Genomic DNA, 72,089 nt, shown 5'->3' with positions numbered 1-72,089 from the left:
CACTTGACCCCCATTGCCTACCCTTACCACTCTTCCACCTATAAGTCAATACACAGAAGTTAAGGGTTTAAAATAAAAAAAAAAAAATTTTTTTTAAAATTCACGGGTGGGTCATAACCACAAGTCTCTACCAGGACTCTTATTTTTTTTGCATTTGGAAATACATGCATCATGTGTTCACTTGTGAATGGTGCTAATTGAAAGCGACTTGCCAGAATGTCACCTTAGAGGAAGAAACATAGCCTCCAGCTAAATGGAGAGGGAATCTTATTATGAACACTAGTATAAAACACATTTACTGGAACCACTAGGAAACAGATTACTGGTTTACTCCTACAGGGTTTGATGTTTATATCATTTAAGTAGTCAGTAAACTATAAATTTTATTAGTGTACTTATCCCTATTAAGTAAATGTAATGGTAAGTTTTATTTGTACACCTTGTTATAGATGCAATGTCATCAGTGCATATATGTTTACTACTGATTTTAATTGATTGTTTATGGCACTTCTTGACACAATATAATTTTTCTGTATCTCTTTTTTAACCTAGACAATTTTTGCTGTTGCCTTACCAAATATCTTAATTGTAACTCTTGGGTTTTTTTGTTTTGTTTTTTTTTAAGTTCAGTTGAGGCATAATAGGTTTTGCTCCATTCTCTTATTTTAACCCTATGTAAATCTTTATGTTTAAAGCATTTCCCTATAAATAACATCTTTGGATTGTGCTTTCTAATCCATGCTGCTATTATCTTCTGTTTTATGGATGATTTTCATCCTATTCACATTCACAATTAGGATTGTCAAGCCTGTATTTTCCTCCATCTTATTCTTTTTTACTTTTTCATCTCTCTGCTCTGGTTCCCTCTTTACAAAGGAGGGAAAGGAAAGGAATATGAGCATATTCCTTTCTGCCCTGGGCCCTACTCTCTTCTCCCTCTATACTACTTCATTTGGGGATTTCATCAGCTCCCATGGATTTAATTACCATCTCTATATTGATGATTCTTCCCTCTACCAATTCTTCCCCTACCTCTCTGCTGACCTCCTGTCTCATGTCTCCAACTGCCTTTCAGACATTTTGAATTAGATGGCCAGGAGACATCTTAATATATCCAAAACTGAACTCAGATTTTCCTCATACTCCCTCCTTGACATTCTTATCTTTCCTATTAACTGTGAAAGCCAACACCATCCTCTCAGTCCCTCAAGCTTGAAACCTAGGTATTATCCTTGACTCCTCACTATCTCTTATCCCCTACATTCAATCTGTTATGAAAGCCTATTGATTTCACTTTTGCAGCATCTCTCAAATACAATTCTTTCTTTCCTCTGACATTGCCACCATTCTGAACAGACCCTTATTACATCACTCCTGGACAATTGCAATAGCCCACTGGCTATTGGTAGGTCTGCCTGCCTCAAGTTTCACCACACTCCAAACCATCCTCCATTCAGCTACAAAAAAGTAATTTTCCTAAAGTACAGATCCAACCAGGTCACCTTCCTACTCCACAAATTCTGGTGGCTCCTTATCATCTCCAGGATCAAATACAAAATCTTCTCTTAGGTATTCAAGGTCCTTCCTAACCAACCTCCTTCCTATCTTTCCAGTTTTCTTATACCTTACTCCTTGCCATGTCCTCTTTAATCCAGAGACATGAATGACACTCCATCTCTCTTCTCAGAGCATTCTCTCTGGTTGTCGCCCATGTCTTGAATACTCTCCTTCCTCATCTCTGCCTCCTGCCTTCCCTGGCTTTCTCTTAAGTCCCAACTAAAATTTTACTTTTTACAGGAAGTCTTTCCCACCCCCCTCTTAATTCTAGTGTCTTTTCTTTGTTACTCATTTCCAGTTTATCCTATTCATAACTTGTTTGTACTTCTTTGTTTGCTTGTTGTCTCTCCTACTAGATTGTGAGTCCTTTGAGGGCTCTGCTCTCTCCTTTTATATTCCTAAAAGGTAGCATAATGCCTGGAACATAGTAGGTGCTTAATAAGTATTTATTGATTGACTGTTTAGGGTTATTATTTTCTTCTGGGTTTGTATCTTAGGCATCCCTGGCACCAAGGGAACTCTTTATCATGGGAATCTACTTTTGTTTATTCATTATTCAGGCTTTACTTTCTGGATTGGGATTTGGTGTTAGGGCTAGAGAGTCAGGATCTAAGCCTTTCTGGAAGGAATGGCAAGACCTTGTTTAGAACAGATTTTTATATTTTTCTGGGATCTGGCTACTGCTTTCTGCATGTGTTGAGTGCTGTGTTTTTCAAGGTTAAAATGGTCAGCTCAGACCAGGGAGCTGCTTACTTTCAGGAGACCCTAATTAGTCTGATCTAGGACATGGAACAATCACTGCTTTCATAGACCAAACTTTACAGGATCCATACTCTGGTTTGGGTCTAGGCAATACTACTATGGGACACCCCTGGAGTTCCAGTAAACAATTGCTGGCCTCACCTTTTGTCAGCTAATTGGAAGGCTCTATAGATAACAGAGTGACAAAATTATAAGCGGACTCCTGGTCTCCCAATCCTCTGCCCTGGGTCCCTTTCCCCTGGGTCTTATATCAGATACAGGGTCAGGATAAGAGCAATAGAGTCACTTTACCACTCCTAGTCTGTGCTCAGAGAATGAATCCGAATTCTCACTCTGGATTTAGACAAAAAAAGTTCCTTGCTCTGTCCTGGTCTGAGCATACCAAGGGGTTGAATCCAAGCTGTCCCCCTTGGGTCAGACTGACAGGTCTACTCCTGTTCCCAGTTCCTGCCCTGGTCACTTGTCTAGGGGCTGAATTTTTTATCTTGACCTAGGAAAAAACCCAATGTCATTTTCTCCTGATCATTATCAAATCTTTTAGTTGAGGGAAGAGCTGGACTGAAGTGCATCCTCCTTCTTGGACATCTTTGCTGGTCTCTTAAAGTGATTTTCCTAAAGAATAAACTCCAATGGCTCCCTATGATTTCTTAGGATAAATGATAGAGTCCTTTATTATTAAGGCTCCTCACCAACACCACCCCTAGCTCCATCTTACATACTACTTCTTTCCACAAACTTTATAATCCAATCACCCTGATCTACTTGCTCTTCCACACTCAGGACAAGCTATCACCAGTTTCTATTTCTTCACACTGGATGTTCCTCATGACTATTATACTCTCTTTCTCAACCTCTGACTCTTAGAATCCTTCACTTCCTTTAAGACTCAATTCAGTGGGCAGCTGGGTAGCTCAGTGGATTGAGAGCCAGGCTCAGTGGATTGAGAGCCAGGTCTAGAGATGGGAGGTCCTTGGTTCAAATCTGACCTCAGACACTTCCCAGCTGTGTGACCCTGGGCAAGTCACTTAACCCCCATGGCCTAGCCCTTACCACTCTTCTGTCTTAGAACCAATACACAGTACTGATTCTAAAATGGAAGGGAAGGGTTTAAGAAAAAAAAAAGACTCAATTCAAAGGGGCAACTAGGTAGCTCAGTAGATTGAGAGCCAGGCTTGGAGTTGGGAGGTCCTAGGTTCAAACGTGACCTCAGACAGTTCCTAGCTGTATGACCCTGGCCATATCACTTCACCCCAATTGCATAGCCTTTACTGTTCTTCTGCCTTGGAACTGGTACTTACTATTGATTCTAAAACAGAAGGTAAGGATTTTCTTTAAAAAGAAAAAGACTCAATTCAAGCAGTTCAAGGTCTCCACATGGCTTTTTCTGGTCCCACAAGCTGCTTTTGCCCTTTAGAATTAGCTTCTATTTAATTAACTCTTGCATATTCTGATTTATATATATGTGTATATATATATATATATATTGCCTTCTCCATTAGAATGTTCCCTTCTTCAGGCAGGAGCTCTTTGGGGCACATCATGTTTAATAAGTAGTTATTGATCGATTGATTGATTGAAGAAAACTTCCTGCCTCAATCTTGACTTTCCCAGATTTCTCAAGTAGAGAGAGGAGCCATTGAGATTTTTTTCATTTTTATAATTTCGAATGTTTTACACCAGCCACGAGGCTATCATTCCAAACCTGGCCAGCAAGGCTTTCTTTTTTTGCCAAGATATTTGAGACCACATCATTTTGCAGGGTGGGAGCTTTAGTACATGCACATTAAGGAGAACCTCTTGCAGAAGCACCAAAAATAACTTGGTGGGACTAGTAGACTGGTGGCTTGCATATAGTGACACCTGATGGACAAGTTATGCATTACACTCCATTGCTTAATGAAGTGACATCCTGCCTTTCTGTATATTTGCTTACAAAAGGCAGAATACAAATTCAAGTGAGCAGATACTAAAGGGAAGGTGATCAGATTTATTATAGAAAAGAGGAGAAAGTGATTCTGACTATTTATGAGCTTGTATATAAATGCTTTGCATCTTCCTTCAAGTTAAATAAAACTTGTCCTTTTCAAAATAATAGTAATAAATATAGTTTAGTAATAAGTTAATTAACTAGTAACATAAATAACATATTTTTATGGAAAAACAACTGTATTTTACAATGCAAAAAAGTGAGAAAATTGACAAGATTTTACATATTTTTTCTAAGTTTCTTTAACATCTGGCTTAAAAGAAGATAGGGGGATTTTCATCTCTTTCTGCATTCAATCTATCAAAATAAATTGTTTTGGTTGAAGCTCATGAAGAAAATCCAGCTTCACACAGATATGTGGTTGGAAAGAGAGAAATATTTTAATAGACAAATAACATCTTAGTACTATTATAAACATAGCTTTGAACCCTTGAACCTCCAGTGGTCCTCAGACTTCCACTAGATTAATAGGTGGTAAGTTGCTATAGCCAAAATATTAATAGAATCACAGAATTTCAAGGCTAGAAGGTGTACTGGAGTCTATCTACTCCAACTAGTAACTGAAAAATAATCTCTTGTATCAAATGTCTAATAATTTGGTGTTTAGCCTTAATTTGAAGATCTCCAGTGAGACAGGAAAGCTCAAATTGTTAGGAAGATTTCCCTTATATTGGGTTGAATCAAGCTTACTGACCATAATTGGGAGACTACATTTTCTTTGATTTTTTAAAATATTAGGACAATATTCTACTTTCTCCACTCCTATGTCTCCTGTCCCATTATCTATGATCATTCAAAAATCAATGATAATGACTCAGCAAAACATGGAAAGACTTATATGAACTGATACAAAATAAAGTGAGCAGAACCCAGAGAACAACGTATACAGTAATAGAAATACTGTATGATGATCAACTGTGAAGGAATAAACTATTATCAGCAAACCAAGTTTCCAAGATAAACAACAACGACAACAAAAACCCCACCACCCATAGCAAAATAAGGAACTGTTGTAATCTGATTGCAGAACAAAGCACACCATCCTTTGCTTTATTTCCTTCATGAGTTTTTTATTGTGTATGTGATATGTGTCTTTACTCACAACATGGCGAACATGGAAATATATATTGCATGAAAGCACTGGAGTTGGGGAGGGGAGGGGGGAGAGAATCTGAAACATGAAATGTCAGAAAACAATTTTCAAAAATTGTTTCTACATATGATTGAAAATAACATTCATTTAAAAAATTAAGTTGAGACAACTAGGATAGAGTGCCCATCCTGGAGTTGGAGGAACCTGAGTTCAAATTTGACCACAGCCACTTCCTAACTGTGAGACCATAAGTCAGTAATTTAACCCCTGTTGCTTAGCCCTTGCTGCTATTCTGTGTTAGAATTGATACTAAGATAGAAAGCAAAAGTTAAAAAAAAAAAATTAAGTTGGTCAGTGAGTTCTGTGTGCATTCAAAAGTCTCTTTAAAAATAACTCCCCCTTATGTTGAACAAATTGTGGTATCTGTTGGTGATGGAATACTATTGTGCTAAAAGGAATAATGAACTGGAGGAATTCCATGTGAACTGGAACAACCTCCAGAAATTGATGCAGAGTGAAAGGAGTAGAACCAGGAGAACGTTCTATGCAGAGACTGATACACTGTGGCACAATCAAATATAGTGGACTTCTCTACTAGCAGCAATGCAAGGACCCAGGACAATTCTAGGGGACTTATGAGAAAGGATATTATTCACATCCAGAGAAAGAACTGTGGGAGCAGAAATGCAGAAGAAAAACAACTGCTTGATCACATGGGTCGATGGGAATATGATTGGGGATGTAGACTCTAAACAATCACTCTAGTGCAAATTCTAATAATATGGAAATAGGTCTTGATCAATGACACATGTAAAACCCAGTGGAACTGCTCATTGGTTATGGGAAGGGGGAGGGAAGAGGGGAGGGAAAGAATATGAATCATGTAACCATGGAAAATACTCTAAATTAATTCAATAAATAAACTTAATTTTAAAACAAAGACCTATAAAAATAACTCCCCCTTGACCTCCTCAGTGGAATTTTCTCTGTGTCTGCAAAATTTCATCTTTGAATTTGTAGTACCTTCTGAGCTGACTTCCCCCATAACAATTTAGGTCATAGAATCTTATTTATCTTTTCTTTGAACTCATTGAAATCTGTTCTTTGAATATTTAGAATGCATTTTGGATGTTGTCAGATTTCCTCTTCTTCACAAATTCTAAGATGTAAGAGGTTACTCCTCACTCTCTCCACTGAGACTCCTATCATTACTCCTTCAACAACCATTTCTTCTTTGATGGCAAGAATCAAGTTTAGAAGAGCAGGTTCTTTCACTGTTCCACATTTTGAAAGGTGAAATTATTATTAATGCAAGTCCATAAATTATGAACTATAGCATTTTTGGCAGAGATAAAGCTCCATCTAGCACATGTTTAGCTAATTAAAAGCCCCCTAATGTTCTTATGTCATGCCTCTATACTAGATTTTTCATTCATTTCCCAAAATTCTCAGTTAATTCCTATTTCTAATGGTCTGTATGTAGTATACTTGGATGACAAAATTGCCTGTTTCTATCTCTGTTGATCTTTGTGCAAACACCCTTCCCTATGTTTTCTTTTTCTGATTGCTGGAATTCCTCATGTGAATTACTTTAAAATATGCAATATTATTCCTTCCTCCTTTCTCTCCTACTGACAGTTTTTCCTGTTCCTTCCTTTTGAGTAAAGTGTAACCTTCCTCATCCATTTTCCAGCCACAGGTCCCACCTCTCCAAGTTTCAATGATTTCTTGTTATTTATATTTTGTGCTTTTAGGTAAAGATATATGCCACCAGTTGTGTAAGGACTTTTCTGATTCCCCTTTCCAGTTACTAGTGCTCCCCCAATTACTTTGGGGGGATTTTTACTTTGCATTTATTTTGTACATATTTTATATGTGTATGTATACATACTGTCTCTCTCCCTTATTCCAAAATAACCCATAAGTTCCTTGAAGGCAAGGACTGTTTAATTTTTCTTTTTTATCTCCCATGCTTTAACTCCCAGTACCAGGTACAGAGTTGTGCTTAATAAATGTTAATTGTTAATTGATTAATATGTGAGGCCACAGATTTTAAAATGGGCTACTTGGTTGTATTTTGTCTCCTGTTAATTTCTGGATCTGTCATTCTCACCACCAACAACCAACCTTGGCCAACTACTGGGCAGGTTAGGAAGAGTCTTAGGAGTGCCAGGGCTCCCCAATCAACCCTTCTTCTAGACCAACCCCTACAGCTGTTATGCAAAGAAGTAACTTTTGTGACTGGCAGGGACTATTATATCCTCCACTTCTTGGAAAAGAAAGTTCTCACTACCAAAGTCTTTGGCCCTATCAAATGGTTTAACATTGAAAACAGAAATGGCTTTATCAACAGAACTGATAGTTAAAGATGATGTATTATCATCTGTCTTGCCTTTATAACCTAAAGATCATGAGTCCCTTCCACCTGATTTGTAGCTGACACCCCCTCTTTGAGTTGCCTCCCTCATTAGAATCACCAAGTGAAATAGTATAGAGAAGAGGGCCCCGAACAGAACCTTAGAGGACACTCACCATTAATGGATATGACCTATAAGGAGATTTAGTGAAAGAGATTAAAATGAACTTTCACACCGATAGGAAGAGAACTGAAAAAGAGGAGTGTCACCGAAACCTAGAGAAGAGAGGGGAAAGGAGAGGAGGGTGATTGACAATATCAAAGATAGTAGAAAGGTCAAGAAGATTGAGGATTCCTGTCAGGTCATTAGATTCTGCGATTAAGAGATCACCATCATTGTTGGAGAGATTAATTTCCATTGAGGGATGAGGTCAGAAGCCAGATTGCAGAGAGTTAAAAGGAGAGTAACAGCAAAGGAAGTAGAGGTATGGATTGTAGATAGCTTTTTCTAGAAAAGGGAGAAGGGATAGGTAGATGAAATGAGGGGTTTTTGACATTAAGGGAGATGCTGGCATGTTTTGGGCAATAGGAAAGCAGCCAGTGAATAGGGAGAGTTTGAAGATGAGTGAAAGAATAGGAATGGTAGAGAGGACAACCTAGTGACAGGATAGAAAGCCATCACTTGTGCTTGTAGAGAAGGGTTAGCATTGGCAAAGAGAAGGGCTACCTCTTCTCTGGAAAGGAGGGTGAAGGAGGAGAAAGTCACAAGAAAACATCCTAGTGACATGAAATGAGAAGGGAAGAAGAGGGAGCTCAGGATGAATGGCTTCACTTTTTTGGTGAAGTATGAGGCAAAGTTTTCCACTGACAGAGTAGAAACTAGGAAGAGTTCTGGAAGGTCTGAAGAGAAAATGAAAAGGGTTGGAAGAGTCTGATGTGTTAAGTGGGATAGTGAGTCAAACAGGGAGGTATAAAAAGACCAACTTGTCACAGAGAGGGCCTAGCTGAGATAAGGTAACAAATATGTGGCACACTCAATCAGTAGGGTTTAATGATTTTCTCCAGCTTTGTTCAGCAATTTGTATATAGGAGCAAAGGTAACAGATGGTAGGGGACTCAAGGACGAGGCTTAGCAGGATAAGGTCTTTGACAGGATGAGGGGGCCTAAGGAACTTAAGAGAAGAGCCCCGAGTAGGACTGAACTGATTCATCAAGGGGTCAAGATGAAGAAGGAAGAAGAGTATAGCTAGTGTAGGAGTAATAGCCTGGGAAAGAATTGAGATGGAGGTCACAATGAGGATGAAGAAAAGATTTTGTAGGATTAGTTAAAACACTGGGCAAACATATTTTTATCAGTCACATGAGGCAAATTCTATTCTTGGCTATGAAATCCTTAGTTTCTACATTTTAAGCCATGATTCCAAAACTCAAATTCCATTTTCGGACACCATCTTATTAATGCATTTGAGAAGTCACTCACTTTCCAACTCTACCTCCCTCTTCTGAAGTTCTTGGCTCCAAACTAATGAAAATGTCCCTCTGGTCTTAAGTTTCTTGTTCCAGCTCTGAGTTCTTTGGGGACTGTGCATTCTCCACTTCACCCTGGCCATTTTCTTCCCTGTTAATGACTTTCTTTGCCTCTGAGAACTGTGGACTAAGCAACAATGGCACTGGCAAGCTTGTGTCAGTGGGTTGTCCCAGTGTTCTATCCAACATCCCTGTTACTTACCAGACCAAAACACCCTTCCTTGAGCACCACTCTCCAATAGGTGCTGTTGCCCTCTCTTAGACTGTAAGGGACTGTCTCACTTTTTATTTGAGTCTTCAATGCTTAGCACAGTACTTGACACATAGCAATTTTCATTCATTCATTCAGACTTCACAATATTTATACTCTCAGTCATGTCTGTCTCTGTTTCCCCACTTGGATCTTTTCTTGGCAAAGATACTGGAGTGGTTTGCCTTTTCTTTCTCTAGCTAATTTTACAGATGAGGAACTGAGGCAAACAGGGTTAAGTGACTTGCCCAGGGTCATTAAGTGTCTAAGGCCAGATTTGTACTGAGGAAGAGAAGCCTTCTTGATTCCAAGCCAGTGCTCTATGCATTGTACCACCTAACTGACCTCACAATATTTAGCAGTGCTTTTTAGATTCCTTTTGACTATATCATTCTTTTTTTAAAATTTTAATTAATTACTTTTTTCCCTTCAGCTCATTTTATTTTTTATTTTTAAGTATTTTTTCATGGTTACATGATTCTTGTTGTCTCCCTCCCCTTTTCCCTCCCCACTAAGGAGCTGACAAGCAATTTCACTGGGTGATACATATATTATCACTCAAAACCTATTTCCATATTATTCATTTTTGTAATAGAGTGATCTTTTAAAACCAAAACGCCAAATCACATATCCATACAAACAAGTGATAAATCATGTTTTCTTCTGCATTTCTACTAGCACAGTTCTCAATGTGGATAGCATTCTTTCTTATATGACATTAGGGATTGTCCTAGATCACTGCATTGTTATTAATAGCAGAGTCTATTACATTTGATCATCCCACAATGTTTCAACTGTGTATAATGTTCTCCTGGTTCTGCTCCTTTCACTCTGCATCAGTTCATGGAGGTCCTTCCAGTTCTTATAGAAATCAAGCAGTTTATCATTCCTTACAGCACAATAATATTCCATCACCAACAGATACCACAATTTTTTAGCCATTCCCCAATCGAAGGGCACCCCCTCATTTTCCAATTTTTTACCACCACAAAGAGCGCAGCTATAAATGTTTTTGTACAAACTTTTTTTTTATCTCTTTGGGGCACAAATCCAGTAGTGGTATGGCTGGATCAAAGGGCATGCTGGCTATATCATTCTGCAAGGGCTGGCAATCGTATTCAACTGGCATAGCCTTGAGAATTCAGGGTCACGCAGGATAACTAGGTTGCTCAGACCTAGAGACAGGAGGTCCTCAGACACTTCCTAGCTGGGTGACCCTGAGCTAGTCACTTGACCCCCATTGCCTAACTCTTACTGCTTTTCTGCCTTAGAACCAATACACAGTAGTGATTCTAAGATAGAAGATAAGGGTTTAAAAAAAGAAAGAAATTTAAAAAAGAGAGAATTCAGGGTCACCTCCACAAATCAGAGAAGGGTTTTACTATCTAAGATACAACACATATACCTACATACATACTGTTGTGTGGAGATGCAAAGCATGGAATGGATTCCATGCTTTGCATCTCCACACAACAATACACACACGTGTGCATAAGTGTGTCTTCTCAACAGCTTGGCTCCTATTTTCTCTCTGTTCTGCAATACATACAATATTAGCAACACCTAGAATAAGAGTCACCCAATCAGCATCAACTGAGAGCAATAACAGAAAACTCCACACTCTTGGGGCTACATTTTTCAAAGTCTACTCCCTTTTTGAAGCCATTGGCCATCGCCATCCAACAAACATCTACCCCATGTGAGGCAATGGGCTAGGGGATGGGAGACATAGACACAAAAACGAGAGCCCTGTCTTGGGAGGAGATCACCTTCTTAGAGGGCAGGGGTGGGGTGCTGAGTCTCCCTTGCCTTGAACACAGCTCCCTGCCGAGCACACCGAACACATCTCTGGCAGTGGAGCTGGTGTTTTCTGCACAGAACTGCCTGGGAAGAACAAAGATCCCAAAGCTCATATTTGTAAAGTGCCACGAAAAGGCTCGAGTCTTCAGGTCCCAGACAGGCTTTCTAAAAACTCTCTTTGTGTTAAGTTCAGAGGTCCAGGCTCAAAGCCCAGGAGAGAAAGCCCCAGCGGTGCTCCTTCAGTGCCAATCACCGCGGCATCTCAGCAGCATGGCTCAGTTTCCAGACAACGATCCGAGGTGGCTGATGAGAGCAGGGGCTGTCAGGTTCAGGTTTCTCGGCCGGTGTTATCTAAGGACCGGCTGCTTGGGATTTGATCAGGGCTGGTTTGGGAAAGAGGCAGACGCTGACTTCTCCCCAAAACAGACTTCCCTTTGAGTTCTGCCACCACCCTGCCGAGGGACGTAATAAAGAAAACAAAAATCTCCACTGTATGTGGTTCTCTGGAATTTAACTTGGCTCCAGAGAGGTAAAAGTAAAGAATGACTTTGCTTTCTTTCCCCTCAACGCCCTCTGTAGGCATCGGAGCACAACAACTCGGCCTTGTGTGGGGATGGGGAGAAAAGGGTGGGGAGACGCACAGGGGTCCCCAACCCACTGCTAGGCAAATACAAAGGTTTCTAGTAAGGGAATCTATTTTAAAGTCCGAGCTGAGACGCTGCCATATGATCCAATGCAGAAGTCTCCACTTTTACTGGCTTGGGCTGTGCCCAGAGGGAATCACGGCCCCAGGGTGAGTCACAGAGGAAAAAAGGACAAGGCCCTCTTTGGGCTGGATTTAGGGATCTCCGAGATCCCGTCCAGCTTTAACGTTCTGGGATCCTGGAGTGGTCGGCGAGAATAAAATGAATTTGTTACTGTGGTTTCTGTCACTTCAGTTTCATGGGAAGACCAGAGGTGAGGAATGAGGAAAAGTCTTTTGGAAGAAACTGGTAAAGTGAATATCTGAATTTTCCCAAGTCCTGGCCTTCCCGAAACTGTCATCAGCATTGATTCAAACTCTCTGCCTTTCAGCTTCCAGGGCTGCTTTGCTCAGCTGTAAATGAGCTCATGTTGAAGTAGGATCACAAAGAAATATGCTTCCTCTGTGGAAGAAATGCATTTTATTTAGAAGCTTTAGAGTCAAGTGAATAATGGCTACTTTTCAGTGATGTGCTGGGTCATATAGGAGTGGGGAAGAGGGTGGATAAGAAGACAGAAAGATCTGAGTTCAAATCCTTCCTCAGACACCCACTAGCTATATGACCCTGGGCAAGTCACTGAACTTTTCTCAGGCTCAGTTGCATCATCACTCTGCAAGCCTTAAAGCACAATCCAACCGCTAGCTATTGTTAGTTTATTTTGTTCTAGAAATCGATTATAATGAGATTTGAATGGACTGCGTTGCCATAAGCTAGTACCTGTGTCCTCTACCTGTATGTTTATAACTTGACTTAATAACATACTAAGCCATACACTGGAGTCTTCTAGACATCTCTCTCCTCTTGGATTTCCTGTTAAGCATCTCAAACTCAACAACCCCAAAAGAGAACTCATTATATTTCTTCTCAAACTCATCCCTTATCCAAATTTTTCTATTTCCATGGTAGGCACCACCATTCTTCCAGTCATCCAGGTTCACAGCCTCAGAGTTCTTATTTCTTTCTTTCCTGTCACCCCATGCCCCATTGTTGTATAGTAATTTTTCAGTCATGCTCAGCTCTTTGTGACCCGATTTGGGGTTTTCTTTTTTTTTTTAATTAAGTATTTTTATTGAATTAATGAACTTAAAATATTTTTCCATGGTTGCAAGAGGGCATGAGAGCCTGAATGAAGATGCTTGGCTATGGGGAGGAAAGAAGAGGCTGGGCACAGGAGCTGTAGCGGGGGTGGAATTCTCAAGACTTGGTCACTGACAAGATATGGGGGCGGTGGGGAGAGGAGGCGGGTGGGGAGACGGAAGAAGAGTTGAAGATGGCAGCTGGGATGTAAACTGGGGTATCTGGAAGAATGGCGGCTCGTTTGATAGAAATAAAGGAATTGGGTGCGGGGATAGATTGAGGGGGACCCATACTCAGTTTTATTTGAGGTAAAGCGAATGAATTAAAACTTGGGAAAGAAAGAGATGAGGGCTGGAGAGGTAGGTTTGCGAATCATCCTGTGGATAGATGCCCATCGGCCCCCTGGGAGGTAACGTGAGAGAGACGGACAGTTAAGCAGTCAGATGGACAGACTGACAGAGGAGCAGAGAGAGAGACAGACGGAGTGACGGAGAGTGGCAAATACGGTGGAAGAGAAGGTGCGGGAGTGGCTCCGCTGGAACCTTATTCTCTTCAGAACTAGCTCAAAGTTGAATAACACCCATACTCAGCTACAGAAACCTACATTACCCTATAAAGAAGTAGGAAAGTAGGAAGAATAAGGGGGGGGGGGGGCGTGGGGAGGATGGAGAGGGAGAAAAAGGAGGGTTCCTTGGGGGAGGCGGTCTTCGAAGACAAAACCTCTGTGAACAGGGAATGGCTAAAAGGCAACAGGATGAAAATAAGGTGGGGACCGAAGGACGGTGAGACGGCAGGACGTGACACAGTGGGGGAGAGGGACGGGGTTGCGGGGGAGGCGGAAGGACGGTGAAGCTGGGGCCAGGATGGAAGGAATGGAGGACGGGGGTGGGGACGGTGGTACTAGGGGGTGGGATGATGGGACGATGTTTCCTTTCTCCTATTTATTTTCCCTACAACCATGGAAATAATTTTCCTGGGGCAGCTGGGTGGCTCAGTGGCTTGAAAATTAGACCTACAGATGAGAGGTCCTGGCTTCAAATCTAGCCTCAGACACTTTCTAGCTTTGTGGTCCTGGGCAAATCACTTAACCCCATTTTCTAGCCCTTGCCACTCTTCTGCCTTGGAATCAATACATGCTATTGATTCTAAGAAGGAAGGTAAGGATTTTTTTTAAATGTTTTTCCTAAAGCACAGCTCTCTCATATCACTCTTCCCTTTATTATATCTATGAGAAAATATAACAGCTATTTTAGCAATACAATGATCCAAAAAAATCTTCAAGGACTCATGAGGAAAAACACCATCGCCTTCAGAGAAAGAACTGATGGAGTCTGAATGCAGGCTATATGCTATATTTTACTTTTATTTCTTCACCTTTTTGTTCATTTGAGTTCTCTTTCACAACATGACTAATATGGAAAGATGCTTTTACACTATTATACATGTAAAATCTGTATCAGATTGCTTTCTGTTTCAAGAAAGAGGAAGGGTGAGAACTTGAAAATAAACCCAAAGGTTAAAAATTTGTTTTTTCAGGTAATTAAGGGGGAAAATATTAAAAAATAGCTATTTATAACCAAATCCTTTCCTACCTTTCTAGTCTTTATATGTATTATTTCCCTCCCCAAACTCTACATGACATTGTAGTGCTTGTTGCTTACTTGTTGTCCTTTCCTATATCAGTGCCTTGGTATGTATTTTATTTTATTTTAATAACAAATTTCCATATCAGTTTTCTGAAGTTATATGATCCAAATTGTATCCCTCCTTTCTTCCCTCCCCCCTCCCAGAGCACAGGCAAACAATTCAATCTGGGTTATACATGCTCTTGGAACTGGCTGCCACATGCTTGGAATGTCCTTCTTCCTCACATTTAAATCTCTGAAACCCTAATTTTCTACCAGGCTCAGCTACTGTACAACCTTGAAGCCTTTCACGAGCCTCCCAAGTTGTTAATGCCCTTTCTCTCAAAATTATCTTATATTCATGAGATATATATATATGCATATATATATACATATGTTCTACATACACACTAAAATATGTGTATTTGGTCTTGTTAAAAGAGAATGGGGTGAGAGGACACACACACACACACACACACACACTGATCTCTGTGTCTCTCCCACCTGACAGGCTCTGCTGGACTGAGCCTGCCAAAGTGTCTCCTTTCGACAGCTCCCCAGGCAGGGAACCACTGAGAAGTTGTGTGTGTTGTCAACTTCTCTAGTTCCTCAACCTGGGGTTGGTTTGAATGCTGATATGGGCTATTAATGGGCTGGTTGGATAATGCTATGAGTCTGACTGCATGGCTGTCTTCCCCTTCACAATGGCTTTAGATATATAGGAAAAGTACTTCGATCTTTGACTTGGTATCAAACAACTGTAATCTAATTCTGGCTTAACAGGGTTAGGAACAAGGGAAAGGATAGAGAATCTGGGAATACTATTGCTAATTATCTAAGGAGATGATCAAAGCTACAGAGGTTGCTGGATCAAGTAGAGGCTGGAGATTCTTCACTCTCTCACTAACTCTGGCTTGACTAGGCTGGAGCCAAGCCAAAGAATAGGGAAGGCTGTTGATCTTCTTGAATGACATTGGTAACTGCTCTCTCTCAGCTCTATCGATGATAGATATAATAGCTCTCTAGGTCTCTCAGGCAAGAAAACTGAATTGCAGATATAGGGCCTACCCTCCCTCTCTTGAACCTCCCGCCACCCAAGATTGATCCAGAATGAGCTATCTTTGTGTTGTGCATGATGGGTATTTATAGGGTTGGCTCCAACTGACTTTTGGCCATGGCTCACGGCACCTGGGTACATTTGGAGTTCTCCAACTGACGATCTTGTCACTTTAAGTGGTATCCATCTTGTCCCAGAAATTCATTATAACAATCTTCCCAATTGGAACTTAAGCCCCTTGAAGGCAGGGAGAATTTCATTTTGTCCTCATCCCTAGCACTTAGCCTAGTGTCAAATAAATGCTTAACATATACTTATCAGTTGAAGTAGAATGTGGCAGAAAGCAACTGAGGAAGACTTGAGCTGATTAAAAAAAAGGAAATTATGAAGGTGATTTGTACTGCCTTGGAATTGAGAATGACAGAGATTAAAATGGGAATGAGAAATTTGGGTGAACTTGAGGAAAATTTGAAGAAGCAAGAAGGGCTCAAGCTGAGGACAAAGAAAGACTGAAAAAGACTCAAGGAAAAAGAATAAGGATAGAGCCTGGATCTATCTCCTACCTGCCTGACTACTCCTTTTCACAGTCCTTTGATAAATACTCATCTAAGTCACCATTAATTACTAGTGTCCCCTGAGACTCTGTCCTAAGACCTCTTCATTTCTCCCTTTATATTATTTTGTTTGTTGACTGTAAGGGTAAAAAAGAGGTTTTATGGGTTCAATATTTTAAAAGGTGGTCGCCAGAGGATTGAACTATTATCAATCCTCAATTAAGAATAATCTCAAGTCAAATTTGACTTTTATGGAAGTTTATTTACAATTAGGAAGGTTGAAGGTAGGGAAATTGAGAGAGAGAAACTCTGGCCCGGACCAGATAAGAATTTAGAGGCCCAGCAGAGGGGCACAAAGGTTAATTAAACAAGGCTTCTAGTCACAAGTCCTTTTACAATTAGAGAGGCAAGAGAGGCTTCCCTGAGTGTAGAGCCTCCAGAAAGGCCAAGGGAAGAGAGAGCTAAAGATGGGCAGTGTAGACTTAATCTAATTATCACATGACCTCCTCAGTTCCCATGGTTTCAGTTATCAGCTCTATGCTATTAATTCTCAGATCTATAAATCCAGTCCTAACCTCAATCCTGACCTCTGGTCCCACCTCTCCAACTACCTATTGGATATCTTGTCTCAGAGACATCTTAAAAACTCAATATATCTAAAGTTGAAAATCATTATTTCTTCCTCACAAACCCTCTTTCTAACTTTCCATCCATCCATCCATTCTCTCACTTACCCAGGCTCACAAATGAGATATCCCTAACTCCTAGAGTCATGTAGAACTGATATCAAATTACTTGCCATGTTGGGGAGTGGGGAAGGGAGGGAGGGAAGAAAAGAATTTGGATAACAAAATGTTGGAAAACAAATATTCAAATTGTCTCTATATGTAATTGGAAAAAATACAATGAGATATTACTTGGAGAGAGTGCTTACTGAGCACAGTACCCAGGTTCTTAGTAGGTTCTTAAGTTCACAGTAACATAGGTTCTTAATAAATGGCTCCTTCTTTCCTTATTTTCTCACACACACCACCACCCCAACATCTCTCATATTTTCCCCTTTGCCTTCTTTAATACTGCTACCACCATGGTAGATCCTCATTATTTCATGTCATCCCCTTTTTCAATGAAACTCCAGTAGCACCCTATTATCTCCAGAATCAAATATAAATTCCTGTTTGGTTTTTAAAGCTCTTTATAATCTGGTCTTCCTATCTTTCCAATCTTTTTAGTCTTACTCTTCTCTATGTATTCTATGAACCAGGAACTGAATGTTTGGCAAGTGGTTGAAAGCTTCCAGTGGCTCCCTATTATCTCCAGAATCAAATATAAATTCCTGTTTGGTTTTTAAAGCTCTTTATAATCTGGTCTTCCCATCTTTCCAATCTTTTTAGTCTTACTCTTCTCTATGTATTCTATGAGCCAGGAACTGAATGTTTGGCAAGTGGTTGAAAGCTACTTTAAGAGCCTGCCAAGGTGTTAGGAATGTACTAAAGAGATGTGATATAATTACCCACAAGATGTTTGAAAGTCAGTGCTGAGTCATTAAGTATGGAAAGATGGGAAATATTGCAGTGATTTTCTTTATAATGTTTATATTTCTTCCATGTTGAAATTACTACTATATATATGCTCAGTGTGCCAATTTGTCTTCCTCTTGAAATAGATCAAAGGACCTTCACACAAATACACATTGGGCTTCAGGAAAGAAGTAAAGATCTTAAAAGAAATAAAAAGATCTTAAAAAATAGAAGAGAAATATGACCTGTGTTTGAATACTGGAAGAATGTAATGTGAAAGGGAACTCTTTATTCTCTTTGTCTATCTTGAGTTAACACTTGGTTAATACTAACTTAAGTACCCCTACTTAATACCTCACCAGACACTAAGTAGGAGTGTTGCAAGTCATTTGCTACAGTGGGTAACAATCAGTCAGGAAATTGTGAATTTTTTTGATAAGAGTTTACACCTCCAGAGAGTAAGTGGATCCCACAAGACACTACCCTGTCCCAGGCAGTGCTAGACAATTTGAAAGCTGTGATTGGGCCCTGTAAAGAGGGGAAGGGACAAGAAGTCACCATAAAAGCCCTGAATTTCTGGGGCTAGAGGTCAGCTTCAGGAGTTGTCCTCAACAGGTTGTTGTCTTCAGCTCAAACTGCCTTTTGGAGGGAACTTGGGTGAGTAAATAGCTGGCTTTCCTTTCCTGACTTCTGGAGAGATTAATTCCAGGTTAACAAGTCGTGCCGGGCTGAGTCGAGCACTGGAACAATATTTGGTGTGATAGGCTAAATATCTTCTCTACCCTCTTTTTGTATTTCTCAACTTTCACTCTCTCCACCTATTTTGTAAATAAAAACTATTGAAAGTCATTTTGACTTGAGCTATAATATTTTAAATCAGTGACCACCATAATATTTATAATTTTCCTATATTTTAGTCAAACCCTTAATTTTAATTCCCTACAGTAACAAGGTGGGGGGGAGGGAAAAAAGTATTGATTATTTGGAGCTTTAAAAAAAAAACCTATTCGAAGCTCTTCCTAACAGAGCAAAAATCTGGATGCTTTAGGGAGGAAATGACCCCGCACACATGCTTCCAAGAAACAGCTCATCCATAAAGGATCAGAGAAATAAGAATAGAATAGTAGGATACTGCTGTCAACTCATTAACAAATTTAAGGTACACTCTTTTCCTTGGCAATGCATCCAAGATGAAATGGAGAACTTTCAAAGGCTTTTCTAAACACATGACTAATATTCACTTCTTTTGATACATATGGACATAATTGATGGTGCTAGAAAGTATTACCAAAAATGATGAGGTCTACACCAAAACAAAACAAACTGGAAATGATAGAGATATCAGTGGTAATTTTATCATGACCATTCATTGAAGGAAATGGACCAAAATAAAATTTGAGAAGTAAAGAGCTAGTTAAGAAGATGATATCTTAGGAAAGGATTTGGGTTTCCTGACTACCTTTTGAAAAATAGAAAAAAATAGAAAAGGGTTTTGATCAGCTATAGATTGCACCTAAAAAAAGACTGGGAAAAATTATTTTCCTGGAATATTATAAATCTAATCAAAAGGGACTTAAACTGAAGAGGAATGGGGAGGAGTAAAGTAGACCTAGGATGTCCGCCAAGATATAGTTGCATGGAAATCACTTGGGCCAAAGTAAAATAATTAAATCTATTGATTTTCTCCAATGAGGAAAAACCAATTGTTTGGATAGAAATAATAGGTATCTTGGAAAGAATTGTCTCTTCCCTACCCCTATCCCCAGGATAATAAACAATCCACATTTGAGCTGAGGTCAGGACAGAGCTGCCCTTGCTAAAGAATGAATGATTTTTCCTTAATTGATTAGTTAATAATTTATTGTGTATTAGTGCAAAGTAATATGCTTTACAAATAGAAAAGCAAGACAGTTCTTGCTTTCAAGGAGCTCACATTCTAATTGGGGAGATAACAGATATGGAAGATTTCAGCTGTCAGATGGAAAGGTCCTCTGTGGTCCTTAAGGTGTAGCAGTAAAGCAGGTTGTAATGATGTCATTTCACTGATAAAAACATGTGTTATTGATGAACCATGTGGCAGTGCCAAGGACTTCGGGGACTCTCTCCTAACTCTTCTGCTGTGGGCTTCTTAGTTCTTTTTGGAAACTCCATTTTCTGGAAGGGCCCAGACCAGCCATTCTCCAGACTTAGTCACCATGCCCCCAAGAGGATTCCACCAACTCCTTAACACTCAACTTTTCAGATCTCTTTTTGTATGCTGTCTTCCCCCATTAAAATGTAAGCTCTGTAAGGGGCAAAGATTGTATTTTTGCTTGTAGGTGCTTCCTCAGAACTTAAGACCAATATGTGGCACATAGTTAGGGCTTAATAAATGCTTGTTGTTGACAATAGCTGTGATTGCTGAGGAAGTACCTAAATGTGGTTGGCATTTGAATAGTTAATGGGGGGAAAAGGGGGGTCAAGATGATGCTGATGGACTAACTCACCTGACACAAGCTACTTCCTCCTCCTTTGGGATGCTGTCTCAGCAAGGTTGGCTTTACTATCCCATAGGTGACAGTTTTGTACTTGAGTACCCAGGAAGTAATATCATCTTTACTCTTCAGTAGTAAGGGGTCTCAAGTAGCAAGACTCAAGTTTTGAATATGATTTCAATATATTTTAAGAAAAAACTTGACCAACTTGAATGGAGGTAGGAGTTAGGATACTGCCCCCAGCCCATGCCACTCTTTTGTGGCAAGGTCTTCTAGAGGACATTCTACCCTTTAAATGACTTTAAGATTGTTAATGGTCAACCTTCACTGGGTCAAGAAGCCTGATATAGATGGAACAAAAAGGCTAAAACAGAAACAGCAAAAATATAACCACAAATGTAACAGTTCCATGAATGAATGACTGAATATGGGAGAACAAAGGCTAGAAATTCCAGGCTTCCCTCCCTATAGAGAGAGAGAGCTCTATTTCATTAAATATCACTTTTTCCCCCTGGAGAATTATGCTGTTTTGCTTGGTACGCGATTCTTGGTTGTAGGCCTAGATCCTTAGACATTTGGAACATCTATTATATTTTTGGTAACAATAATCATTTACATATTAGTTTATTCATTTCTTTCACTTTTGTCTCTAATTTAGGAATTGAGATCCCATTTGTATAAAAAAATAAAACTTGGCATAATCCCTCGTTTTCCTATTTTTGCCAACAATCTATAATACTGGTGTTGCATTTTGAATGTTTTATAAAATTCACTTGTAAGTTTGTCTGGTTTTTTTTTCTTTCTTCGCTCCTTTAGGATTTTATTTGGGGATTGATCAGTTTCTTTTTTCCTGCTGCTGGATTGTTTAAATTTTCTAATTTTTTTTCTGTTAATCTTGGTATTTTATATTTTCTTGAATATTCATCCATTTAATTTGTTGATTTTGTTGACATATAATTGGGCAATAATTTCCTATATTGTGATTTTTTTCACTTTTGATATTGGCAAGTTGGTTTTCTTTTAAAAATCAGACTAGCTAATGGTTTATCCATTTTATTTTATTTTTTAAATGGGGGAAGCTAAATAACTCAGTGTACTGAGAACCAGGACTAAAGACAAGAGATCCTAAATTCAAATCTGGCCTCTTGACACTTTCTATCTATGTGAACCCAGGCAAGTCACTTAACCTCTATTACCTATCCCTTACCACTCTTTTGCCTTGAAACCAATATAGAGTATTGATTCTAAGACAGGAGATATGGATTTTAAAAAATAATTCTAACCAACCACCAAAGATACTACCATATTTTTATGATATCTGTATCAGGGAGAGATAAAGCAGAAAAAGAAAACAAATGCAATATGATCTACTGAATATGGACACAAGTATATTCAATAAAAATTGTTAGCACAGAAGCTACAACATGTTTAAAAAACACTATGATCATGTTAGGTTTATACTAGAAATGTAGGCTGGTTCAATATACAAAAAAGTATAACTGATCATAACAAAAATAATGGTGATAAAAACTACATGATTTTATCAACAGGTTCTGAAATGATTTTTGACAAAATGCAATAAATACTTTTCTGTTAGAACACTAAAAATCACAAAGAATTAAGAGGATTTGGCAATCAAGACGTTACTGGTAACTTTGGTTTGAGCAATTTCTGTGAAAAAGAACTTTTTGTTATAACAAAGAACTGGAAACTAAAGAGATACTCATCAAATAGAGAATGGCTGAATAATTATGGCATACAAATATGATGGAATATTATTAAGTGGTAAACAATTATGAATATGACAAATTCAGACTTGGGAAGCCTTGGGAATGCACACTGAAATAATATGTATCAAGAGGATAATTTACACAATGACCACAATAAAGAAAAACAATTTTGAAAGACTTCTTAAATCTAATCAATACAGTGATTAACTATAACTTTAGAGGACTGATAAAGCATACCTCTCCCCTCTTAGTGGAGAGGTTATAGCCTAGAAACACAGCACAATAAATAGATTTTGAGATACATCCAGTGAGCAGAAAGTTGGATTGCTTCTTCTGACTGTATTTATTTGTTATAAGGAAGAGGAAGTTAGTGAGTACCAACAGAGATGTTAAAAAAAAAAAGACATCAACAAAAAATTTCTCAAAATACACCAAAAATAAAAGTTCATAAATAGAGAAAAACAAGACAATTTTGTTACTATCTTGCTAATTTTTTTTAATAGTGCCTAGCAGAAGTTCACAATTTTATATGCAATCCTCATTTCTATGTATTAAAATGTCTGTGTCTGAGGATGGAAAAAAATTTATTTAGAGGAGTAATGCCAGAGGCAAATGATAACAGGAAGATGAAACAGGCTAAAGTTGTTAAGACTAATATTAATTTTTCATTGCTATGAATCTATTAGCTATTCAGATTTAAAAAATCAGCAGCCTAAATATGAACAATCTTTAAAGATTAAGAGTATGGTTAAAAAAATACACAAATATAAATTACCACTCCAGTCTATGCCAGCAAAGTACCTCTCACCCCAGCCAAAACCCTGACAAAGCCTGGGACGTATTCTTATGTGGGTCATATATCCAACAATGATAACTAAGATCTAATACCCTCCCTTAGAAATTCTTAGGATTGTTCTTCTCTTTCTAATAATGCTGTCCCCATTCCCAATTATTCAATGGAAAATTTATTCTGGAATTTCTGGTATAGCCAAAATAATCACATCTATTACTCACAGCTAAATTTCATCTTTTCCCAAAAAACGGAAAACTATGAAGTCTTTTTACATCCTGGATAATTTGAGTAGTACCAAACTAAAGTAATATCAATTTACTACACAGAGTGTGTCCAGGAAAATATGGAAACAGTCTATGTGGGATATTTCAGGGGAGCCACTTAAGAATTGTTTCCACTTAACTGGGATAACTAAGTGAGCTAGTGACAAAGTAGTAAGGCGGTCTCAATAAGAAATTCTATAAACTCACAATACCTCAATTTCATTTTTATTTTTAAAAATTCTAAGTTTAAATGTATAAATCCAGGAAACATGATTGGTAGGATGGGACCTAATTACATGATGATTTAGAGCAGCATATATTCTTGCAAAAAAAAAAAAAAGATGACTACAAAATGGCTTCTGAAATTTGCCTGAGGACTCTTACTGTGATCCCCTCTATTAACAAGTCACAAGAATAAGCATTCCAAGAAAGCAGTGAAAATCTAAGATCTTTTGCCTACCAAAGATAGGATAAAGATTAACAGCAACCAACTGCCTACCTTTGAAACCCTGGAATTTGCTGCCTTTTTCCCAACCAGTGAGGATGTGACCTTAGTGGATGCACCCAGCTCTTTGGGGAAGGACGAGGTTCTCCCATAATTATTCAGCCATGTTGGCACTTAATCCCTAAGCCCTTTTATCCCAAAGCTCCCAACATAAATTGCGGAAACAACATGGGAAAAAACTTCAGGCTTTTTTTTTCAGGTTATAACCTTGCTCAAGAAAAGGGTGATACGAGCAAGGGGTGATACTTGTATAGCTCTTCAGGTCCATGAATTTAAGACTGGCCTTTGCAGTGGGGTCCTTGATCTTTAGGAAGCCCAAATAGGGACTCCCACCAATGTCCTTGCAGGCTCTTTGTTGAAATTCTTTCTTTGGTAGCTGATATCTTGTTCACAGATTTTAGGACTCAGTCCTTTATCTATCTATAGGCAGGTGGTGCTCCTATCTCTAAACAGATGTTAACATTTCCGAAGTTCATTCTCTAAACAATATATTTTGGCCTTGAGGTTCTTCAGTTCCCCTTGGATCTTAACAGTCCGTTTGTTGCTCTTACGAACCTCAGTAAGAATGTCAAGATCTTGGTCTGGTCGAATAGTTAATGTTGCCTAAGGATTGGAGAAAAGAGGGGGGGGAAATGTCAGACAAAAGCAGCCCAGAAGCAAAGCCAAAGGCATGTTGACCTTTTTTATAGGGGGGAAAAACTTATAATTAAACTCTTAACAAATATGATTATGCTGAAGAAGAAAGGAGGCTCTGGCTCTGAGCAGAGAAGATATGGACTCCTAATTTTCCCAACAGAACAGAAATGGATCCTTGAAATGGAGAACAATAAGACACTCATATCATGAAAAGAAAAACACTACTGCTAAAGGCCCAAAGGGCAGGGATCTGCCTACTCTTATCTTTTCTACTCATAATACCTACTATAGTACATTAGAAATAGTGGGCATTATGTAAAAACTGATTGCTGGTTAAATTTGCTTCAAATTTAAGATGGCTTTTGAGGAACCTTGAGTTCCAAAAAAAGTTGTTTCTGGGAAAAATCATTTGCTCAAGTAATCCAAGAGATTTACAAAATGGGGATGATCCTACTAATACTCTTATTCTACCTGAAGGGAGAAAAGAAGATATACAGAATGTCTACAATGTTATTCTTGCTAGGAAGAGGTTATTAAAGATAAGGCAAATTACAAATGGGAGAGATTGGGACTAGACCAATTACTTTGGTATAAAACTCCTGAATAAGTAACTTCCCTCTAGCAATGTAGGGTGGCACCTTACAGGAAACTCTTCAAGAACTAGTACTAAAAGGTTAAGAAATTCTCCCAGGGTCATAAAGCCAGTATGTGTCAGAGACAGGATTTGAACTTCGGTTTTTCTGGCAGATTCTCTATCTACCACTCTGTAAGATTTAAATTAATGTTCAGTACTTCAAGTATTATATTTTATAAAGTTTATTTTCTAACAAAATAGAACCTTGTGACTAAGTTTTTCTACCTGCTCAAAAAGCCCGCTCCACCAAAGCCGTGACAGGAAGAGAAGAGAGTGGGAGATAGAAACTCCATAGAATTTATATCCTATCTACATCAGCATGTAATAACAGGAAGAGAGTGGGGTGCTGGGAAGGGTAGACTTTTTTTAGGGTAACAGATTCTAACTACACAACTCCATAGTACCTCCTAAATACAAAGACATTATTTGATGTGACTCTAGCATGTACTTGTATTTACATTTTTCAGTCTAGTTGAACTTCTTAAGGAAGAGAGTATGGGTACTCATAGTAATGCTTTTTTTTTTTTTAACCTTACCTTCTGTCTTTGAATTCATACTAAATATTGAATCCAAAGCAGAAGAGAGATAAGGGCTAGATCAGTGATTCCCAAAGTGGGTGCTGCCGCCCCCTGGTGGGTGCTGCAGCGATCGGGGGGGGGGGAGGAGGGGAGGGGGTGATGGCCACAGGTGCATTTATCTTTCCTATTAATTGCTATTAAAATTTAAAAAATTCATTTCCAGGGCACTAAGTAATATTTTTTCTGGTTATTTTTTTGGTAAGCAAAAAAAGTTTGGGCTAGGCAATGGGGGTTAAGTGACTTACCCAGGGTCACGAGGCTAGGAAGAGTCTGAGGCCAGATTTGACCCCAAGATGGCCTGTCTCTAAGGTCTGGCTCTCCATCCACTGAGTCACCCAGCTACTTGCTGGGTTTTAAAACCAGTCTTTGTTCCCTTCCCAGATCCAAAGAAGGCAATTACCTCATAGAGCATTTGCTCGACTTCTTTCAGTTTCTCACGAAGGGTCTTGATGTCTGTCTTAAAGCCCTCCACTTCTAGCTGACGACGATCCTGCAGACTGTCGTACCGACGCACCATCTCTTGCATACGCTTCCCCATCTTGTCACTACGGTCCTAGGCATAGGAAATCACCAAATTATTTCTTGAGAACACAGGATGTCACCTAGGAGAAAGGAAGCACTGAATATAGCAGATACTTTTCCTACCTTGAAGATCTTTTGCCTCATATCATCTTCTTCTCGAATTCGAGCCAGCTCCTCCTCCAGAGCGACACACTGCTCTTGGTACATGCAGGACAACTTCTGTTCTTGAAACAATTTGTCTTTTAGGCTCTATGGGCCAGGAAGAAAGAAGACATGTAGCATGAAAACTGGTATGATTTTTAGGAGTTCATCAATTCATGAAATCGGTCCACATGGAACCTCAGGGAACTGAAATTTCCAACACCTAAAGGTCAAACTCTGGAGGGCTTTATGTATTTTAAAATGAAATGGGCATCATTGGTTCTGGGAAACCATTACATAACAAATTCCCAAGACCAAGCTCATGAAATATTATTTTAAAGATAAAAAAAATTTTAAGATTTGTGTATTTCATCAGTGCAGATGCTCCCTCTACTGGAGGAAATTACAGGTTTTTCTACAACTTAGTAGATGATTTTCAAGAATTTCTGTAGCCAAAATGTTCATTACCTTAGAGCCTCAGACACAGATATGTTAACAGTCCATATCAGAAAATTTTCATTTTGGTAGGATTTATCAAAGTTTGAGCTCTCCTGGCATAAGCCCAGGATTGAACTCCACACTACGACAATGATACATCAGAGGGCTTTGTAGAGGTTGACTAGAAGAGAATTTAAGAGATTATTTAGTCTAGCACCTGAATCGACTTTTTTTATATTGCCTTCTTTTAAAAGTATCAAGAAATGAACAAAAATGTATTGCATATGACTATATAAATGGCCTCTTTGTATTATTAAAAAAATTAATGATACATAAAAATTACAACTTTACCATAACATAATTTGGCCTGTCTGAAAGTGCTATGGTGATTGGGAGTCTTAGAGCTAAATCTTATTCATTCAGCCCTTTCTCTCTGATAGGAAAAGCCAAATTCTAAATCCTGTGACTATTCTTGGGCAGTTGGTGAGAATACAAGTTTGCTATGTCCTCCTGAACTTTTACCCTCTTTCAGATCAGCCTTATTCTTCTGCAGACCCATTAAAACTTCACTTAACTCTCTCTTAAACTGTTCTACCATATTCTTTACTCTAATATTATACTATATATAATAAAATAATATAATAAAATATATAATATAATAATACTCTAATAGTCTATTGCTCTCTTCTCCACAAATTACTCCAATAAGACCAAATGTTTTATGCATTCCTTCCATCTTTTAACTTTAATGGAACTAGACTTCCCTGAAAACATCATGTCTTAGGCAAACTTCTTGAATGGAAGCTCTTCCTCCTATTCCCCAGACTTACAAGCCAGCTTGGCGTACTCCTTATTATTCACTGCTGGTGATCCATTCTTCTGCCACAATTCATAATATATTTCCTCTTTTGATGTTCACACGACATTTATATTGACTTTACTTTTACACTGTCATTGTCTAAGCCACTCTTCTAAGTTTAGAACGTTCAGCCCGTCAGCCCTTGCCTGCTTTTCTGCTTTCTACTCTTAAAATGCTATTTTCCTCTAACAATACTCAAAAACAACTATTGGAAAACTGTTAAGCAGTTAGGTGAAAAATAAATTTGGACCAATTCTTACATTATATACCACATTTCATATAGACTAGTGATCTAAACATAAAGATATAAAAAGTTAAGAGACAAATGATGGATCATATATTACAAGAGAAAATGCAAAAGTAAATCAGGCACAGAAAAGATTTTAAAAAGACAAATCATTTCAAGTTTATTTTGTGTCGTTGGCACAAAGTAAGCAAGTATTCTAGAGCATAAGTCAAAAGAAGGTGTTTTTGGCTATAGCTTAGAGGGTTAATATGTACTCAAAACAAAAAAATTAGATGGCCTAAATGTAGGCTGGATGGAATATAGCCCATAATTTTCAGGGTCTTAAATATTAATGTTGATGATTCAACATGACCACACAATTAATTCCTTAACCTCTTAAATTTCAATGGCCTCCTTCCTCCAACTCCATTATAGTCCTGTACAGGTGGAAAATTTGCCACACCTAAGCTAAATTCTCCGGTATCCTTTTAAGTACATCCTCATTTGATGTTTAGGGGCTTGGGAGATAAATTTGGCTGAGACCCACGCTGCGGGGCTCTTTTTTGGGAGCTTGAGCTTTGCTTTGGTTAAATTTGGTTGTGGGTCTCTGGCTCTGTGCTCTGTTCACTTAACTGAAGGAATCCCTTTCCCTCTCATTTTTGTTACTAAATGCTTTATTTAAAATTATCTGAAGTATTTATTCATTTTTACTCCTACAATATTTTTGACAACCATGAAGGGATAGAATTTCTTCTTCTGCCGTGGTCTCCCCTCTCCCTTGCCCCTCCAGAAAATGCTTCAGAGCTTTCCCAGACTCATTGCCTACACTTGCCCACCAGGAGAGCTGGGCAGCCAAGTCTCTTCTTAGCAGAGGCTGTTCCTGCTAACTCTTTCTGCTGCTGCTGCTTGCTGTTGCTGCTACTGGTAAGCTTTAAACTCCCTGCTCCCAACCCCAGACCAGAGGAGGAGGATCCCTTTTTCCCTTACTGGGCAGCTGGTCCTCCCACCCCAGCTTGCTTCCTATACTTCCTTTTAGCTAAAACCTTTCCCCACTCCAGTTAAGAGGTGTTCTTGCCCCTAAAATCAGTCCAAAAATCCTTGCTTTAAAAAACCTCCTCAAACCTGCCTTTGTAGCCAGATTCTCCATACTCCCACCTGGATTCTGGTAAAAGCCATTATTGAGCACTCAGTTTTGCCTCTTGCTGAGCTGCTGAACCATGCCAAGAGAATAATAAGCACCTCCTTTTGGAGCTACATAAAAGAGGCCACAAGGTATCCAAAGATAAAAGTTCAATGGTGTCTCCCCCAAAGTACAATATTTAGGTTTTATTTTAACTTCTGGGTCCCGTTCAATTTCTCCCAACCGTATTGAGAGTATCCAAAAACTAAGCACTCCTATTACTAAAAAGCAATTGAGGGCAATTCTTGGAGCAATGGGATTTTTTCAGCAGTGGATCCCTTGCTATGGGGAAATTACTAACTCTCTTGTATCACTCACAAAAAACTCAGTCCCTGAACCACTTGCACAAAGGTAAAAGAGACCAAACCAATCCTATGGGGATTGATGACATTCTGCACAAAGATCAAATGGTTACACAGTATGCCTCATCATACCTGCACTCCCTGAAAGATTTAGAACTCTGAAATTTCTCTCTCCAATCACAACCCTTCATCCTTCCTTCTACATTATTAAATATCTATTTAATTAAAGTGAATTAAACTTTCAGTCAACTTATTCTGTTTTCTCTAACTCTTCTATGCCAATGCATCTGTAAATTTAAATTTTTCATACTTTCTGATCCCTTTTAAATAAGCCAAGGTAAAAATTCTCATCCATTTGTGTTGTCAAACCAATTATCAAAAGTGTTTCTTAATCTTTATCGATTAGCAAAATTATTTAACACATTTCAAAAAATTTTAAATTATAAATTATTATAAACAGGAACATTGTTACATTTGTATTTCTTCCTCCTCCCCCCCAGAAATGTCATGCAATATTAATTGAATTTTATTGTTGGTTCTTGACCATTTTTCTGAAAGTTATATGATATTTTAAATTCTAAAATTACTTTCTAAGGGGTTTTCTACTTCTATTTCTCTATTGTGGTAATATCTTTAAATCTAATAAAAATATTTTCTATTCTATCATCCTAGTGATGAAAATATTTGGATCATTATTAATGAGCATGCAAAAGGATGCTTTGAATCACTAATAGTAAGGGAAATACCTCGTTATATTTCTCCTGGACTTGTAATTTTAAAAGATTAAAGAAAGTGGAAAAGGTCCCATATGTACAAAAATATTTATTGCAACATTTTATTGTAGCAAAGAATAGAAACAAAGAGTAATCCATCAATTAGAGAATAACTGAAAATAGTATAATGTATGGAATATTATTATAATAAAAAATGACAAAAGTGAAAGATTCTGAAAAACTTAAGAGAGGTTTGCCTGCACTGAAATAGACTGCAGCAAGCAGAAGTAGGAAAAAAATGTATTATGATTCTATATTGTAAAGGAAAAAACTCCAGTGACCAATCATGACTCTAAAACACCGAGTCATGGTTGCCACTCTTGACTGAGAGGTAATGGACTAGCGGTGCAGAATAAGACTTACATTTGAAGATAAAATAAACAAAATAATGACTGTATTGCATTCACTCTCAGGACAAATTCATCTTTAGTCTTAGTTTAGCTGATTCTAATTTGAACATTGTTTTCATTTAAAAAAGTAAAAAATGCTTGAAAATACTTAATAATTTTGACCATTGCTTTGGAAATGCCCTACAGTTTCAAAAATTCTGTTCTCCACTATTCTTACTAATTTACCTCCCAGTCACCCTGATACACTCTTATCACTTTCATATCATTTAAGTTTCCAACACTTAAAACTGATGACATTCCTTTACATTCTGAAGGAAGCTTCCTTCTCAAAATTTCTTAATGTCTTCTCCTTCCCACATGTCTCAGAAGGAAGAAGTATTCCTATTCTCATTAAGGTCAATTTTCCCATCTGTTTACTTGGTCCCATCTCCAGACAGCATTCATTTCCAGAAGGGCAAAGATACTGAAACAATGGTAATGAATGACGCCAGAGCCACTTTGAGTGTTAAAGTGGGTAGGAAAGTTGAAATTTGGCAAAACTTGTTAATTTTTAAAGTATAATTTAAAAATTATTCAAACTTATTAAAAATGCATAACATAAAGAACTAGGTTTACTGATGTGTGTGTTTGTAAGTGTAGGCTAGGATAAAATTAGTAAAATAAAGACGACTTAAATTATCTTCTAAAAAATGAAACATTTAATATGACAGGTTGTAAAATTTAATAATTACAACCTTGAATGTTAAAAAACATAACTTCTATAAAAAGAAAAAAGAATTGCTTGACTAAAATGCAAACTAATAATGTTATCTAAAAGTATACACTATTATATGTTCTCTATGTATATACATGTGTATTTGTGTACACATGCCTACACGTCCAGATGTAAATATGTAATATCTATATCTATAGTGGTTCAACTTTAAAGCATTTTGTTCATGTGATTTTTCTACCTACTTTTCAGTCATGAACACAGAATTAGCTCCCTCCCTTGCTGTGACCCTGTGTCCCTAGTAGGCCCCAACCAAATAATGCTGCTTGTTCTGATAAAATCCCAGCTACACCCTACATCAAGATAAATTCAGAATGGGTGAATAACTTGAACATAAAGAAGGAAACTATAAGTAAATTAAGTGAACATAGAATAGTATACTTGTCAGATATATGGGAAAGGGAAAATTTTAAAACCAAGCAAGAGTTAGAAAAAATTACAAAATGTAAAATAAATAATTTTGATTATATTAAATTAAAAATGTTTTGTACAAACAAAAACAATGCAACAAAAATCAAAAGGGAAACAACAAACTGGGAAAAAAATCTTTATAACAAAAAATTCTGACAGAGGTCTAATTACTCAAATATATAAGGAGCTAAATCAATTGTATAAAAAAATCAAGCCATTCCCCAATTGATAAATGAGCAAGAGACATGAATAGGCAATTTTCAAATAAAGAAATCAAAACTATCAATAAGCACATAAGAAAGTGTTCTAAATCTCTTATAATTAGAGAAATGCAAATCAAAACAACTCTGAGGTATCACCTCACACCTAGCAGATTGGCTAAAATGACAGCAGGGGAGAGAAATAAATGTTGGAGGGGATGTGGCAAAATTGGGACATTAATGCCTTGCTGGTGGATTTGTGAACTGATCCAACCATTCTGGATGGCAATTTGGAACTATGCCCAAAGAGCTCTAAAAGACTGCCTGTCCTTTGATTCAGCCATAGCATTGCTGGGTTTGTACCTCAAAGAGATCATAGATAAAAAGATATGTATAAAAATATTTATAGCTGCGCTCTTTGTGATGGCAAAAAAACTGGAAAATGAGGGTATGCCCTTCAACTGGGGAATGGCTGAACAAATTGTGGTATATATGCTGGTCAATATAGTACATGGTAGCAAGAGAAACTTGAATGAATAAGAAAATAAGATATTCTATAAAATCCCAGCTACAGATTATAAGAAAAGGCTTCCAAACGGAATTAATGTACCTACGATAAGGGAATGACTAAATGGGAAAAAATTTTCTAACAAAATTCTCTGATAAGGGATATATATCTCATAGATATATATATGTAGATATGGGTTTTATATATAAGATGTATATATATATAGTTAATAAGTAAAGCCAATAGGTACTCCCTAAAGAATAAATGGACAAGGGTTATGAATAAGCAATTCTCAAAAGAACTTCAAATTATTCACAACCACATGGAAGAATGTTCCGAATCATTAATAAGACCAGTGTAGATTAATGCAGCCATGGGGTTTCACTTCATGTCCTAAAAAATTGTCAAAGATAACAAAAAAGGCAATACTCAAATGTTAGAGAAGTTGTAGAGTGAGACATTGGTAGGGGGAACTGTAAAACAACACTCTCATTTAGGAAAGCAATTTGGAAATTATGCGAATGAAGGGACTAAGATGTCCTTAACCTCTGAATTGAAGACTCATTAATAGACTTATACATCCAGGAAGTTATCAACAAGAAAAAAGTCCTTGTATATACCAAAATATTAATGGCAGCACTTTTTCTGATAGTAAAAAATTTAAGACAAAGTAGCTGACCATCAGTTGGGGGATGACAAAAACTATGAAATATGAATATAATGGAATGTTACTGTAAGAGATGATGAATGTAATGAATCAGAGAGAAGCATGGAATGAACTGATGCAGCACGAAGTAAGCAAAGTAAAAAATAAAAAACATATAACTATAACAATGTAAATGGAAAACACAATCACATACCAAAAAACCAAAAGTGAAAGTAACAAAAATATGAAGTTCAAGCAGGACTGAAATAAAGAGATGTGAGACAACACTCCCAACCTACTCCTTCATGGAGGTGGGAGATCCACAGGTATTATCCATTGCATGTGTTTGGGGATTTTTTTCAATGTATAAATTAAGTTGCACTGATTTTTTTTTTTCCCTTTAAAAAATACTATTTGTGACTTAGGATGGCTTTCCAGAAGGGGAGGAAGAGGGATGTTGGGAACAACACAGAAGATATCAATAAAAACTTAAAAAAAACAAACAAACAACTAGCTGTATGGCTTCCCAGGTGCTACACTGGTCCTGGTTTCTCTGTGATCTGGGTATGGGCTGCCCAGGCGCTGTAGCTTAGCACAGTGCCTGAGACATAGTAAGTGCTGGCTATTATTATTGTTACTATCTTTGGAAATAGGAAGACTTTGCTCCTAGCTTAATAATCATGTGGAGTTTGTTGATGATAATTATGTTTATAATAACTGTTTTTTAAAAAAAGAAACTTTAATGAGGCAAATTTAAGAAAACAAAGTACTACTTCATTCAGAGAGAAAACTAGTAAAAATTCTAAATGCACTTGAAAAGGTGGAATGTCACTGAGGGGCAGTATGGGTCAGTGGATGGAGAACTGGCCTCAAAGCCAGAAGACCTGGATTTCTGTCCCACCTCTAACACATACTGGCTGTGTAATTGTCGGAAAGTCATTTAAACTGTCAGGGCTCTAGACAACAGAAGTTGCAGAGAAAGAATTGACCTTCATTGGTCAAGGGAGGTTCCTCCCCTGTGCCAGTGAAGTCACAGGTCCAGGCCCTATCCCTGCTGGCACTAAGACAATTATTTCTCTTCTGAATTTTCAACATTCTTCCAAACTGCACATTTCCCACAAGAAGGGACAAATTCCTCTGACTGAGCAGAAAAGCAGTTACCTGAGCATATGCATTTTGCTCCTCTTGAAACTCTTGTACAGCTGGCAGGAGAGAGGCGACTGCCTGTTGCTGACATTTCTCCTCATCAAAATGTTTCTCCTGCTCCTGCAGCTTTTTGTATTGTTCCAATTTCCAAAGTAAGTGGTCCTTTTCAGTCGCCCATTCCTTCTCTTTATCTTGATTTTCAAATTTGAGTTGCAGGAAGTCCTTGGTGCTCTCAAAGAGGAATTCCTGGGTTTGTTGGAGACTGACAAAGGTATGAATGGGGAAGTCAGTTCCTTTCCCGATATGCTTCCATTGTACATCTGATACATAAGTTGTTATTTCAAACAACAGGAACAGTTGGGCATTTTTTGTTGAAGAACAGTGTCCTACCTTAGCTTCCAAGTGCTTTTACACACATTTTTTTATTCCCATAAAAACTCTGAGGAATCAGGGCAAGTACTATTTCTGTTTCTTAAACACCCGAGATTTGGGGAGCTTTAAACGGCCAAGTTGCCCAAGGCCATGTGGTGGAGCTAGGTTGAGGCCTCATCCTGACTCTTGGCTCAAGTGTTTCCCACTCCACGCAATTCTATTAACAATGTAGGGTTTAGGTGCTCTGGAACATTGTACAGCTTGGTCTCAATTTCCTCAGCTGTGATGCCCATAATATAGGAACAAACAAAATACAACAGCTCTGACAGTACATACTTGTTCGTAACAAAAAAAAAAATGAATTTTCTGTTGATCATATCCAGTTTCTATAATCAGAAGAGTCAACAAAGAATATTTATTCATAACTCATACAAGTATACCAAGATTGGATTAAAAAATTCTCAGGAACATTTCATTCAGTAAATTATATTACTGATCACATTAAATCTGTCACTTTAAAATAAAAATTTTTTTTACTCCACTTATCTACTCATATGGTTTTTCCAACACTAAAATTAAAGAGACAAAAGTGGCAGAGAGAATCAAAGGAAGATATAGAAATGTCAAGGCTCACCAGTAACTTTACTAGATCAATCAGAATGATATGGCTCTAATCTATTTGGCTAATTTCTTCTGTTTTACCTAAGGATTTCCTCCCATGAACTGTTTTCAGCCATTATAAACTAATGGTCTTGAGACGGATACACTGTGGTATAATCCAGTGTAATGGACTTCTCTCTACTAGCAGCAATGCAATGACCCAGGACAATTCTGAGGGACTTATGAGAAAGATGCTACCCACATCCAGAGAAAGAACTGTGGGAGTAGAAACACAGAAGAAAAACAACTGCTTGATCACATGGGTTGATAGGGATATGATTGGGATGTAGACTCCAAAAAATCACCCTAGTGCAAATATCAATAATATGGAAATAGGTCTTGATCAATGACACATGTAAAACCCAGTGGAATTGCACGTTGGCTACAGGAGAAGGGGAGGGGGAGGGGAAGGAAAGAACATGAATCTTGTAACCATGGAAAAATACTCTAAATTAATCAATTAAATAAAATTTCCCCAACACAAACAAACAAACAAATAAATAAATAAATGGCACCAGTTAGGCCCTTATTGCTGCTCAAAACACACTGTACAAGTCTTCATTATTCCTTCATGCCACTCCTGCTTAGAGTAGATGACTTAATCCCCTGTTTCACTACCCGATCTTCCAATTAAGGCTCAGAACATGAACTTCTCTTCTCCTGTCACTATTATTCAAACTTTCTTAGCATTTTCTCTCACTCTTTCTTCCCTCAGATTAATGTGAATCACTCTACCTATATCCTTTATCCAACTGCCTCCTACCCTTTTCAGCATCTTGTTCCAGCAAGCAATCCTTCTCATGCATTATATTAATGACTTCAAGTAATACTTTACATTAATACCATCAATAATTGGTAAGTCAACAGTTACTCTATCTATTTATATTCAAATACTGACATTCATCCCATACATTGTCCTAACAACTACCTTATGATCCTTCTAATTCTCTATCAAGATTCTTTTTCTATCCATTGGTTCTTCTATGTGCTTAAAGTTAGTGGCTTCTTTGTCCTTCTGTTTCACTTTGGTCACTCATTACTTCATAAAGGTTTTTCCCTCTTTCTTCATATTTTGTGCCAATTTTAATTGTATTACAGAACCTAACAAGTGTACCATGATTTATTTATATCTATTATTTATATTTACAATTTATTTATTGTTGGACATTTAAATTGCTTTTATATTTTTTCCTAACTACAAATAATGCTGCTATGAACATTTTTGAAGAGAGTTCTTTTTTTAAAGGGAAATTTTCAGTGCATATTCCTTTAATGGAAATATTAGGTCAAACAATGTTTATTCTGATAAATTGTACGATATAGTCCAAAATAGTCTGCAAGAATTCCAATATTCCAATCAATTCCAAGTAATGAATGAGTAAATCTATTTCTCTACAATTCCCACTAACAATGAATTTTCATTGCTTTTGATTATTTTTCAACAACTTGATAGGTATGAGGTGATGCTTCAAATTTATTTTACTTTGCATCTCTTTGATCACTCTGGTTATTTTTTCAAGAGATAATTAAATGCCTTTCCTTTTTTGAAAATTATCTTTTTATATACTTTGACCATAATAGACTATAAAGTCACTGTTAATTCTGAAAGTCTTTTCATATTTTAGAGGTCAGGGTTTCATCAAGTCACAGTTAGCATATTTTCTAATCTACTTTTTTTCCTCCTTTATGTTATTTTATACTATGTTCCTGGCACTCTTCTAACCACTTTGTAAATATCTCATTTGATCTTCACAATAACCCTGGGAAGCAGATCCTATTACTATCCCCATTTTATAATTAAGGGAACTGTGGCACATAGCATTTAAGTGATCTGCCCAGGGTCACACACCTACTGTCTGAAACTGGATTTGCTCAGGTCTTTCTTCCTGACTACAGGCAATCTATCCATTATGCCAGCTGTGGAGAAGATAGCTTCCTAGATAGTTGCCCAGACTGAATCTATAGCTTTGAGAATCATCAGCATTCAGTAACTGAATTGTGGGGTGGGGGGAGTTGAGGGGGTGGAGAGGAGAGAGGGGAGGAAGCTGATGAGATCACCATGTGAAATGATACTGAGGAAGAAGAGAGCCTTGAGTGACAACCTCAGTTCAAGGATCAAGGAGAAGAAGCTGATCAAGAGTGTCAAAGGCTACACAGAAGTCAAGGCTGAGTTGATCTGACAATTGAGAGATCACTGTAACTTTTGAGGTAAGTAGTTTCAGTTAGTGAGAACAAAAGTCAGCCTGCAGAGAATGTAGAAGAAGGTGAGAAGAAATAGGTGTGCTGATTTTAGATGGCCTCCTCAAGTTTAGCATGACAGGGAAAAGATACTAGTAGGGCTGGATGCATCAAGTGAGGGTTCTGAGTCTGACTACACACCACTCTGAACTTCTGCAACACTTGTGTTCTATTTCATATAATTTAGCACTTAAATATTTGTTCTCTCATACTATGTGTTAATTATTTTTATGTAGCTTAGTTTTCTCTCTCAACCAGACTGTTAAGTTTCTTGAAGGCAGAGATCACATTTTATATACTCTTGTGTCTTCTACTAGATTTTTTTAAAGTTTTGACAGGGTTTTATTTTTTTAAGGTTCACAAATAAATTTTGTTTTTACATCACAAAGACCTCAACAAACTCACAATTTAATCCTTCATTCCATTAAATTTTAAAGAAATGTTTTATTTCTAGACACAGAGCTACAGATTAAAAGTACGTAGTATACACAGAATAATAAAGACATATTAAATCCACTGAGATTTAGAAAAGGATAAATATTTTACCTATCTTTAGAAATCTTTAAAAGGAAAAATCCTATGTTATAAATTGTTATAAATAGCATCAATACTTCAGAAAACTAGAACAGTGATGGGGAACACATGGCATGGATGCCAAAGATGGCACTCCGAGTGCTCCCCGTGGGCACGTGGCTGCCTCCCCCCACCCAGTTCGTTACTAGAAAGGCTGAAGGGCTCCAGCAGAGCTGCTCCCCTCCTCTTCTCCAGTGAGCCTGATGACATTTTTTCATATCCCCCGCCCCTCTGCCCAGCAGCCCAATGGGAGCTCACAGAGGGTGAAGTGTGGGGTAAGAGTTGGGTAGGGTGCACCTGGTACTCATTGTGGGGGAGAGGCACAGCACTTGGTCGAGGTTGGGGGTGGGCATGGCACTCCTCTGGAGGGGGGAGGGGTGGAGCAGGGCCCAGCACTCTGTTTCTAAAAAGTTTGCCATCACTGCTCTAGAATATATCAATTTATAAATATCTACAAGAGTAAAAGACATAATAAAAGAAATCAACATAGTTCCAAGGAAAACAAATCATTCAAAAATAGTTTCCTTTTATAAGAGAGCAACAGGCTTGCTTAACAAAGAGAGAATGAAAGATATCCTGATTTAAATAAGGCTTGACTTTACAATGGCATTCTCAAATATGATCTATGAAAGTATGATCTTGAAAACTGTGACTTACTGTACAAAGGACTCAAAGATGAAAAAACAGTTAAGTGGCATCCTACAGAGATTGGGATCTATTCTGTTCAGTATATTTATTGATAAAACCAGATGAAAAAACTGAATACATTTAAATATGAAATGATGTCAAATTAAGAGTGGGTATTAATACTAAGAAATTGCAATTAGATTCTAAATAACCATAGTAAATTGGAAAAACAGTGATAAAAGCCACCAAAATTCAAGATAGCTCTGTAAATGGAGACAGACTGCCCAGGTTCCAGAGTCCTCCTCCAGCAAAAATCCAGAAAGTATACCAGAAAAATGATCAAGAAACTCAAAGAGAATTTACACCAAAAGTACCTTCTCCCACTTCCAAACTACATAAAGTCAGCCAGAAGTCTAAGTGCAATAGGAAAGGGAGCCACTGGCAAAATCAGCACAAATACAGTCTAGCAACTCAGTGATGAGGCACAGAGAACAAAGAGCCCTCTGAAAAAAGATCCAGGGAGGTCAGAAAGTCTAGGGTGTACCAGGGACCAAAGAAGCTCTGAAGCACTCAGGTCTGGACTGCTCTGGCACCCAGAGGCTCTATGACTATTAGCATCCTGCCCTGAGATACAACAGAATTAAGAGTCCTTAATCTCTCTTTCTGTCATGGGTCCCTTAGGCAGGCTAGGAAAGACTGCAGACCCTTCTCTGAATATTTTTAAATGCATAAAATAAAATATGTAGGGTTACAAAGGAAGCCAATTATATTGAAATGAAGTTATGAAAAAATATATTTATTGTGATCAGGAGATTTATTCCAACTTTCAGGCCAGCATGCTAAAATAAACTTAAAATTCCTCTTTTGAGGTAGTGGTGATACGCTGATTGTATTTGCAAATAGGAAGATTACATTTTCTTAAAGACTTATAATAAAGATTTAAAAAAGGAAAGCACTGGCATGATTATAAATAACAAAGTTTTATAGAAATTTCTCCAAAAGCTTGTCTCCCGGTTGAAGTTATAGTTTAGTTTGGTTTGTGTAGTGTGACGGCAGTTTTGACAACAATTTTATTACTCTCTCATAGAACATAATACTTCTGGATAAAGAGAAGCAGATTTTAAATAGCCAAAATGAGTAAGTAAAAGACAGTTTGGTTATATGCTCAGTAATTCCTACAGGCCATCAGGGATGTTACTAATGTATATGGAACATAAGATGGATAAAAACTGCTTTCCTGGATCAATTTTGATATGACATACCTAATATCAGGAAGGAGTACTTGTAGCTATCAAGAAAAGGGTTCTGGCCTCTGTACAACTCTGTCACATTGGAGACAATGTAGTTTCAGAGGCAGCTACAAGGCTCTGACTCTGATGAATTCTTCTACAGAAGTTAATTTAGCTGAGCTAAGGCCTTCAATTCTAGAGTTAATTGAAGACAACATTTCACATATTTTAAAACTCTGATAAACACTCCTATTTTGTATTAAAATGGAGATGATACAATCATTTAATACCATAATAAAACCTGAAAACTGAAGCAAAATATAGGGAGATCTTAAGTTTGGATAAACTTATTTCTAACACTGAAAGAAGAGCCCTAGTCAAGACAATGGAGCTTGCTACATACACATGGAAGGTCAGAAATGAAAATCTGACTGCTAACATACCAGAGTAATCAAGAAACTGCTCTATTGAGCAAATAAGTTATATTATTGTCAGGTTTATGTAAAAATAAGAGTATTTGTTCCATGACAGCACAAATCATCTTGGACAATAAAAAAAAATCCCTCAAGAAACCCTCAAGTAAGGGAGGAAGATAGCACGGAATATATTGCTATCAAAAGGCCTAACTCTCTAGTCACACAACTTTTTTGTTCCTCAGTTTCCTCCTGTATACAATTTGGGCAAACAAAAACTATCTTCCATATCACCCCTAGTAATATGAAGATGATATAATAGAAATAGTTCTTAAAAGCAAAAAGTAGTACAAAAACTATAAGATAATTATTACAAATATTCAAGATATGTTCTTAATAGTCTAGAATTTCTCTGAATCCTTGGCAAAAATCTATTTCCCCCTCAGAGATTCACAGAGTAGTAGAGTGATGTGGATACTGATGGAAGAAAGAGAGAATAAAATCTTTCTAACATAAATAAATCTTGTGGGCATAAATAAAATTTTTTAAAAAACTTTCTGCTTCAGTTCTTGTTGAAAACCTTATTAGTCCATACATTCCTTTCTCAGTAAGTATAGCCCAATAAATATCATCTATTTCTCTGATGATTTATGATCTTGAAGGGCCACATAGTTGAGATTCTGAATGTTAATTCTTCTTGCACAATCCTATAGTTATAAAAGAAGGGAATAAATGTATCCTGATCCTAGCATCTACCCTGTAATGTTTTTTCAAATAAATCTCTTAAGAGTTGAATGCAGCAAAAATGTTCTGGATAACCAAGGTTTATACTGTAATGTCTATTGTATGAATATAGTAAAAATACTTGAGCGAGTACCTATAAAATTCTAACCACATCTACAGAGGGGCATGATAATTAAAAGCACACACTGATGAATTTCCCTATGTGTACTAGTCTTTCCCAAGTCTCTTTCTGCCATCTCAATTTACTTGCAAATTTATCTTTTTAACCAGTAGTATAAAGTCCATAATTTTTCAATGACACTAAAATACATGAATTATAAAATGTTAAAAATGAAAGGAACCTTGGAAGCCAGGCCTAGAGATGGAAAGTCCTGGCTTCAGACATTTCCTAGATGTGTGACCCTGGGCAAGTCACTGTCACTTAACCCCCACTGCCTAGCCTTTACTGCTCTTCTGCCTTGGAACCAATACACAATATTAATTCTAAGATGGAGTAAGGTTTAAAAAAAAAGAAAGAAATGAAAGGAATCTTAGAAATTCTCTCATCCAACCTCTCCCTCATTTTACAAATGAATAAAACTGAAGAAACAGTGCCTTGCCCAAAGGCCAATAAGAAGATTAGGATTTGAACAGAAGTCTACTGATGCCCACTCTTGTTATCTCAGGCTACTACCTTAAAATTTTCTGTTGAGGTGAACTTTAGTTTCATTCTTTTAAAATGAGGTATTTATGAACACAGCCACCAAGAGCAGAAGTGCTGTCTCATGGATTTAACAACTGTAGCAGCTTTTGTTTATGCCTGGATTAACAATACAAAATTTCAAAGCACTTTTCAGGAGGGCTACTAGGACAGTAAATGGCTTAACTCTGCAAGCACTGAAAGTTAATAACAGTTCTAGAGGGAGGTGAGCTTTCTGCCTCATAGTTATGGCTAATAACCCCGTTAATAATGGTCACCTCCAAAACTACAAATGAGCAGCTTGTAAACACTGCCATCTCCTCAAAAGCTTCTAAAGCTTCTACGGAGGTGAGAATCCAGGAGCATCTTTAAAATTGGGGAGGTTTTGAGGGTTAAGGATTAAAGTTAATTTGGCAGCAGTATATTTTTTTTAAGTGTTATAAGTACTAATGAATTCCTTCTGAAACTCTTCTAGGAAAGAGAAAGTCACAACCATTAGGTAACTTTTGGTACGCAGCATCATGAACTCACTCCCAGGAAGCTAATGAAATTAATATTAAGTCATCCTTCCAGTGTGCATCTATCAGAAAGCTGACCCAGTTTCTTCGAGAGTAATTTAAAATACTTTCTGCATTCCTGCACTCCTGTGCTTTGTTCATAATCAGCAGAAGCAGAAAACAGTAATCCACCTCATACACAAACTGCCGAAGCAGATCAAACTAAAGACATTTCAACAAAGAGAAAAGACCTGCCAAGCCAGGACTTGCCACTCATGTAACACAGAACATGAAGCTTCATAGGAGCCTGGAGCACTATTGCCCCTGGGTTTTATCAAAATAGTTTTAAAAGACAAATTCACAAATCCCAAATTAAGAACCTCCGCAAGAGAAGATCTGAGGGACCAGTGCTCTAGGCCTCAATGATTCAGGGGAGCCAAAACCCAGGAGAGAAGTCAACCCAGGAAATACCCAAAAGGACTGGCAGGGGATGGAACTTGCTCTTGGAACAAAGTTTCAGTTCAGGAACTAAAGTTGAAGAGATGAATAAATCAAAGAAAACATCAGGCAATATAAAAAATTGGTGTAGATCTAGAAATCTCCCAGAAGAAGAAATATGTAACTATGAGCAGTGGGTTATAGTTTTAAAAAAATCAATTTTCCACCTAGTAGGCATGAAGCAAAGAATAAAATAAGAAATAAAAGTTCTGGAGAAGAGAAATAGTTTGGAAGAAGGAATAGCCAACCTTATTCAAATAATGGATCCCTTGAAAACAAGAATAAACCAAATAGAAATCAGTCTATTAAATAGTAAGAACTAGTAGAAATGAATCAAAAGGCTGAAAAAAATATTAAGATTTTATGATTTAAGAGTAAAAAACTGAACTGGAAAACAGCTTAAGGAGAAAAGATTTAAGAATCACTAGATTCAATGAAAACTATGATTAAAAGATGTATGGACTCTATATTTCAAGAAATCATAAATTTAAACTGTCCAGATCTATTAGAATTATGAGGCAAAATGAAGACAGAAAGAGTCCACAGATTACCTCCTGGAAGAAATCCTTTAGTCTCAGTTGTGTCATAGCCCAAATTCAGAGCAGTCCTGGAATATACTTCATGTACCAAGTGACCAACAGTCAGGATAACAAAAGAGTTGGTAGCTTCTAAGATAACCTTAAGAGCTCTTAGAATATTTCAAAAGGTAAATGATATAGAGTTACGAATAAGAATAACTTCACTGCAAAGCTGACATAATGCTATAGACAAACAAAATGACCTTTAATAGAATAGAGGACTTTAAAACACTGCTGATAGAAAGCTGAATAGTGTAATGGGAAAAGAATAGAGATAGGATAAGATTTAAGAGAAGTGGAAGGCTATCTTTAAGGCACATACTAGGAATTTAAGGAAAAGGATTTTAGCAGGCAGAAGGCAGAGGAGGAACAGTTTGGAAATGAAAACTGCTAGAATGAGTGACTTCCTAGAGGAGGCAAGGCTCTTCCTGTCCAGAAGGGAGGAAGAAAAGCCACTTGTTGGAGCTTAGCTACCTCAACCTCATTGTGAAGGACAACCCCCTAAATCATCTTTGGAGGTTCTCTGTTTGACTGGGAATATCTAGGAAAGGATCTAACCATACCTGCTGTGCTTTCCAGAATGTTTTTATCTAAAAATCCTGTCAGATCGGCTTTGAGGTTTTACCTAAAGGGTCAGACCCCCTGGGATAGACTTAGCCATTTGCGAGCAATCATAACAGGTTTTGGAGACAGCTTCTGAACTAAATCAAACTAACTACTGAGGGTCATAGATAGGTAGCTTAGTCAGCTTTTGGGAAACACTTAGATAGAAATAGGGAGTCAGAAGATTTAAAGGCTCCCTCTTGTGAGGGATGTAGAGAGTTGTTGGGTGAATAGCTAGATTTCTTAAGAGTTAGGGACCCCTTGTTCAGATCCTCAGTTTGTATCCCCTCTTATAATAAATAAAAGGGATACTGATTTTATACATCAATTGTCTCCAAGGCATTTGCACAATTGGCTCAATGAGAGAAAGCAATTCTGCTTCACTCTCACTAACTGGAGGTTAAAATACTTGGAGATCATGGGCTGGGTATTCAGGGGGATCCCTAAGTGGAAACAACTCTATCCACTCTGGGTCTCTCTCCCCCACCATTTTTTTAGTAGGAACTGTGAAAAACAAATACAAGAGTCCCAAAAAAAACTAAAAAGGAAAGTTCACTTAATTGGAAGGAGTTATAAGATAGCTCTAACACTATAAAAGAGGGATAGGAAATAAGTGTGTCTCTTCAGAACTTTAGGGGTAGATTGGTTATTCTGTTCCAATCTGAGGAGAGAAGGAGGATAATCAATTGGGAAATAGATAAACATATTGTATTATATGAATATAATAGATTATCATTGCATTGTATGAAATGACGAAGTAATTTTAAAGAAAAGTAGTATGAACTGATGCAGAGTAAAGTGATTAGAACCAGGAGAGTATTTATACAAGGACAACACTCTAAAGAAAAACATTTTTAAAGACTTAAGCACTAGTCAAAGCACTGGCCAACCATGTTTCCAAAAAAAGCCCATTAATTCATTCCTCCTAAGAGAGGTGATGGATTTAAGGTGCAAAAAGAGACATACATCTTTTAAGATTTATTTTGCTTGAATATGCTTATTTTCACCCCTTCTTTAGATTCTTAATGGGTAGGGAAGGATTCTCTTGAGAGAAAGGAAGAGTTAGCAATAGTAATACCAAAAAGGAAAGGGTCACTAAAATATTTCTTAAGATGCAGGCAACAGAAGGAAGTTCAGAAAGAAAAACAGACAAGTGAGAATTACAATATATTTTTTTAAAATATAATTTAACCAAGGCTTTATCTATTTTGTTGGTTTTTTCATAAACTAGCACTTTGTTTTATTTAGTAGTTCAATGGTTTTCCTACTTTCAATTTTATTAATCATTCCTTTGTTTTTCAGAATTTCCAATTTGGTATTTAATTGGAATTTTTAATTTGTTCTTTTCCTAGTTTTTTTAGTTGCATGCCCATTTCATTGATCTGCTCTTTTTCTATTTGTTGATATAAGCATTTAGAGATAAAAAATGCCCCTAAGTGCAGCCTTGGCTGCATCCCATAAATTTTGGTATGCTATCTCATTGCCGTTATTCTCTTTACTAAAATTATTGATTGTTTCTATGATTTGTTCTTTGACCCACTTATTTTGAATGGGGGTGGGAAAGTTTCAGAAAATTGACAAATTTATTTTATTGATTTAAAAACAAATCCTTTATTGGTTTTGTTTATGTTTTCATTTTTTTTAGACTTTCAGTTTGGTTTTTCATTACTTTGATTTTCATGATTTTTATTATTATTATTCCTAATTTTTACAAAATAAACATTATGACCCTCTTATTCTTTAGAATAAGAACATTTAGTTTCCAATTAATTTTTAGTCTATCTGTAGCCCTTTATTGAATGTAATTTTTGCTGCATTCTGTCAGAAAAGGATTATTCAATATTTCCATTTTTCTGCATTTGGTTGTAGAATTATAATATGCTTTTTTTTAGAAAGCAAGCAGACTGAAATATTCAGTTTCAAATAAAAAATTATTTTTATGTTCTGTTATGTGTATAGAATGGCCTTTGGGGAATGTTTAAATTCAGAAAAAAGTAATATTAAAAATGGAGTAAGAAAACTGAATAAGAAAAAGTAAAGGGTTAAGGAAAAATGCCAAAATACAAAAGCAGGATAGGAATGGGGAAAAGCACATAAGTAAAAAATAAAACATCTGAGGACAGTAGCTTGACCACAAGTTGAATACAACTTCTTTACAAGATAGTTACTTTTTTTTTATTAGCATAATAGGTCTGAAATATATAAAAACAAAGAGCAAATAGATTAGTAATTAGCACTTTTCCCTCCTATTAATTGGACAAGAGATTCATGGCATTATTTATACTACTACTTGTACTGACTCACAGAGCTGTTAATAGAATTAAATGAGATGATCTATATGAAAAGCAATTGTAAAACTGAAGAGCTTCATATCAGTTATCAGTATTACTGTTCTGATATGTATAACTCTAAGATACTTTATTTTTAATTATCATATCTATGATGCATCTCAAACCAAATCTTTGGTCATAAATACAAACACCAAGTGTAATATTTCCTATGGAAAAAATTGAATCTATTCTTACAATATGGTTATCAGTAAATATTGGGAAAAAGAGTAATAGACTGTATGGGAACTCGCTGCTCTTTATTTTGTTTTTGTGAAAACAATAAATTACCTTATAAAATAATTGCTTTATAAGCCCAGATCATTTTATCTGCCTATTGTTGATTTGATTTCATTATAGGCCTCCCACTTTCCCATGGACAGGTTGAGTATAACTACTTTAAAAATAGTACCTTTAGCAAAAGGTAACAGAACACTGAGCCTGGAAGTGGTTGATCTAAACAAAATGGTTCACTTCATTTAAGAATGGCCCCTATCGGGAGAGTAATGAATGTTGGAGGGGATGTGGCAAAATTGAGACATTAATGCATTGCTGATGGAGTTGTGAACTGATCCAACCATTCTAGAAGGCAATTTCAAACTATGCCCAAAGTGTTTTAAAAGACTGCCTGACCTTCGATCCAGCCATAGCACTGCTGGTTTTGTACTCCAAAGAGATCATAGATAAAAAGACTTGTTTAAAAATATTTATATCTGCGCTTTTTGTAGTGGCAAAAAACTGGAATACGAGGGTATGCCTGTCAATTGGGGAATGGCTGAACAAATTGTGGCATCTGATAGTGATGGAATACTATTGTGCTCAAAGGAATAAAGAACTGGAGGAATTCCATGTGAACTGGAAAGACCTTCAGGAATTGATGCAGAGCGAAAGGAGCAGAACCAGGAGAACACTGTACACAGAGACTGATACACTGTGGTAAAATCAAACATAACAGACTTCCCTACCAGCAGCAATGCAATGACCCAGGATAATTCTGAGAGATTTATGGAAAAGAACGCTACCCACATTCAGAGGAAGAACTACAGGAGTGGAAACACAGAAGAAAAATAACTGCTTGAACACATGGGGGTTAATGCAGACATGATTGCGGATGTAGCCTCAAAACGACCACACCAAAGCAACTATCAATAATATGTAAATAAGTCTTGATTGATGACATATGTTAAAACCAGTGGAAATGTGCGTTGGATATGGGAGGGGTGAAGGGGAAAGTAAAAACATGAATCATTTAACCATAGAAAATTTCTCTAAAAAAATAAAATATTAAAAAAAAAAAAAGAAAACAATGGCCCCTATCCTAATGAGATGAGAAGAGAAAATATCCCAGGCACAGAGAAGAGCCAGAGAAAATGCCCAGAGCAGATTTAAAGTATTTTGTTCATGGAATATCTCAGAGGCCAGAGTCACTGAATCAAACGGTATGGAGGAGAGAGTAAGGTTTAAGAAGACTGGAAATGTAACAGAAGCCTTGGTTATGAAGGGCTATGAATACCAAACAGCATTTTTATTTGATCTTGGAGGCAATAGGAAGCCACTGGAGTTGATTTGGGGATGAGGAGTAAGCATCAGGGCAAGAAGAGAGGTTGTGTGATATATGGTTGGACCTGCACTTTAGGAGGATAAATCTGACAGCCGAATGGAGAATGGATTGAACTGGGGAGAGGTTTGAGGCAGGTCGACCTACCAACAAACTACTATAATAATATAGGCACGAGGTGATGAAGGCCTGCACCAGAGTGATAGTAGTGTCAGAGAAGAAAAGCAGGTATTTCTAGAGATGCAATCAATAGGCCTTGACCACAGATTGGATTTAGGAGGACAAGAGAAATGAGGAATTCAGAATTCAGAATTCTAGGTTGTGAGCCTGATGGACTGGGAGGGTGATACTGCTCTCTCCTTTAATAGGGAAGGTAGGAGGCAGAAAGGATTTAGGAGGAAAGATAATGAATTGTTTTGGACTAGTGAGTTTAAAATCTCTATTGGATATCCAGTTTAAAATGTCTGAAATTGAGGAAAATCAGATAGTGTACTTTTAAGAGAGGCATAGAAGGTGTAGAAGCAGTGAGGGTGCCTAGTAGGGGTTTTATAATATATATTTATAATGGATCCAGGCTGAATAATTACATGATTTTCTCTATATTTGCAAATATTTAGGAGCGAAAGCACTGGTTAGTGGGAGTGATCCAAGGCTGAGGCTCGAGGGACACAATGGAGTTATTAATTGGTTATCCATTCTGGAAATATGCCCCAAAAGTTACTAAATTATGCATCTCTTTTGACCCAGGGATACTGATACTTGGTCTATGCTCCAGAGATTAAAGCAAGACAAAAAGGACTCCATGAGACTGATACACTGTGGCACAATTGAGCCTAATGGGACTTCCCTACTGGCAGCAATGCAATGACACAGCACAATTCTAAGGGACTTATGAGAAAGAAAAACCAGCCACATTCAGAGGAAGAACTGTGGGAAGAAACACAGAAGAAAAACATCTCCTTGATCACATAGTTCAATGGGGATGTGATTGGGGATGTAGACTCTAAACAATCACCCTAGTGCAAATAATAATAATATGGAAATAGGTCTTGATCAATGATACATGTAAATCCCAGTTGAATTGCTCATTGGATACAGGAGGGGGAAAGGAAGGAGGGGAGAGAAAATATGAATCATGTAACCATGGAAAAATATTCTAAATGAATTCATTAAATAAATAGATTTTTTTAAAAAAGAAAAAAATACTCTATGTACAAAAATATCTATAGCAACTCTTTTTGTGCTGACAAAGAACTAAAAACTAAAGAGATGCCTACCAACCGAATGGCTGAACAAACTATGGTATATGGCTGTAATGGAATATTGCCATACTATAGGATGCAATGAAGGCAAGAGTTTCAAAAAAGCCTGCGTAGACTTGTGTGAATTTATGCAGAGTGAAGTAAACATAACCAGAAGAACAACTGATACAAAAAAAATGTTGTAAAGACAATTTTGAAAAACTTAAGTTTTGATCAATTCCATAAACCAACCATGACTCTGGAGGACCAGTGATGAAGCATGTTTCTCATCTCCTGAGAGAAAGGTCATGGGTCCAGGGTGTGGAGCAAGCCATAGACTTTTTAGAACTTGTTTTGCTTGATTATGCATATGTTATAAAGGTTTGGGTTTTTTTTTTTTTGTCTTTTTTTTTCTCCCAATGGGGAGTTATGAGGGAAAGGGAAATAAAACATTTTTTAACAATGGAAGAAAACAATAATTTTTTTAAAAAACCCTTACCTTCCTTCTTAGAATCAATATTGTGTATTGGTTCTAAGGTAGAAGAATGGTAAGGGATAGACAACAGGCGTCAAGTGACTTGCCCAGGATCACACAGCTAGGAAGTGTCTTGAGGCCAGATTGGAATCCAGGACCTCCCATCTCTAGGCCTGACTCTCAATCTACTGGGCCATCCAGCTGCTTCCAACAATAATTTTTAAAAACTATATTGGCAGGGAGCTGAACAGAGAGGCTGAATGGTCCTGGAGAAATACTAGATTTAGCATCAAATGAATATGGTTCAAATCTTGGCGCCACTACTTCTTGTTTGACTCTTGACAAATCACTAAATCTCTCTGGGCCCAAGTGTCCTCTTCTGAAAACTAAGGGGCTTGTTCTATTTTAAGTTGTGATCTCTTTTGGCTCTAAATCTATGATGCTAAGGTGCCTTTTTGAAACTCCTGGTTCCGTGAATCTATATTACACCAGAGTAACAATAATCTCCTTCATAACAAAAATGATGACAGCATAAAACCTAAAATCATTTGCTTTTAAACTATTCAGGGAACGTGAGACAGGAGTTGAGCCTTTCCTAGGCACTCACTTGTCTGACAGCGTTTTGATCCTCTCCTGGTTTCTCTCATGCTGAACCCGAGATTCTTCCATATAGATGCGTCGGTCTTCTAAGAGCCCTTCAATCTGGTCTCTGGAAAGTTTGGTCTGCTCTTGAAGCTGAACTTGCAGAGCTTCCACCTAGACAGATCAGCAAGGGATAAAATACCCAGTCCTGTTGTTGTTATAGTTTACAACTACTCACGAGAATAAAAGCTAAAACTTTTTCTAGGAAAATTAATAGTCAACAGCAACATAAATAGCAAAACATGTTAAATAGATTTTTTTTTTGCATTATGTCTTTTATTGGGGCCAGACTACATAACAAAATATTCAACTGTATGCAATTAGTTAGGGCTGTATCATAGTAAAATCCAGTGACTTTTTCCCTAATCCTAGGATTCTAGTATTCCCTTTTGGCCATTGAGATAAGCTAGGAGCTCTCTAGCGAGCCAGAGAATGTAATCTTTTTTCAGTTTTGTTTTGGTTTTTTTTTTGGTTGAGAAGGAGAACAAAGCCATTTTATAAGTAAATAATTACATGATTTCCTAGCTGTGTGACCCTGGGCAAGTCACTTAACTCCCATTGCCTAGCCCCTACCACTCTTCTGCCTTAGAACCAATACCCAATATTGATTCTAAAACAGAAGGCAAGAGTCTTTAAAAAAATAAAAATAATAATAATTATATAACTTCCCTCTCTGGACCGTGCTTGTCAAGCCTAAATGTAGCTAGAAACTAGTACTTCAACAGGATTTCTAATGTAATTAGATAGAGAATCCTAGTATTGCGTGGCATTCAGTTACCTAATGGCCAAAATATCAGTGGAAGATGAGTCATTATTTAAATGAACTTCAAAACCTATTACATAATGGATGCACCAAGTATGAACTTGGCAGAAAGGATCTTTTAGTTCCTATATTCTCTACCCCAACAACAAAGGAATTTCCTACTCAAGGTTGGCTAATTAGAGTACCTCAAAGAAGGACTTCATACAGTCAGGAAGCTGGAGTTTTGAAACATTTAAGCTATGTATTTTACTTAATCTTGCCATATACAATAGAAAACTATGATGAGAAGGCCCTTAACATATCACAAGAATTGGATTTTGTGGAAGGCAGAAACTGTCATGGTTTGCCAACAGATATTCTCTACCTGTAGCACAAGTGTCTGATTGTCCCTTTGGTATTTCTCAGGACTTTCTGGTGTCTCTTTTATTGATCTTCCCAAGATTCTCTTAGTACCTGCAATAGAAAACAAGTTAGTTGGGAAAATAATTTATTTGGCTTTTCTTCCAGATGGACAGTTACCAGTTTTATTCTAGCAAGGAAAAGCAAAAGTGCTCAGTCTGATCTCAGAAAGGAGTCAAAGCAGAAAAAGGACAGAAAGAAGTACTATAGTACCTTTTCCCTTAAACAGAGATCTCAGTAAGGAACTCTGTGTGACTCTTTCCTGATTAAAAAACACCCATTTCCCTTACAAAACACTGCACTGAGTTACACAGTGCTCCCTCTGAGCACTGAATCTATTTTTGTAATTCCTGTTCATCCAGATGAAAACATTCATATTAATGAAACAATCTGGTCAAATAATATATACATATATAGGGGGCAGCTGGGTAGCTCAGTGGAGTGAGAGTCAGGCCTAGAGACAGGAGGTCCTGGGTTCAAATCTGGCCTCAGCCACTTCCTAGCTGTGTGACCCTGGGCAAGTCACTTGACCCCCATTGCCCACCCTTACCACTCTTCCACCTATAAGACAATGCACCAAAAATTAAGGGTTAAAAAAAATATATATATATTTATATATACATATATACACATACAAGCATAAATGTATTATATCCCATTTGGATTATTAATTTTCAAAAGAAATGTAAAATAACATACAATACTAACTACAATTTTTTAAAAAATTATCTTTCTTCGATTGTTTCCAAAGCTCTTCAGAATCTGAAAGTGTCACCAGCTCATCATTATGAGTATCAACTATTATCATACAGCGTTTTTTAAAAATTATCACTCATTTAGCAGTTTAGATTACAAAGAAAAATGTTTACTCATTGGTACCTGCTCTGGAAATGAACTCTTGTTCATGTGGCTGCATGAAAAGACCCGTCTTTTGGGGAACAGTGACCTGAAAGAATCAAGAGACACTCCCTTTAGAGGAACCATTTCACTTTCCAACCTGTATCTCTAAGATCAAACATCTTGCCTATGGCACATTCACCATGATGCACATAGGCTTAAGGGACTAAATCAAGCATGAGACTCTGTGGGCAAAGCAAAAACACTAAGGCTTGGGGTTCGTATTTCCTTATAATACCAAAGCATGGACCTGATTCACCCTGAGCTTAGACAAGCCATTTATTCTCTTTATGGGCCAGGAGCCTAATTGTTTTTTTTAAACCTTTACCTTCCACCTTAGAATCAATACTATGTATTGGTTCAAAGGCAGAAGAGTGGTAAGGGCTAGGCAGCAATGAAGGTCAAGTGACTTATCCAGGGTCACACAGCTAGGAAATGTCTGTATTCATATTTGAACCCAGGACCTCCCATCTCTAGGTCTGGTTCTCAATCCACTGAGCTACCCAGCTGCCCTCCCAGGATCCTAATCTTTGAAAGAGGACAAAGTTCTTGCTGGTTCCACATGGCATTCAGTTACCACATGGTCAAAATGTCACTAGAGAATGATTTCCTGCTCTAAAGAATGTCAAAATCCATGATATATAAACTGATATGCCACAAACAAAGACTTATCAGCAGAGATAAATTCTCCTCAGATTCCACATTCCCTACCCCAATTTCACTCTTAACATTGGCCAAGTAATGAGCATTCCAAAGGAGAAAATAATGACTATAAGCTTAAGAAAATCTGTAAAAAAAGTAAGAATTTAAGGTTTAAAAAAACCAACAAATTATATCCATGTCTTTGCATGGATTCATTATTATATTTGAAATGTTCTTCTTCTACAGCATGGACAATCCAATTTTTCCACTTCAGTCAAGCCCTAGCTCAAATGCCATTTCTTGTCATGAAATTTTCCTTGATCCCCTTAGCTGAGAATAATCTCATCTTCTTAAGATCTATCTTCTTATATACTTTCATATTCTATGTTGTGTTTTATGTATGTGTCTATGTAATATGTAAATATTCTATCTTAGAGAGAGACAAAGTATGTGTGTCTTAATAGCTCCTAGTTTAATGGACCATAAACACTATTAAGGCAAAAACTGTCTTATTCTCTGTATCTGGCAAAACAATTAACACAGTGTCTTACATAAATTAGTTGCTCAATATTTGTTAAATGAAATTATGTTGAAAGACAGCCATTATAAAAATAAGGATTAAGGGTATTTCTTTCTGATTCCATCCACTTCTACCCATTACAAATTTTGGTCACAATTGCTTTGATTGTTCTAGGTTTTTTCTGTAACCTTGAGTCCCCACTCATACTTTATTAAAAAAACACAAAAACTGGGCTATCCCAATAATCACTTACTTTGTGTAGAGGTTCCTTGTGAAAATAGGTTACTTCTCTAGAAGCTGTTCCCACTAGAGTCAAGAGATGCTGAATCCTTTTTCTGTCTTCTAGCTCCCTACAATGAGTAGAGAATATTATCAATAATTGTTCCTAGAATATATGCCCTTTTCCATTTGATGGGCATTCTACCTTGCAGAAAAAAACAAAGTCAGCCCATTTCTTCAGAACTATCGGGAAATAATAGCTATTTGCATTTATATATTGTATCAAAATTCACAAAGAAATTTCTTCACTATAATTAATAAAGAAGGTTGTACAAATATCATGATCCTCATTTATAACTGTGGCTCAGAAAAGTTGACTTGCCCAGTCATACTGTTAGTAAGTGTTGGAGTCAAGTTATAAAATGAAGTTCTCTTGATTCCAAATGTAATGATCTTCTATGGCTATATGCCTAGATTTCAAAGAACTTCTTTTTTCAAAAAGAAACAGAGCTCCTTCAGCAAAATAAGCATTTTTAAGACAACAGAAATAGGTCAGAGCTCTAGTATCATGGCTCTTGGAGCTCATTCCCAATTGGCAGCACGTGTACCCTTTTCTTATCGCCACTGCTTCTTATGGAAAGCTATCTCTGGCAATGTTTGTAGACTTGATCTAATGACTATCAGTTGGCTTAGTTGTAGGACAAAATGAACTATGAAAATGGCTAGACAAAAAATTTCCAATTTACTTGTTAGTTGCTGAATTGACCCACAATGTTCTTTAAAACAGCATGTGATTAATACAACTCAAAAGATCTGATTCATTAAAGCGAGTAGCAATCTATGTTAATGGTTAAAGGGATATTGACCAGTTTCCCATTCATTTTCATATTATATTAATCAGGTCACTAACAAGGATTCAGCCCCCACTTTCATAAAAGTTCAGGTAATAGAGCAGGGGCTTCAGAGAGGACAAACTCAGAAATGTTTTCTTAGTCGTCAATGAAAGGGAAATGGGATTTAGATAGTTTTTTTTTCTTTCAAATCAGTAAAAGCAATGTTATATAGTATGACTACAAAGAATGAAAAAAATTGTTTTTGTCCAATGCATACTTGAAATCTACCCCCATCCCAAATCACAGTGGAGTGAAAATTACACTAGACTGAGAAATAGTTTTTGGGTTCAAATCCTCATCTATGTGATCTTGGACATCTCATTTAAACTTTATGCATCTCAGTTTTTGCATCTTTAAAAAGAGGGGGTTGGGCCAGATGATTTCTAAGATCCCTTCCAATTTTGAATTCTAGGGTATTATGATCCTTTTTTTTGCTCAGTACTTGATTTTTAATCGGTCATTTTCTGAGTAGAGGCGTAATACATGCTCGCGCTCTTGAAAGAGGTAAACTTGAATGTCACTTAGGGCCTTCTGTAACTCAGCAATCTCTTCCTCCCTCTGCTGGATTTCCAACTCCAGTTGTTGCTACAAAAAAAAAAAAAAAAAAAAAAGGCAGGTGAAATGACCCTAAGAGGGTATTTCTTAAATATAACCATATCTAGTTTATATAGTAACACTCAATAAAGTTCTAGATTATAAAAGGCCTCATATTATTTAAGTGTTGTAGGAACGATTTCTGAGAACAGTCAATTAACTACCATGTCATAAGATATGAATTGTCAATTCCTGAAAGTGTTTTAAGGTATCAATACAGAATATTCTAATTGATTATCTATGGGTCTGAGTTATTTATTCAACCTGGTAAAAAATATGTGAGGAAACATTTAAAGTAAATTTTCTGGGGGCAGCTGGGTAGCTCAGTCGATTGAGAGCCAGGCCTAGAGAGACAGGAGGTCCTGGGTTCAAGTCTGGCCTCAGATACTTCCTAGCTGTGTGACCCTGGATAAGTCACTTAACTCCTATTGCCTAGCTCTTAGCTCTCTTCTGTCTTGTAGCCAATGCACAATACTCCTAGACGGAAGGTAAGGGTTTAAAAAATAAAAAATAAATAAATCTGCTTCATTTAAGGGATGTGTAAGCATGTATTAAGAAACAGAATCTTGCATAAAACCTTTTAGCACCATCTTCCCTTTGAGGGGTTGTAGCTTGTGGGGACTCAAGATCCCAGGATTCTGTATGATTAACACATTTTAATACAGTATTCTTTTCACCTACATACTCTGTACACAAACTGATACTTCCTACAGGTACTCACATTCTAACCATGATTTTTTTTTAAATAAACCTTTACCGTTAGTCTTAGAATTAATACTAAGTATCCATTACAAGGCAGAAGAGTGATAAGGACTAGGAAATTGGGTTTAAGGGACTTGTCCAAGGTCACAAAGCTAGGAAGTGTCTAAGGCCATATTTGAACCCAGGACCTCCTGTCTCCAGGACTGGAATGCTATTCACTGAGCCACCTAGCTGCCTCTATATTATATATATTCATATATATAAATTATAAATTATAAAAACTATAATTTAAAGATCAAAGTTATTGAAAAATACTAGAATGAGGCGGCAGCTGGGTAGCTCAGTGGACTGAGAGCCAGGCCTAGAGACGGGAGGTCCTAGGTTCAAATATGGCCTCAGACACTTCCCAGCTGTGTGACCCTGGGCAAGTCACTTGACCCCCATTGCCTACCCTTACCATTCTTCTGCCTTGGAGCCAATACACAGTAAAAAAAAATCAGAAAATCAGAAAAATACTAGAATGAGGACCACATCATTTTTTTCTTACCCGGTCCTTGAATATGAGGCTATATTTTTCCAGTTTCCTAAATAGTTCTTCATTTTGTTCATCAAACTCAAGTACTTTTCTTCGGTAATACTCCAACAGTTCTTTGGATGGGCAGATGAAGTTTAGGCGCTCAGTAATTGAGGGCAGGGGAGTTGACTCCTCTGATTCTACAGGAAATGTTTCTCTAGAAGAGGCATAGCTCTTAGAAGAGCTCTGGGAGCCTGGAAACCTAATTGAAAACATCACAGAAGTGAAAATTGAAGCTTGCTAATATTTATAGAATTCTGACAATATGATATACACTTAGATTCAAATATTTATTTTGAAAGTTATAGAGATTTGATTATACCATACCAGGTAGTGTGATTAGCTACTCCAAACATATCTTGTGTTGAATAATACTTAAATTCTGAATCCCATAAATAACTTCACTTGAGATGCCCCTTTTAATCAGCTATTTTTTTAAAAACACATTTAAAACTTTCCTTTTAAAGCAGGTTTTTTCCCCCTTACATTTTGACTTAAATTACCAGTATTGGCTATGGATCTATAGGAACATTTAAAGGAGTTAGAAATAAAATACTGATATCATTAAAAAAAGAAATTTATAGATGATATCCATCAGAGACTCATTCTTTTTCCCAAATTCACACCTCATAAGCCCCTCTTCATGATCCCTGATTCTTTCCTTCTTTGTTCCAGTCTCTGATGAAGCATCACTATTCCTTGCCAAAGTCAATGTACCCTTGTACACTTGTAGTTCCCCATCTCCTCTTCTCTCCTTGAACACTGCCTTTATTTTGTTTTCAATCAAGCACAGAGCCTGGCACATGGCAGGCATTAAACCAATGATAGCAAACCTTTTAGAGGGGTGGGTGATGTCCTCAGGCGTGGTGGAGAGGAGGAGAGGAGTGCCCGGCCTCACTAACAAACTCTGTCGAACTCTGTGCTGGGGCAATGGCAGGTGTGCCCTGAGTGCCCCCTCTGGCACGTATGCCCTGGGTTCACCAGCACTGCATCAAACAAACTGAAATACACTGACTCCAGTCTTGCTGCCTACAAACATGCCCAGGTGTCCTTCAGCAATAACTAACTTTTACTTGAAAGTCATCCCCTCAAGCTATTATCCTGCATTTCTGTTCTTTTGAATTTCTTGTTGTTCAATTGTTTCAGTCTTGTATAACTGACTCTTCCTGTACTCATTTAAGGTTTTCTTGGTAAAAATATTGGAGTGAATTGCATTACCTCCTCCAGCTTATTTTATTAATGAGGAAAACTGGGGCAAACAGGGTTAAATGACTTGCCGTGGGTCACACAGCTAGTAAGTATCTGAGGTCAGATTTGAACTCAAGTCTTCCAGACACCAGGCCCAACACTCTATTATCTACTTCATCACCTAACTGTTCTTTCCTTGCATAGTCAAACCCTTACAAAAGATCATCTACTGCCCATCAACTGAAGAATAGCTAAATAAGCCATAGTACACAAATGTAATAGAGTATTATTGTGCTATAAGAAACAACAAAAAAGATTAATGGAAACACTTACATGAATTGATGAGGAATGAGGCCAAATAGGCAGCACACATAATGACTACAAAATGTAAATGAAAATCACAAAAACCACCCAACAGCTGAAAGTGAATGTCGCAAAATTGCAAAGAACAAGAATGATCCCAAAGAAGAAATATAAGAAGACATCTCCCTCTATTCCTTTGCAGAGATGGGATATCCACATATGTAGAACACTGCATGTAATTTTTCAGATGTTTTTAAAATCCTTTTTTTTCACTTTTTTTCTTTTAAACATTTTTTTTTAATAAATATCCCTATAGGAGGGAAGAGGATGGGGGAAAAAAAGGGGATTTTAAATGATGTTAAAGCAAAAGATACCCCCACAAAAAATTCTATTTTTTAAAAAGGTCATCTACATGCCTTCATTTCCTCAGTTTTTTCTCAAACTCATACATCCTGACTTCCCGAATTCTAACTCTGAAGGCAAACTTCTCCTTCCAAGGTTACCAATGATCTCATAACTGCTGAATTCAATAGCCATTTCCAATTTCTCATTTAACTTGACCTCTCAAAGCAGCCTTTTACAATGTTGATCATTTCCTCTACTTCCTGTATACTCTCTCCTCCCTTCATTGGCCCTGAAACCTTTTCCACTGATGATTGTTTATTCCAGGGCAGGGCATAGTATTCTGTGTACAACAAATATGGTTATAAAAATGTATTGAGGAGTTAAAATCTGGCCTCAGACACTTCCTAGCTAAGTGACCCCCATTGCCTAGCCCTCACCACTCTTCTGCCTTAGAACCAATACCTAGAATTGATTCTAAGATGAAAGGTGAGAGTTTTAATTTTAAAAATTTATAAAATTTATTGGGGAGAAGAAATGCAGAAGAAAACATATATGATTTATCACTTATTTATATGGGCATATGATATGGGATTTTGAATTTAAAAGATTACTCTTTTACAAAAATGAATATGGAAATAGGTTTTGAGCGATAATACATGTATAGCCCAGTGGAAGTGCCTGTCAGCTCTGAGAATGGGGAGGGAAAGAACATAAATCATGTAATGATGGAAAAATATTTTTTAAAAAATAAAATAATTATATTTTTAAAAATAAATTTTAAAAAAATTTAACTTATTGGAATATCCTGCATACAACAGATAAAGTTATGAAGTTTATTGGGATATAAAAACTTAATGGAATAAAAATTTATTGGAATACACTATAAGAAATGAAAACTCTAAAAATTTTAAAAACAAGACATGAAACAATATAGAACAAAGAGAGCAAAACCAAGATATGTGCTATATATAATTGATTATAACAATAACAGCAAAAAAAGTCCATGTTAAATAGACTGCCAAAGTCAAAAAGAGAATCACAAAAGCAAGAACAATGACTGTTAGAACTCAGTTCTAATTAATAAAAGATCAACAATTAGTAAATAAATTTCCAAACATAAATAATAATTTAAAACTCTTTGAAAGGGTTTCATTTTTTTCTTAAATATTCTTATTTTCTTATTTATATATTGGAATATCTGTGCTTGTTAAGGTAACAAGATTAATATAATATCTAAAAAGTACTGTCCATTTAACAAATATATATTTTTAGTATCTGAATTTTCAAGTTCTAAGAAAAAAGATATTTTAAATAGCGAAGACCTCCAATCATCAAAGGTCTAGAAAGTTTTCAGCAAATATGAGATCTTCAGCCAGAAACCCTCAGCTGAAAATTAAAGTTTCCTATTTTACAGCACATCAAGACAAGAGTTAGGCAGGTGCATTTTATACTCAGAGCTTGCCAGCTGAGGATCACAATTATTTATGCAAAGATGTATTAAGAAGTAGCGGGGGTGCAGCTGGGTGGCTCAGTGGACTGAGAACCAGGCCCAGAGATGGGAGGACCTGGGATCCAATATGGCCTCAGACACTTCCTAGCTGTGTGACCCTGGGCAAGTCACTTAACCCCCATTGCCTAGCTCTTACCACTCCTCTGCCTTAGAACCAACACTTAGTATTGATTCTAAGATGGAAGATAAGGGCTTGGGAAAAAAATGTAGGAGATCATGGTTCAAAATGGGGGAAAAAAGAAGTGATGGTTTCAGATATACTTTTTTTGTTGTTATCTACCAACTAAAACATTTAGAAATAAGTAGAAGACAGTAAAATAAATATGTGAGAGAAAGCAACCTTATAAAAATTATTTAAAATGCAGGAATTACTATATTACATGAAATGTAATCAAAAGATGTCATCATCTCTCACTATCCCTAGTAACAGCTCTGGGGATCAAGTTAGTATTACAAGTATTGCCAGCATTTTGCAGATGTAGGAACTGATGATGGAGGCTGAAAGAGGGACAAGAATCATATATAATTAGTTTACAGCAGAACCAAGATTAAAATTCCCATTTCTACAATGAGAAGGGAATGTGGTATATCTGAAACTGCTCTACATCTGCAATCAGGAGGCTCTGACACTTAGCAGTTTGACCATAGGCAAGTTACTTAGCCTGTTGGAAGACTAGTAGTATTTGAAAGTCGTGTCTGTTATGGAAGAAAGTTCATTATAAACCTTAAAGTTCCATATAAATGGGAATTATCACTATAGATATGATTGGCATAGCTAAATCTATAAACAATTCATAGCCTAATATTGGGTAATTGTATTGTAATTGTAAAAGTATTGGGTAACATAGCCAGGAGTACCAATATATTAACTTATTTTATTTTTTAAACCCTTACCTTCCTTCTTAGAATCAATACTGGGTACCGGTTCCAAGGCAGAAGAGTGGTAAGAGCTAGGCAATGGGGGTTAAGTGACTTGCCCAGGGTCACACAGCTAGGAAGTGTCTGAGGTCACATTTGAACCCAGAATCTCCTGTTTCCAGGCCTGCCTTTCAATCCACTGAGCTACCCAGCTGCCCCCTATTAACTTATTTTATTGCAAATTTTATATAAACAGGAATGGAAATAATGAATTCAAGGTCCAGAAATTTTAGTTCTCTCTAGGCCAATGATGGGCAAACTACACCTGCGGACCAGATGCACCACCTGAAATGTTCTATCCAGCTGTGTGACATTATTCCTAATCTGACGAACACAATGAGTAGGATACAATACAAGGAAACTTCAAAAGAGTTGCCTTAGAAACAGATAGACAGATGAGCATTTCCTTTCCTTTGGCTCCCTCTTTAAAAAGTTTGACTATCACTGCTCTAGGCAATTCCCCGCTTTCTCTAACCAAACTGTGAAAGTGAGAACCACGGAAGCCAAAATATGGGAGTTAAAAGAGTCAGACTAGGAATTACCACAACTCTTTCCTGACACTAATATTTTGTCTTCCCCTCCCAATACATAAGGTTCTTTCAAATCCAAGTTCAAGAAATGCAACCTCCCAGCAGCCATAAGAAAGGAATTATTTTAGGGGGCAGCTGGATTGACAGCCAGGCCTAGAGACGGGAGGTCCTAGGTTCGGATCCGGCCTCAGACGCTTCCCAGCTGTGTGACCCTGGGCAAGTCACTTGACCCCCATTGCCTACCCTTACCAATCTTCCACCTATAAGTCAATACACAGAAGTTAAGGGTTTAAAATTAAAAAAAAGAAAAAAAGAAAAAAGAAAGGAATTATTTTGGACAAAGCTTAGAGTAAGCATGACATTGTTTCAAACCCTTTAAAACAGAAAGGTTTCTTACTTTTGGGAGACAGGGGTAGAGGATACGGTATACTGGGACATACTGCCTTCTCCAGCACCTGCCAAAGAGACAAAATTTAGAATATGTTAACATAAAGAAATAGAGAAGCACAAAGTTTATTACCCAGTCAGCAATAATGAATTCCCCAGCAACATCACTACATTTAACATGCCCACCTGTTCATGGCAGCTTGGAAGAAGCAGCCCCAGAAATACTACTTTTACACTACTGTTTGATTACAATAACCACTACATTGAATTCTCAAGAAATTCCAATTTGCTTTCAAGATAGTCTGAGAATATCACTTATTTCAATCAGGAAATTCAAGGAAGAGAATTAAATTTCTCTAAATATAATCCAGTTCACATTTTTTTCCTTTCTATCAGGAATGAATAAAATGGCAATTGATTAATAAAATGGGTGACATGGAGAAAGTATTTAGTCTCTAAACAAGGAGGTTTTGGGGGTTATTTCTCTCTCCTTGGAAAACTAAGAAGCAAAGGCTTTGATAGTGGCTTCAAAATTGTTCACTATTAATTAAAATCTTCATCAGTGTCAGAGCTAGTAAAATATTGGCACAATAATGAAATCTATCTACAAGCATCTGTTCATTTATATCACCATGTCTTAGCTTTAATGAAAAGTTTTGTCAACTAGCACATCAGGACTCTGCCAACCTACTCTGCCCAATTCCTCCAAAAGCACTTTTGTGGCCCTCTCCTTTGCAATTTGCCATATCCCAATATGGACAATAGTTATGTGCATACATATCCTATCTCCCCTACTAAAAAAGACAGGCTCCTTGAAGGCAGGCTCTGAGTTTTTGTTTTATAGATCCTTCTAATTGTCCTCTTCACAGCCTTGTCTGGTAAAAGAGGCATCACAATCCCTTAAAGGGGCCTGGGTTCAAATCCTAACTCTGATGCTTCCGACCTGTGTGACCGAGAACAAGCTAGGTCGTCTCTTTGGGCCTCAGTTTGCTCATCTGTAAAATGGGAGAGCTGAAACTGATCCTCCCTAAGGTCCTCCTTGAAGGCTCGGAGAAGTCCGACAATCCTCCCTCAGGTTCGCCCCAGTCGTCCCGCCCAGGATTCAGGTCCCAGGACGAGAGCCCTTCCCTCTCACCGGATCTTCCGACCCAAGGCCAAAAATATCTCCCTCGGTGTCCAGGTTCTTAGGAATTTTACGTTCAAAACAAACCAAGTCTCGCCGGGTTCTGCAATCCCAACCGAAACACCCAAGTTAAACGGGAAGGGAACACGGCGCCACAGAAACCAACCAATCACCCCGAGGGTCACAAAGCTCTTCGAGCTCCCGACCAATAGAAAAGCGGATCAGGACGCGAAGACTTTCAGGCACGTCTTTCCTCCTCGCCGCACATGACATTTCACTCGTATTAGCGTACTTCCAAAAGATCGCTGGGAAATGTAGTTCTTTCGTGTCCCCCTTTCTCATCTCTCCCCCGGACGAAAAGCTGTAGCCTCTTCCCAGAACACTTAGTGGCGCGTAACCCGTCTCGCTTGCCGGATCTTCACATCCGATCCCAAGCGTGCACAGGGGTAAACTTGTCGAAACTACTTTCTCTCCCTAGGCAGCCATACAGGCATCTCTGTGTTCTCTGTTAAGTTCTCCCCAATATTCTCCTTTCTCTCCTATGCACGGCGCAACGTATCCATGCCTGTTGATATTGGAAGGGTCTAGTCTATCTCCTCTCACAAATAAGCTATAGAGGATCCACCCGACAAGCCCGGGGTCATTCTCCACAAAATTTTCCCTTCTGTTGCCTCATAATGACAACATATTGCTTTTAAAGAACGCAAAACCTCTGCTACAATGTAAAGAAAAACAGCTTTGACTCTAATGAATAGAATTGAACAACCTAGTCCACAGAGGAGAAAGGAAAAACTCAGGTTGGAGAAAGAAACATACGTTTTTGGATATGGCCGTTGTGCGGATTTATTTTGCCTGTGTTACAAGTCTCCCCTGCCACTACTTTGTGTTTTTAATTTGGGGAAAGAAAGAGAGATTAGTAAAGTTTGGTGATAATGTCTTAAAGGGCTATTTTCATATAAGGAAAGAGAAGGAAGCTCAAATTGCAAGACGAATGTTTTGAAATGAAAGCATAGAGTTAATATATTTGAAGCAAGTGATATGAAATAGTTTCATGGTTTCACAGTCTTTTTTTTGTTTGTTTGCTTATTTTGCTTTATGTATAGAAATGCTTTTTATATTGTTTAAGCCCAGTAATAAGGCTTGGTTTTTTTAGGTATATCTTGAGCACCTCCTTTCTCGATCTACCCCAAAGCTGATTGTAAACCGTTACCAATACCCTGATTGCGCTCATTGACTTATTTAGTGGTCTATTGCTTTGGTCGTTGTTTGGTGCCTATGCAGATATTCCCTGCAACACACAAGCTTTGTGGAGCTTATTTCCAATTACATGTGACTGAAGGACCTTTTACACTGTAAGATGATGAGAGAGACTTCCTAACTGACTGAGGAACTGGATACTTTAGGGACTTTCAGTGGGATATGACAAAGTTTCCTTATTAGCTCTTTAGCCAGAGCTCAATGGATCTCTAGACCAAGTCTTCCTCTTGACTTTAAAGCAAAAGGACTGCTTTGAGTTGTCCTTGAGTTGCTTCCAGAGAGCTTGGAGGAGGAGGATCAGCCGGATTTATTCTTTTACTGGGCCTCCAAAGGCAAGACTACTGGGGCAGAACCTTACATACGGATGTAGTCATTGTTTGGTTGTTTTTTGCTTAATTGCTTTTCTTTGATATCAGGAAGGTTCAGTTAAGGATGGGGGGCGTGGAAGGCTTTTTCCAGAAATAATTAATGTAAAGCTAAATCAATAAAATGAATGTTTTAAAGTCATGATTTAAAGGAAGGTTTTAAAGGCTTATAATTTGAGAAACCTAAAAACAAGTAAAATTTCCATAAAGAAGAAAGATGTTTCTTACCACATATTTTTCTGAAGAAAACAGTTTTTAGTGTTCTAAAATTACCCACTCATGTGTATCCTGAGCCTAACCAGCATCTGCTTAATACAATCTACTAGATTTATAGATATTGTATCTGCTTAATACTATCTACTAGATAATGTGGATATTGAAGAATTCAGGTACTTGTAAAAACAGCATTGAATGGATTAGTCAGTGTCTTGTGTTAAATAAGGAAAGATATGCTTTTGGAGGAGGATTGGCATTTACTCAAAATGCACATAAACAAGAATAGTTATTAATAAGGAGAATGGAACAGTGTTTGCATATGTACTACATTTGTGTTGGGATTTGGAAGTTTTGCTAAATTATTTTTCTGATTTAGCGAGACAAAACTTTTACCATCTTGATACTTAACTTCACAAAACAAATGTTTCTGACATGGGAATTTTGGCTCAGTTTGCTCCAAATATTAAGAATATAGATCTAAGCATATAAACATTTTAAATTGACAGTGTGAAAACATTAGGGGCAGAAAAGTGTAATGGCAGGGTCAAAGAAGACTTGGGAGAAATAGGAAAATAAATTGTAGGGAGATTCTAAGAACCAAATTCAATTCATTTAATATTTAGTAAATACCAACTATATTAAGACCCTGTGATGGAGTTGGGGATACAAAGATGAAAAATAGCACATTTCTGCTTTCAAGTAGCTTAAGTTGGGCTGAAGTGGGGAAAGCAAAAACATGTATACAGATGTAAGAGATGGTGTGGGATTGGCTGTTTAGCCCACTTGGGTTATATTATATGAATCTGTCTCAAGGAGGCTCATAGGGAGACAAAAATAGTTATCTTTAATATTTCCTCCCCGCCTCGCCCTTTTCCAAGAGATTGTTCCTTAAAGAGCAAGGAGGGCCCCAAGATTTATATACAAGGCTTACCTCCCTTCCCACTAGATGCCAGTTCCACAATGAGCATACATATAAAACAGAAACAAAACCTATTTATCTAAGTGGATAGCAAACAGAAATCAGAGAAAGTATATATAGAAGGCTATATACTAGATAACATAAACTAACTCTTCCATTGGAAGTAAGATAGCTCAGCTCAACCAAGAAAAAGAGTCCCAAATCTCATCCATGAGGAAATTCCCCCCAGATCTCTAAAAGGGTAAATTTGAAATAAAAACATATTTTGGCTTTTTCCCAGAGTATCTCACATCACACACATGAAGAAAGATTGGAATTACACTTCTCTTGTCTTGAAGTTTGAAATCAAAAGAGCTCAGATCTCTCTTCTCTTCTAGTCTCATCAACTCTACCCAACTCATGTTGGTTTAGATAGGACAATGAATATTTAATCTCCACCAATGAAGAGAAAGTCCTATAAATCTGGTCCTTTGAGCCAAGGATTACACAGATAAATATAATAATAAAAACATGATGGAGTCAAAGAAAACATTCATTTGAAGCACTATAGGAAAGTTTGAAGTGGAAGAAACATTGCTTAGTAAGGGTGGGGCACAGAAAAGGAAGTTAGAAAAGGCTTTGGCAATTAATCAATCTATCAACAAGCATTTATGAAGGTCCACTATATTCTAGAATTTTTGTTAGGCTCTGGGGATACAAAGACAAAGGATGAAACAATCTCTATTTGCCATTCTAAATTCAAATTTGGAAAATAATAACAAAATTAATCTGGAAGAACAAAAGTTCACTAATAGGAGGGAGAGAAAAGGGAAAAAGGGAGACAATTTGGATTATATAATGTTGAAAAACATGTAGAAATTTGTTATTACATGTAATTGATAAATATATATAAATTCCAGTTTGGGAGAGAGACATGATAACAAGGACATTTCTACTATAGGCAGAACAAATATAAAGAGAAAAAATACAAATAAACAGGAAGTAAATAAATATAAGATAGCTTGAGAGAGAGGGAATAAGCAATGAAGGAGATTCAGAAAAACTGTGTAGAAAGATGATACTTGAACTGAATTTTTTTTCTTAACTTGAACTGAATCTTGAAGGAAGAAAGAAATTCGATGAAGTAGAGATGAAGAGGGCATGAGGGTCAGCCACAGCAAATGATACAAAGATTGGAGATCTCACACCAAAATTCCATGAGTTAGCAACAGAAGGAAGGCCAGTCTGCTAGAATCAAAGAATGTAGGAGATGTTCACACCACTGAACAAATATTTCTATTTAGCTTTCACCTGAGCAACTCATAACACATCACAGATAATTGGCAAAACTCCATATCTCTAGGTCTCTCGTGGCTTTAGCTTTAATCTTTCAACTAGAATCTCCTTCAATGCAGCAAGGCAATCCTTTTACTTCTCTCTAATTGATTCTACCTCCTACTCACCATAGTGGTTGTTCTAAACCTTCTCTTATCTCCTTTAACTTCCTACAACAACCCCTTCTTCAGTCTCTCAGTTGAGATCATCTCATATTTCATCAAGAAATTATAAGCCATTTGTTCCCTCTTTTCCCATTCTTTATGTTTAAGTTCTTTTCTTAAAATGCTCTCTATTTTAAATCCCTAGGTATCATCCACCACTATTGCCTTCTTAGTCTCTGTTGAAGAGGTGATTCTTTTCCTTTCTAAGGCCAACCTCTTTACATGGACCCCTGGTCTCATTTCTTCCTGTCTTTACTAGCACATTGCCTAAAAAAGTCATGTAGAGTCAACAAGCATTTACTGTGGGTAAATACTAGTACGGGATGTTCAGAAAGACTAGCACCTCTGATATGAGGGCTTGCCAAGCCCCTGTTTCCTCGTTGGTGGTTTCATCCGTGGCTTCAAGAAGATGTAGCATGCACAGCAGCCACACTTGGTAAACTTAATTAAACTCAGCAGGCTGGATAAACTAAGTTGAGGATAATGGACAGGCCTCAAACCCATTGGCAAGTTAGAGCATTGTCTACCATCTTCTTTATGTATCCTCTGGCAATGAGTGTCTATCCCTTCATGTTTACCTTGTAACCATAGTATATCAAGACAGGTCAAGACTAGAAAAGCATTTATTAATCACTTATTGTGTGCCAGACACTGTGATAAATGCTGAGGATACAAAGAAAAGTTTAAAAAAAGCACAGTACTCCTCTCAAGGAGCTCACAGTCTAAAAAGGGAAACAACATGCAAATAGCTATGTGCAAACAAGCTATGTGCAGGATAAATTGGAGTTAATAAACAGAGGTAAGGTGCCTGCATTAAGGGAAATCAGGAAAGACTTCTTGTAGAACTTGGGATTTTAATTGACTTAAAAGAAGCCAAGAACGCCAGGGGGAAGAGATGAGGAGAGAGAGTACAGGCTTGAGGAATAGCCAGTGAAAATACCCAGTGTCAGGAGATAGAATGTCTTGCTTGAAGAACAGCAAGGAGGCCAGAGTTACTAGATCACAGACTATATGGAGGTGGAAGAAGAAAGTAAGATGTAATAAAAAAAAAAAGGCAAAGTAGAAAGGAGCTAAATTATTAATGGCTTTGAATGCAAAAGAGAGGATTTTATATTTGTTATTTATTCTCAGAAATGATAGGGAGCCACTGGAGTTTATTGAATGAGGAAGAAGAGTTGGGTAGTGTGACATGGTTATGTCTAAAACTGAACTCATCTTTTTCCCTAAAACCTCCCTTCTTCTTAGCTTCTCTATTATTATGGAAGATAACACTTTCCGTTATTATAGTGCCTAGTACAGAGTAGGTGCTTAATAGAGCTTAATTGATTGTGTTTAAGATGTTTTAAGGACATTTAGTTCTAGATTCCCATTATACAGTTAGAGATGCAAGACTAGCTCACAGGAGAAAGGTTAGAGCTGGCTAAACAGATATGAAATTTATTTGCATAGAAATGATAACTGAATCTATAAGAGTTTAAATTTAGATTTTATGCTAAATATGAGAATTATAAAGTAATATTGTGGTCACCAATTTTAAAATAGTAGAGCTTAAGTCAAAATGACTTTTAGCAACTTTATTTATAAAGAGGTGGAAGGTCCTATCTTTACAAATCCATGAAACCTAATGAAATTACCAAGTGAAATAATAGAAAGAAGAGAAGAGGGCCTAGGACTGTGTTGGTGAACTTATGGTATTTGTGCCAGAGGAGGCTGATCCCCTTCCCCTCTCCACCTCATCTGAGGACATTTTTCACATCACCCACCCTTCTGCCCAGAAACTGAAAGGGAGCACTTCCTCTCTCCCCTGACTTGGGTAAGGGGATGGCTCATATGCTGTGTGAGGGTACAATTTCGGCACTCAGTTTCTAAAAGGTTCACCATCACTGGCCTAGGACGTAACTTTGGTTTCTGCTTCTCTCTTTTGGACACTCACAGGTAGTAGCTATGAGTAGGAAGAAGATCTGAGATGATGAAGGAATAATCATATGGGGAAAAAAAAACAAGAGAGAATAGCATTATGAAAACCTAAAAAAGAGAGTATTAAGGTGTATAGGGTGATAAAAAGTGTCAAAGGCAGTAGAGAAGTCAAGAAATATGAAGATAGAGAAATAACAACTGGATTTGGCAAATACGAATCATTACTAACCTTGTAGAAAATTGTTTCATTTGAATGATGAAGTCAGGAACCAGAATGAAGAGATTGAAGAGGAGAGTGAGAAAAGAGAAAGTGGAGACACAGAGAGTAGACAGTCTTCTCAAGAAATTCAGACAGAAAAAAGAGGAGAGATATTGGCTGATAGCTATTCTCAGTGGAATGATGAAGTGAGGGTTTGGTTTGGTTTGGCTTTTTTTTGAGGATAGGGGATTCATATATATCTTTGTAGGTAGGAGGGATAGTAGCAAATCTCTTCTCATTGAAGAGATTGAAGATAAGTAAATGATGATGAAATGGGCAATCTGCTGGAGAAGAAGGGATAGAATGAGATTACTTGGGCATTTAGAGGAGTTTGCCTTTGCAAAGAGAAGGGTCACTATTCATGTGAAACAGGGCTAAAGGAGAAAATGCTAGTGGAAGGTATTTCAGTGATGCAAAATAAGGACAGTGGGTAAAAGAGAGCTCTAGGCAAATGGCTTCAATTTTTTCAGCAAAATATAAGGCAAGGTTCTCGGCTGACAAGGGGAGGGAAGCATGAAAGATTAGAAGAGAAGGAAAAAGTTTTAGAAATGCTTTTTGGTCAATCAAATAGGCAAACTCATCTGGTAAGTATAAAGGATTGCCTTGCAGCAGTCAATGCCTAATCGATATTATATAACATAAACTCGTAGTGGACTCTTTAAAAAAAACAAACAAACAAAAAAAAAAAACCTTACTTTCTGTACTACTAACAACTTTAACACAGAAGGGCACTTGTCCAGGGTCGCATAGTTAGGAAGTATCTGAGGCCAGATTTGAACCCAGGTCCTCCTGACTCCAGGCCTGGCTCTCTATCCTATCTAGCTGTCCTTTTTTTTAAAATTATTTCAAAAAAATTTTTGACGAAGTACAGTATTTATTAAATTATAATTAAAAAAGAAAAAATGGACATTAGGAAAAACCTCAGCCTACAAGGTCTAGACAGAAAAGCTTATGGGAACACTATAAAGAATTACAGTAGAGATTTTGCAAAAAAAGTTATTGGCTATTTACATTTGCATTTTGAGAATTTGAAGATAAAATGGTTTGTCTCTTTGTCTATTTAAGATATTCCTCACACCTTCCAAACAGATATATTTTCACATGAAATTAAGCATTTTGCTCTTATCAATAGCATCTCATATTGCTCTGAGATTTAGTGTTCTTTCCATACGTTGATCCACACAGAGAAATCATACACAGAACTCAATGAAGGAGGAAGTAGCCCTAGAGGTTGATAGACAATAACCATCAGAATCTTGATTATATGATAAATATGAAATGAATGAACTTCAAAGAAGGAGTGGTTACATATATTTTGCACATATTTATATGTATACTATCTTCTCCATTAAAATATAAATTCCTTGAGGGCAGGGATTGTTTACTTTTGTCATTTTATAGATAGTCAAACTCACTGGCTCATACTTTTTATACTTTATTTTCTTTCTTTTTGAACTATGTGTAAATGAAATTAACTCTAGCCCATTCATACCTAAAATCTCCCTCTTACAACTAGGACACTGTTTCCTTTTTCTAATCCTAGGCTATCTTTCCCATTCTCTCAGTCTGTCAAAGATCATAGTTTAATGACAATAATCTTGCCTGCAGCTTCTTTCAGTATTCTGGAACTAGTGACTTGGACTTAAAAGGGGTAGCTGGGTACTTTCCTCACTACCTCCCTACTAATCCTGTGTATCAGCTTCTTAGTAAGCATTTCAGTTCTTCCATTTACAATCCAAAGGTCATTGTTCTTAAAAACCAAAACCAAAAACCCAAACAAAACCAAAACAAAACAACTCACCCCCCCAACAGAAGCAAAAGCAGAGTTAAACAATTTAATTCATCTATTATTACTTTTCATTGTTCCATTTACGTCAAGCAGTACTGTTCTTTGATTCTCCTCTTTTCTGTTTCCCCAAAATGTCTCAGAACAAAGCAAAATACCTTCTTTGCTATCTTTAGCTTTTCTCAAAAGCCTTAGTTCACCCTAAACATTAATATTCCTGACACTGTTCTTACAAAACGATGTTGCATTTGACACTTATTATTTCCCTTGCTTTTATCTTCTTGGTATCACTGTTTAAAAAATCTAATTTAGTCAATGAGTACCTCTTTAGATAATTTTCCATTTAAAAATTCATCAATAGGAATTTGTTAAACATATATTTTGTACTAGGCATTCATCAGAAATGCTTCTATTCATGTATTCAGAATTTAATCCTTCAGAAGTTTCTTATACTTAGGCAGACCTATAGAATATTAATTTGATTTTTTTTTTGCTTTAACCTTTTGAAGTTTATTCTACTAAAATTTAGAGTGAATGTTACACTTTTCCTCTCTTTCTGTCCCAAATTCTAAGAAGGTATTGACACTTCTCCACAAGGTTTCCATCATTCCTATTTCAGCAACCATACATGAAAGAAGAAAATAGAACATTAAATTTTGAAAACAAGTAGTAATCCAGTTGGGCTAGAATATAGAGGGAGATAAAGGAGGGTAATGTGACATAAGGCTGAAAAGAGAAGGGCAAGGGGTTTAAGGTAGAGCTTTGGAGGGAACCCACACAAAAGAATATATAGGTTGTCTAGTAATGACATTACTTGTTATCCCTTGCTCCCATTACTTGATGGATTCACCTACTTTTCAAGTCTTTTATTTCCTTGAGGATATACTACATGCTATTTTGGGTGTACAATTCCTTATTGTTAATATGCTTCAGGATATACACAGACTATATACAAACTATTTGGCAAAATAAGCAAAGAAAGAGTCCTACCAAATTCTTTTTTTATGACACAAATATGGTGAGGATACCTAAGCCAAGAAGACCAAAAACAGAGAAAAAAAATTCCAGACCTGCAGGAGACCAGGCCCTTGGAGGATGATGGTGTCGGTAAAAGGAGAAGAAAGATAAGAGACAGTTAACGCTTTAACCTGCTGCCAGGCAAAGTAGGAAGACTGCTCTGCTTTGGCTGAGAGTGAGATTTTATTATTATATACTTATTGGCTACACACATTTTTGGCGGGTAGTTTCATTTTCAACATTCATCTTTCCTTGTAGATAATGGAATAAGTCATACATTAATTTTTACTAAATTACAAAGTTTGATTGACAATCTATAATTATCCTATATTCTTTGGTTCTAACAAAAGATGCAAAGCTTTGCAGAAAATATTCTTGTCACAGGAGTAACTGGGCTAGAAATTACTTTTCCACCCCTC

General features: G+C 37.2%; 1 protein-coding gene across 1 annotated transcript; it reads right to left on the bottom strand.

The window, feature by feature from the left end:
- Positions 1-24,129: 24,129 nt before the first annotated feature.
- Positions 24,130-61,384, bottom strand: CCDC77 (coiled-coil domain containing 77). The gene is made up of 11 exons (XM_044678485.1): positions 61,344-61,384; positions 56,126-56,354; positions 54,725-54,867; positions 53,424-53,520; positions 51,991-52,057; positions 51,077-51,165; positions 49,915-50,063; positions 34,011-34,257; positions 26,167-26,292; positions 25,922-26,074; positions 24,130-24,276 (listed from the first exon to the last, which is right to left on the bottom strand). Exons 1-11 carry the CDS (start codon positions 61,382-61,384, stop codon positions 24,130-24,132), a joined length of 1,488 nt encoding a protein of 495 aa, XP_044534420.1.
- Positions 61,385-72,089: the final 10,705 nt, after the last annotated feature.

Source organism: Gracilinanus agilis, chromosome 5 (genome assembly GCF_016433145.1).
Source record: "Gracilinanus agilis isolate LMUSP501 chromosome 5, AgileGrace, whole genome shotgun sequence".
Taxonomy (NCBI): domain Eukaryota; kingdom Metazoa; phylum Chordata; class Mammalia; order Didelphimorphia; family Didelphidae; genus Gracilinanus; species Gracilinanus agilis.
This window is presented reverse-complemented; position numbering and strand designations above follow the sequence as displayed.

What these genes read in the sequence shown, in the direction of transcription:
- CCDC77 (XM_044678485.1), bottom strand. Translation starts at nt 61,384, where the DNA reads ATGTCCCAGTATACCGTATCCTCTACCCCTGTCTCCCAAAA. An exon ending in GCCTCATATTCAAGGACCGG is followed by an intron (nt 54,868 to 56,125) that starts GTAAGAAAAAAA and finishes TTTTTTTTGTAG; the next exon opens with CAACAACTGGAGTTGGAAAT. An exon ending in ATCAGACACTTGTGCTACAG is followed by an intron (nt 50,064 to 51,076) that starts GTAGAGAATATC and finishes TGATCTGTCTAG; the next exon opens with GTGGAAGCTCTGCAAGTTCA.